Below are 72,089 nucleotides of genomic sequence, written 5' to 3' on the forward strand. Positions count from 1 at the left end.
CGAGACAGCACTGCACTACTGCCACACCACATCTGGGAGAGGGGCAGTTAATCAGTCACAGGGCCATTAATCCTAATTTAAATAAAGGCCAAAGATATCATGACAGGCCATAAATATGATAAAATATCTCAGCATGGGCGCCATATGAAATTCATGCGTGTCAGTACGATACACATACAGTGATTCCGTCTCACTGACACATTCTGATACTAAGCTCTTTCTCCTGGACCAATTTTAAGCTCATTTTAAACTTAGCTGAGTAAGTATTGGAAATGGATATCCAATATGAAATTTTTGCTCTGGATAGACTCTGCATAAATCGGTTGCTCCTGAACCAAATTAACTGTTCAAATTGGTCCTAAATATTTCAGCACAGCTCCAGTGCTGTTCCATTTTCATATTGCCTGAGAAATATGGCAGGGAAATAGAGAGCACACTGACTAATGTATATTAGGAGGGCGATGTTTTGAATGAATGATATTCTCACTCTTAACACTGACAATATGCAAAAGCCATGCTATGGAAGAGGAAGCACCATCTGTTTTTAGCACTGCATTTGTAATAATAAAAGAAAATATTTAAAGTTGCTTACCTGAACTTTCCCCCATTGACAATGTTTCTGTGTTTCACTTTGAAACTGGATAGCTTTACGAGATTCTTACTCAGACAAGAATCACAGGAATTTTAGTACTATTTGCTAGTTATAAATAATAAAAATATACTTAGGTATATTTAGTAAGAGTTAAAAATTTCAATGTAAATCATGATCTCTGCAGAAAAATATACTAATAGAAGCCTTACTGATTAGCATACTGTACCGTGCTGTATTTTGTTACCCTTCTTCGAGATGTACCAGGGGAAACGGATCCAACTGTCTGGCTAAGATGAGTGTCAGCACTAAGCATTTGACCAGTCATGCTGCTCATGCCCCCCATTCCACTGATGCCCACCATACCGCTCATGCCCCCCATGCTGCCCATGCCAGGGCCAGATACTACTCTCTCTGTAACAACCACATTATGTGCATTTGATAGCTCAGAAGGAATAGTTAAACTGCCTGGCAGACCAGAGGCAGGTCTAATCACCCGTTCTGTCACCACTACATTTGATGCATCTGCTAAATCAGGGATACTCAAAGAAGGGGGTAACCTTGAGCCAGGTGCAATTACCCTTTCTGTGACTACAACATTTGCCCCATCTGTTAGATCAGGAATATCTAGAATGCCGCGCAAATCAGAGGCGGCGGCAGGAGCAAGCACCCTTTCTGTTACAACAACATTTGATGCACGGACAGGATCGACACTAAGTGTGGGTGGTTGAAAAGTTGAGCCGGATGTGTAGGTCTCAGTCACCATTACATTACCATGGAGCGAAGGATCAGGTATAGGCCTTGCAGGCTGTAGCGTAGAACCAGATGTGTAAGTGTTTTCGGTAACAATTGTTGTACTACCAACTGTGGGAGGCATAGACGAAGATTCATTAACGATGATCGTAGTTCCAGGTGGTGGCAGCTTTAGATCACTTTCAATATTCGGAAAGGTAGCACTAACACCTGGAATGGGTTCGATGACTTTGCCTAAACAGATTTCTGCCAAGGTCTTAAATTTTGGTCCTAATGTATCTAAATAGGTGTCATCGATATCTTCTCCAATAAAACTGCAGCAGCCAATGGAACCAACAGGAGTACCTATTCCTTCGTGATCATATATTAGTAGACAATCATTTGCTGGTCGGCCTTCATCTTCATCTGCATAGGCAAATGCTTTCTGAAGGAGAAAAAGGGAAAACAGAATTAGACTGACTTTTTTCTGTAGATCAGATGAGATCAAATATTAGCAATCTTTATACTGGTGCCTTTCACAAAGAATTTAATGACTTAGGGCTTGTCTACCCTGCCAATTGAACGACAAAACTTTTGTCATTCACAGCCCCCCTCCCCCGCCCCAAAAGACAAAAGTTTTGCAGTGGCAAGTGGCAGTGTAAACGGCTCGTCAGCAGCAGCACTCTCCTGTCAACAATGTGAACTCCGCTGGTAGGGGGTGGAAGTATTTGTCTGCAAAAGTGCCAACTTTTAGCGTCATGGCCATGTGGACACGGCCATGTTGCTAAAAGCCGTGTAGTGTAGACGAAGCCTTAGTGTCAAAAACAGGAGGAAGAGATGTTGAATATCTGAGGCATAATGGGAGGGATCATTGTGATTTGCCTGTTAACAAGTAGGCCCCTGAACCTTTGTTCATGGTGCATTATCTTCCAGATATTGTGCCTCTTGCAGAAGAGCTGCAGAGCTATGCCTCTGTAATGTTTCAAGTGGGACCAGAACTGAAGCAGCTGATTTGTGCCCTGTAGGTCATCTACCAATTGTAGATTTCTGGCATGCATGAACTCCCAGGCAGAATGTGACCTACTGTAATAATACCACAGAACACAGGTGACTACAACTACAAGTGGATAAAAGCAGTGAGAAAATTTAGCCATTAATATTTGTGTGAATTTTTAATAAAATGTCTACTTCTCAGTATTTGTCACCCTTTTATGCTTGCTTTCTGACCTTTAACATTTAACCTCTCAAGCTTTTGCTAGGGCAAGTACTTATGAAGAATGAAATTTGAGTTCAAATATCCACCAGAAACAAATTTTGATAGTATATTTAGTTATAACATTTGAGACGCAAGGGTCATGTTGTTAGCTAACAACATAGTCCCATGATATTGTTTCTGTTCCACATTTAAATGACTCGTGTAACTAATCAACATTGTGCAAATTGAATTTTACATTTGAATATACAATTTGCATTTCACACCATGTTGGTTAGTTACCTTAGTCATCCATTCTGGGAACAGAGACAATAAGAAAAGAACAAGCCAGTGGGAAGTGATAATATTTACAGTTAATGAACTATGCCCTAACCAAGCATTATTTGATGAAGAAATTCATGAGCAATTTTGAATAAAAAATATATTCAAGAATTTCATGATCTAGTCATAGATAATTCACAAACAGAAAAAAGATGACATTCATCAAATACATGAGTTGCTATGAATTATCTGCCAGCTCTAATCCTAACCAAGGCAATGATAAATCATATTAATAACCAGTTTGACAATTAATGAAAATGTTCACTGTATCCCTCAACTGGGGATGCTATTGAGCATTCAGATTATTATATCAACAACACATAAAGCAATTTCATTTATCATTACCTTTTTTTCTTATCAATGTACACAATGGGCTTGATTGTCCTCTCAGTTACACCATTTACACTATGTAACTCTTTTGATTTCATTGAAGTTACTTGTCAGTTACACAGGTGTAAATCCAATTAGAATCTGACATTATCTAGACAAATATATTAAAAATCAGGTAGATAAATTACCTCCGAGAAGTAGCTGTCTAAGAAAGCCATATTCACTCCTCCTTCTCTATACTCTCTTAATGTCCCTCCAATTGACTCTTTTTTCCCCATTGTTCCATAGGCAGTTGCTGCCCCATAGCTGTTAGTTGTTCCATAAGCTACAGCTGTTCCGAGCCCTGTAGTTTCTTCAAGTCCTGAAGTTACCACTGCTCCTCCTCCATATGTATTTGTATAAATGTCTGAAAATAGAAAAAAATATTATCCTAGAATACACTGTGAGGAAAACTTTCACTGAAATTACTTGCTCACCATTTGATTACTACAAACATTAAAAAAAATCTAGTAAGCCATCAATTAAGGGCAGTTTGGGCTAGTGTCAATTACAGATTCGGACAGGCATGTGCTATAGTGCTAAATAGTGGAATTGCAATAAAAATTAAATGCATGCAAATATACACTTACAATCTTCCTGATTTTCTGTAAGATTCTGGGCCTATATTTGCATACACAATACAGAATGTGCTTGAAAAAATCCTTAATTTGCATATGCACATGATAGGTGCCTATGTAGTCATGTGTGTGCATATATCAGGGACTTGCATGAGTATGTCTGATTTTGTACTTTAATATATGGAATGCATAAGTGTGCACCTATAATCTTACTGAAAATCAGTCCCTATGTTTACTGGATGTTAAGAACAGAAAGACCCGTCTGCCTTTGCTGTGCATAATTGTTCAAAAGTAGTGTTTCTGGGGGGAAAATAAAAGGCAATAGCTAAAGTATATAAATATAGTATTCCTAATGCAGAATGAAAAATTCCTTTTTTAAAGTTCTGTATGTTGTGTGGAATTTTCTTTTCTCCAGAAGTCTTTATATGAGATCAATCAATGAATTGATTGATCGGGGGGGGGGGGGGGGGGGAGCGATAGCTCAGTGGTTTGAGCATTGGCCTGCTAAACCCAGGGTTGTGAGTTCAATCCTTGAGGGGGCCATTTGGGATCTGGGGCAAAAACTGGGGGGATTGGTCCTGCTTTGAGCACAGGTGGCTGGACTAGATGACCTCCTGAGGTCCCTTCCAACCCTGGTATTCTATGATTCTATGAATTGGTCTCAAATGTCAACTTGTACTAAAACAATTAGTTGTTCGGTCACTATTGTCTTGACTATGCCGGTGGTAAGTTATACCCATAAACCAAATTTTGCTTTCATTTATACCCAGTCACCTTTGTTGATTTTAACTGATGTTAGAGTTTGGCCCATAGGCTCTTGCAAGAGGACTGAAGAGAAGGATGGGAAAGAAGTTGCAAATATCTTAATCCTGTAGTCATTATTCCGGCAAAGCTCCCCATGACATCAATGAATAAAAATTCCCATTCTCAGAACCATAAGATTTCATCTTTTGATTTATCTCGAGGGTAACACATTTTTTGTCTATAAATGGCCATCACAGAATATGATTTGTGGAAGGGAATTCCTTGCTGGCATCAACCTAGTGGAGGTGGCTGCTGTGTCCACCATCCTCACCTCATGCTTTGGCATAGGGGGCGTACTGGGGGAAGGAAGAGCCATGGTTAAACTGATTCTCCACTGGCATAAGATCTCTAAGGGACCTTATAGCAGGGGTATAAATTAGAGCATCACAAAGGCTGCTCTAGCGGATGTTGTGTCTGGGCTGACAAAGGATCAGGGAGCAGAAACTAGCTCCCTGGCAGTCCCCGCCCTCCTCTGTGCCAAACTTTGCTTAAAGTCAGGGAAGAACTGAACTCTCTAGCTATTACTGAGAATTACATTATTCCAATACTGAAAATGATTTTTGCTTATATTTCTTACACTGTATCTGAAATAGTTAATTTTGATAAGAAAAAATAATTTGCTAACTGGAATGTTAAAGCAAGATGTATTTTGGCTTGAAAGCACCAGCAAATATTTCAAAACAATTATTTCTTAAACACATAGCTAAGGCCCAAATCTACCTGTACCTAAGGCTCAAACCTTACTCACATGAGTAGCTCTTTACTCACATGACAAATCCCACTGACTTCAATGAGACTATTTGTATGAGTAAATGTTGTGGGATTGGGCCCTCGCTTGGAAAATGAAACCTTTTAAATCAGATAATGGCCTTTTATATCAAAAGGACATTCCATGCTGAAAGATGCCTCTCTGCATTACAAAATTTAGAGAAGTTCAGAGTCTACTTACCAGAGGAGTCAGCAAAGTCACCTGCAGTGGCAGCTGCTTTTGATGCACTGATGCCTTTGATATCCTGGAAAATAATATTTCAGCTGTTTAAATACGCACTAAGATCACCATTTGGTTACCTGGCTCTTTTTTAAAATTTGTGATTTACATAGAAGGAAAGGTCAGCTGTAACACTTTACAAAGTCTGAGCCTGATCCTGCACCTTTACTCAGGTATTTACTCAGGCTCTTAAAGCCTATGTAAGTCAATGAACAAACTTGCATGCATAATAGTTTGCACTATCAATTCCTTTATTTAAAAAAAGACGCAGCACCGTAATGTGTCCCAATTCTAGGCATTATGATAGAATTAATTCTATGTACAAACAACAGTGTTTTACAAACTATGAACTGACCTTGTCTTCAGGATGTGCTCCTTCAATTCCCCATGAATGAATTGCTCCTTCTGTGCATTCAGGTACTGGCTCAAATCCGGCCCCAACGCCACCTACAGGTCTAGCTCCATAACCACAACAGTCACTCATTGCCATCAAAATTGGAAACACTAATGGAGAAAGAAACACAAAAGTAAATCAATTATATTTTTAAAACGTATTTCCATCTCTGAGTATATATCTACATCTAGATCTAGTTCTTCAGATTTCTTTTTCCTCAGAGGGCTGATGATCGGCACTTTCTGAAAATCTGACTCGCTTAAGATGTTTCAAGTTGGGAACTCAAAAACTGGGACACTGAGAATCACTAGTGACTTTTTGAAAATGCACATATTATTTTGTCATCAGGAGAACTTCTGCTTCCACTTGCAATGGAGTAAATCTGGAGCAGAGTGGAGTTACTAATCCAGATTTACTCCAGTATAACTGGGAACAGATTTTGGTCCATTCAGCTATACAGGTAACACTTTAAAACCAAACAGACTCAGGTTCAGGGAAACTTGAATCTACATGTATGAGCAGACATTTTCCTCAGAAGTCATTGTCAGAGTCTAAGCAAAAAGCCCTCTTATGTATATGCATTATGAGACAATCTTTAATTACATGATCACATGCTATAGTTTCCAAAGGACCATGCCTCATTCACAGAACGGGCAGTTATCCAAAATTTGTTTTTATCCTTCTCTTTCAATATGTGGTCCAAAGTCTTATTTGCTGTACACCTGCAAACCCTGTACCAAATACCAAATAATTAATTTTCTCATGTGCGCTTCTATGGTGCTCTTACCTTATCTGTATCTGAATACACCACAAAGATTATGGAGAGGTGAAGCAGAAGTATTATCACCACTTTACAACTGGAAATACTAAGGCAGAGAGAATAAGGTCAAAATGTCCACTGTTTTTGGGTGCTCAACTTGAAGACCCCTCACGCCTGATTTTTCAGAGTACTTAAAAATTGTATATGTTCAAAGAATAGCTCCAATTGACCAGGATATAATCCACTTCTCCAGGGCAGCATTCAGCCATGAGGCCCTCTTTTCTCTTCTTGCAAGCTCCTGCGTCCTTCACTATATACCTTCCAACTTTTACAATGCAAGAGCTCTACAGATAAGAGACTCATTCATGATAGAACCCTGACAATTCTGTGCACTGAATAAGGCAGAAGTCCTGTTGATAAAATAGTATGTGAACACGTAATTAAAGATTGTATCATAATGCATATGGACAAGAGGGCCAAATTAAATGTTCACAGGCAAACTTACTTCTGGCATTTCCTAAAGTCTGAGTTTGACTTTGCAACCTTAACGTTCTTTTAAAGCAGTTTTTAAAATGTTATTGCCTACGTTTTTAAAAAAGCAAACTGAAAAATTCCATCATGTGGAACCATATGGATCCCCACATGAGATACCAATAGGGTAGAGACCTCTACCACTTTAGACCACAGCACATACCTCTACCACTTGAGATAACAAAGTCAGTGGTTGCAGTGGTAGGTTATCCTCTATGTGGACCAGCCAGTAGAAGGGGATGACACATACTTGCCAGTGGGTTTCACAGCTACTTGCTAGACACCATCTCGAGACTCAGGAATAATGGGTTCAGTTCCAGGTTCTGGAGGGGAGTGTGCTCTAGTAGTTATAAACCCTTCTGCCCCTATGGCTCCAACCTGTCCCCCCTCTTGCTCCAATTCACTTGGCACATGTCTCTGTCAATCTCTGCTCCTATATACTCCTGCCTCTCTCCTACTCTGTTCCTCTCCAGCTCCCTGGCTGCTGCCCCCTCCCTCTCTGTCATCCCTGCCTCCACGCCTCCTTCCGTCAGCCCCTTCTGAACATATCCATCTCCACCCCTCAGCTCCTACTCCCATCTACTCCAGCTCCTTCCCCTCCCACTTTTCTCTTTCCCACTGCTCCTACTCTTCTTTTCTCCCCTCCACTGCACCTCACCCCTCTACATTCCAGTCAGGTTGATTCCTCCTTTTCCTCTTTGTGGCCTGAGCACTAGCATGGGATCATTGAGAGCAGAGGAGAATTCCCGTGAAGCTGAACACAGTGGACTTCAGCTGCCAAGAAGTGCAACTGCAGGAAAAGTTCTGCTATAGCCTCTGCAGTCCTGGACTGAAACATGCCCCACAGAGATGGAATCTGAAGAATTTAGCCACCAAACTCTACTCTACAAGTCTCTACGGAGCATGTGAGAACTGTGATTTGGTCTGATTTTCATAGGGACAACAAAGCATGGAAATGCTAGAGCTTCTCAATCAAATAGTTATAAGAATATTTTAACATCTGCACAACAGTGTATTTCCCTTAACCTAATCCTCAGAAACAGCTGAATTGTTTTAGCTGAAACTTTCAATGACAACAAAAACAAATCAGCCTGAGGCAGAAACCTGGCATGGAAAATTTCAGCCTGAACAGATTAAGTTTGGCAAAATTATAAGCATGGTCTTAAAATGGAAAGTGTCAGACTACCTTAACTATAGGTGTTTCTATGGTGGTTCTTAAAATTATAAATATCCTCTTCAGTGATTTGTATGTGAAATTTAGGCATTTGGGAAGACACATGAAAATTTCAAAACCTGGGGACCAAGATACATAAGACATACTAGTCTATTTGGACCCACACTTATGACCTTCTCTTCCATTTTGGTTCCCATTGATTTGTCCTGGTGGCCTGATGTTTGAATAGGGTGGTTTTCAACGTTTTTATTGTGCTTTACTGAATTATTGTACCCCAAGAATCTTGGTGAGAGAACATTTTATAAATAAATTGATTACGCTGAAAACCACAAAAAGGAAAATACATTTCCTGGTTGGGAAATTGAATGTTTAGAGCCAAGGAACAGACAAGTTAGGGATGGGGGATTTCTTTGGCCATGACCTACAAATAAATAACCTGTCATTTCTGCTGACTTTAAGAGGAGTAGTAAAATGCAAGGGAGTGGGCTGTGGATTATACAAAGTGCCTTACAACAATGGGCCAATGCAGCAAGGTTATGCATGCATATCTGCCCACACATATCACATTACAGGATTAAGGCCATGGTTTACCCTAGCAGCTATTGATTATAGAGGTGGTTTTCAAAGGCAAAAATGGGGCATAACTTTCACTGAAAGTCAATGGGTGCCTAACAGCTACTTGTATCTTTGAAAATCTTCACCTATTTTTATTTGCCCAATTGTAATCAAAGATTTAAAAATAAAGTACTAAAATGGGAAACAAATTAGATTCCTACAGTAGATGTAACCAATATTTGTGAATCAGGTCATTTCAAAATGTTGTCAGAAGGACATTCAGAATACTAGAAAGTTTTTATGTGGTGAGAATAATTTCTTACATGACTCTGAAATACACTAGAACAAAGAGTTTTTTTATGGTTAAAGCTCTTCATTTCTGACTAGCATGTTAAGAGCGGTCATACTGCTGAAAATTGTCACCATATGTGATTCTGGCATTATGGGAGGTCATTTCTAAAGTTCATATACCATATTTGCTGCTGAAACATGACAGTGTGGATGGATTCATTCTTTTCCTCCCCAGACCACAACTTCCATTGTTTGAAAAATGAGGACATATTTAAATAAGTGATGTATTCTAATTGTTCTCACAGAAAATATTAATTTTCATCAACATAATGGTCACCAGCTCAGAAATTGACTTCAACATTAGGGCCTTCATCTTGCTACCATTGAAGTTCATGACATTTTTTGTTCTGCCTTTACTGAAACCAGGATTGGGTTCGTATTTATTATTTTTTGGTTTATTTTCAGCTTAGCATGGACCACTCTTTTTAGAAATGTTTTGAAATAAGGAGGCTCATTTATGTTACTGAGATAAATGCAAGTTGTGGTAAAGTTTGAGAGCCTGCTTTTGCCCAGATTTTACTTACTCTTGATCCTAACCTCTACACTTCTTTCCGGTCCTGCCTAAACTCCCATTGACTTCAATGGGGGCAGCATAAGATCCTTATTATGATAAGGATAGTGATCTAGGAAAAAGCGATATATAAAAGGAGAGAAATAATAATTTCTGAATAAACTACATGCAAAAATTCATATTATTTACAGGATGCTTCTTTTTGTCCACAGAGATCCTCTGTGCCTCTATATTTTAATAAAAAAATAAAAAATGATTTTGGAAGAGTAAAACAGTACTCTTTGCATCGAGAGATCATTAAATAGCATACCTTATTGAATACTTACACACAAATATTAAGCCTCCAAGAAACATCAGAGCAATAGCAGGACCACCAAGTGTAGTCGTTCCACGCACCACAGGCAGGAATGTTGTAACAGGATTAGTAACCGTAACAACAGTAGCAGATGTAACAGTACTACCAATAGTGGCCTGGCGATCATCAATCGTCACAACGTCTGTAACTTTTTCGACAACAATTCTTTTTGTAGCACCAGTAATACATACTAGGAGGGTATCACAAAGACAGGCTTGCAAAGGAATTCTCTGTGGTCGTTCACATCTTCTGCCTTGGCTGTCTATCATATGGATATAGATGTCATAAATGAAAAACTCAATATTTTGAGTTCTCAGCTCTGCAGAGTAACCTTTTGAAAAAAAAAATAAAAGAATAATTTAAATTAAGAATCCTGCTTTAAATTTACTCTTTTCTAGACCTTTTGTGGCAATTCATTATTATGGTGTTTACAGTACAGAATATAAAGATTGAGAATAAGATGATACTCTCATGCTGAACCCGCCTGTTGCTGTTGCCTAGCTCTGTTGCTGATCTGCTCTGTGATATTGGGCAAGTCACTTCACTTGTCTGTGTTTAAATGGACAAGACAGACAAAGGGTAGAAGCAAAAGTAGACTAAGTTCTTTGGGACAATGATTACTCTTACTATGTATTTGTGTAATTCCTATTACATTGAGCCCTAGATCCCAGTTGGGGTTCTGGGTGCTATTGTAATATAAATAAAATAATGTATATTCAATTCAAAATTTACACTGTGCTGTTTGGTGTAACATGGTGGCAGGTTCTCCTATGGACCCACCTTCTCGGCAGGTTTTGACTCTTTGGGAGATGCTTAGTGAACCTTCTTGACTATGTTGCGAGTGTGGTTTATTAACTCCACCCTGGATATAAAGGTGGTGGAGTTAATAACTCCACTGAATGAGAAATCTAGGGAGTTGGGGTGAGACATTCTATGAGAAGAAAAGCCAAGCCTGGAGAGTAAGCTTGGTGTGGAGATTATTTTGAAGTGACTTGTTTATAACTCCCCCCCCCCAAAAAAAGGGGGTGATTTGACCCTATTCAAAATATGTGGACTTGTATTTACAGCATGGTTGGAACACCATTTGCTCACAGTCACTCTTTAAGTCATGTGATATTGTTTCCAGTCCCTGGTTGGATGTCTTACATAGCTAACTGAAAGAGTAATCTGTGACTATTACAATTTAAAATAGAATCTGAAAACCACACTATAATTTATGTAACTAATGTATTAAACTAATGTAGGGGACACTGCTTCCATTAAAGTCAGTGGCAAAAAACTTCAGGATTGTAGATTGTAATACAAATTGTATTTGCAATTCTAATATACTCACTTCATAAATCAAGTATTCTGTTGAGCAAGAAATTCATGGATAACATCATATAATTAATACATTTGGGATTTTCATGACATGTTCAGAACTCTTTGGGCAATTCACAAAACAAAATAATTACTAGATTAGCTTTAGACCCTCTTCAGCTATACACCCTATACACCATAATTGCAGTGCAGCAAAATAAAATCAAAAGCATAGCTGTCCCATGGAATCTTCATATAGGTTTATATTTTAAAGCTAATAATTTTAAATAAAATGCTAATAATGAGCCTCTTTCTCATCTTACACAGTTGAAAATCAGGAGCAACTCCAGTTAGTCAATGAACTATACCAATATAAAAACTATTCAAGTGAGTTCAGAATGAGGCCCAATAACTGTATTGTCCATCTTAATTTCTATTAGTTGCTTGATTATCATTGTCATCAATCTTACAAATAAACAAGCAAGCAAGAAAACCTTAAATGAGTTTTTATTTCTATGACTTACTATGTTATAAAAATTTAACTTTACTCACCATCTATTGGGCTAATACTCCATGAACTTCTTGCAGGCTGATTAACTATGATAAATGTAAAGGGAGGACTATATAGACCACCGTCCAGATCTTTTGCTGTGATAATAACTGTTGGAGAACTCATACATACTTTTCTCACTTCAGTATGAAGAATTGGACAGTTATAGTAGGAATCGTCAACTGTAAGCACAATGGTACCAGTGGAAGTTTTTGCAGGAACATCTGTCAACAATAATTGGTGTTAAAGAAGTATTCAAGGGGTTGTACATTTTCTTAAAATTTCTTACAGTTACAATTCAAGAATCAAATTTCTAACTGAACCCAAGCCTAACTTTATTTGTTCACACATTGATGGTGTGCTAATTAAAGTGACGGGGTTCAAATTTGCTCTCAGGTTACTCAGGTGTAAATCCAGAGTAACTCCATTGACTTCAACTGATTTAGCACCCATTAAAGTCTCTATGAAATCAATGGGGCTAGTTGCATGAATAAGTAAAGATTTGAAGGAATGGACGTCACTTTGGACTTCCATGGATGTAAGTGAAAACAGAATTTGGCTTCACAACTAAAGGTGGTTGAATAATGGAGAAAAAATTATGTGCATTTGTTTCTGATTATTTTTTTAATTATGGGAAATTTTCAAAATTTTTCCAACTCATTGTTCCCAACTGAGAAACACAGGCCACATTAATATCCCAAATCAAACTTATTTTGCAACTATTTGCTCCAGAAGCTAGAGCTTTGGACTGTTCAGTAGTATATTTGGAAGACATATCCCCATTTTTGATGGCAATGCTTTGTAATTAGAATCCTTGCTGGTTCTAAATCTTAAAATGATGGTGATTATCATTTATTATTTCAGAGCTATCAAAACACTCAAATCCTCCAGGTCTTCAAAGGTGGCAGCCATAAGAATAAATAGCACTCTAGTCTTTGGGTGCAGTACTAGCTGAGTTTAGAAGGCCTGAGCTCAGGACTACCTAAGGTTGATTGATTCATATGTGTTAGTCACACCTGATCTCAACTAACACTGGAGGGAAGGAAACTAGTTACATAATTTTTAGAACATCCTACACCTGCTAATCTTACTCATGTGTGATCCCATTGAAGATACTCCAGTGAATAATGGTTTGCAGAATCAGACCTATATTAGGGCTAGTCAAAAATTTTCCATCTAAACTGATTTTCAGTGGCTAATTTGGTTTTCATCTAAAGAGTGGCTGCTTTCTGTGCAAAAATCTCAATTTTTCATTAAATATTTCAGCCAAAAACTGAAAACTTTTGGCTGAAAATGAGAGTTGCAGTGCCTTGGGGGAGTTGTAGTTTGCTCCTCATGCCCCATTCTTCTCTATGGGAGGGAATACCGAGCTGGATGACATCTCCCACAATGCATCAGAGCCAGAGACTCCATGATGGTCAGCTTCTCATCAACAAGGAAAGTATGATGCATTTTGGGAGATGTAGTCCAGCTGGGGATCCCAGCCCATACAGGGGAATAAAGGACATAAGGAACAAACCTCAATTACCATCAAATATGAAACCTCCCATTTTTGGCTGAATTATTTTGGCTTTCCAGTTTCTGTTGAAAAATCAACATTTTTCTTGAAAATTTTTTATAAAAATTACAGTTCTTTTCATTTTTTGTTGAAGATTTCCATGTGAAAACACTTGACTTTGAGCCAGCTCCATCTTATACTTTTTGTTCAGAGAAATAGCCACTTTAATAGGATAGGAGACCAGTATTATTAGGGCCAGGACAGTTCTATAAACAAATACAAAATGACAAAGGGTAAATCTATTTTCTTACCTCTTGTAATAGCCAGCAACTCTGCTCTGTACAACCCATTGACTACATAGGATGACTCTCGATCAATAATTTTCTTCAAAGTGATTTCAGCAGTTCTGGAGTTGACGCTGAACCAGGCAGCTGGATCACGTCCCATTATATATCTGTTTTTGGTTTACAAAAACTGCTCAGGATTCTGTTTAATGTAAAGTACTACAAACATGAAAGTACCAGATACTCAGCTTGTATAAATTAGCGTAGTTTCATTGGCTTCAATGGACATACATACATCCTCAGCAATTTCCATCAGCTGAGGATGTGGCCTCAAATTTTGTTTTTATGAGAAAATTATTAATTTAACAGTTATACTGAAATAAAGTTTAATGTGTTGGAGAAATACAAATATACTAACAGGTTTTATAAACTATGATGTTGCATAAGAGTACAATGTTCATTACAGCTTTAAAATATATCTAACAGCAGCCTTCACACTACCTTTCCTTTATCCAGTATAATTAGCATGACAGAAAATCGGCCATATAATACAAGGATAATTCTATTCAGAAGATCTGGTGATATTTTAAACCTTTTAAGCAGACCTCATAAAATTTGTCACCAGAATCCCCTAGTATAAACTCATTACACTGTAATATACTGCTACGTATTTGTTAATTTTAAAATAATATTTGTCACTTTAAGATACTTCCATGTATGCTAAAGTCCGAGTTCTATAGTCCTTAATTAGGTAAATATACCATTGGCTTCAAAAGGAGATTTGCCTGAATAATACCTGGAGTATGGATTGAAGGATTTGGCCTTATATTTCCCCAGATCCATGCTGTTGTTAACATGATATCCCAGTCTAATAGTAACATAGGGCCTAATTCTGCAAACCCTTCCTAACACCAGTGAGTACCACTGAAATCATAGAATCATAGAATCATAGAATCATAGAATATCAGGGTTGGAAGGGACCCCAGAAGGTCATCTAGTCCAACCCCCTGCTCAAAGCAGGACCAATTCCCAGTTAAATCATCCCAGCCAGGGCTTTGTCAAGCCTGACCTTAAAAACCTCTAAGGAAGGAGATTCTACCACCTCCCTAGGTAACGCATTCCAGTGTTTCACCACCCTCTTAGTGAAAAAGTTTTTCCTAATATCCAATCTAAACCTCCCCCACTGCAACTTGAAATCCCATTGAACAGGCCTCTAGTAGTATGATATGACATCATATAGTTATATGACTTCGTATGTTATTTTCTGTTCTATGGAAAATTTCCAAACTCTCTCTTTCTTTCTTCCTATATATGTAATTTTCTATGTATTTAGGTAAATATATAGGCACTAGGAACTAATCCTGCTCCTATGGAAATCATCTGCAAATTATCCTGTTGATAATCTCTATGTACAGACAGACACAAAGTGAAATAAATTGCAAAATTACCACTGATTTCAACAGGAATAAATTATAGGTAGGGTGACCAGATGTCCCAATTTTAAAGGGACAGTCCTGTTTTTGAGGACTTTTCTTATATAGGCACCTATTACCCCCCATCCCCTGTCCCATTTTTTCACAGTTGCTATCTGGTCACCCTAATTATAGGATGAGCTGGTAGTGACTTCTATATTTAAGGTTTCAGAGTAGCAGCCATGTTAGTCTGTATTCGCAAAAAGGAGTACTTGTGGTACCTTAGAGACTAACAAATTTATTTGAGCATAAGCTTTCGTGAGCTACAGCTCACTTCATCGGATGCATTCCTTTCCTATATTTAAGCTACTCTTACTTTCTATTATAAAAAATGATTGTGATTTAAAAAAAATGTCGTCTTCTTACTGAGAAACGAACACCTACATTGTTTGCAGCAGACCTTTCAAATTTGGCAGGGAGAACCCCGCCCCCCCAGGCTAGATGAGAGAATTTCATTGTCTAATTAATTTCTATTCAGGTTCAGCTAAGTTATAAACTGTTAGGTGCTAGCATTTCCCCCCTCTTGCATTTAAGTCTCAGGAAAATTTGGGCAGCTTCGCAAAATAACATGTAACTAAACATGAATGTTCTAAAGAGCTGGGCCCTTGCTGCCACCAAAGCAGTGCCCTGAGAATGCCTGGCAGCCGCCAAAGAACAGGGAAGTAGGGAGAACACCTGGCATGGGCTCCCCTCCACCAAATTCCCCACGTCATGCTCCAGACCCAGCACATGTCCTAGCCGCCCTTCTCGTGGCACAGAAAGGGGAAGGTGCCCCTCACTTCTCAGGAAGTGTGAGAAAAATTTGGGCTGGGCTTCCCATTACCACTCCTCGGACCCAGGGTATATAATCAATAGTACATTCTTGGGACAAGTCTTTTCCTTCTGTAGTTTAAGTAGTAGAATTCTGTGCTGCAGAGATAAAAATCCAAGGTTCACCTGCTGATGATACTTGAGGGGATGTGGATAGTTGCAACTGTACATGGAATAGAATTTATTTTTATATTTTTCTAAAAAGGAAATTACAAAAAAGCCTCTTTTTTAAAAGAGAGTTATTTAGATTGCAAAATCAAACACTCAAAAGTTAGGAGATGCCAGATTCATGGTTGCCTGTGCAAACTTATTTGACCCCATTTGTGCATAAGTGTTATGATATAGTTTTTGAAGACATGATCTCATACTATTTTTTCCCAAAGGCTCCAGTCTCCTTCAGTGAATAGACTGGATGCACCAGGTACTAGAATTAAGGATTCCTGGGTGATCATAACACCTACATTTTCTAACTTGCGAGTGCTTGACTTCGCAGAATGTATGTTCTTTTAATGTAGTTTTTTGAATGTAATATATTATGAATCCTCAAAGGACAAACAATTGGATCAGAACAGATAATCTCATGTGACTAAAACCGATTTAGCACCATTGCTTTCCTAGCAGCTAATATTCATTAGGACCAGCCAGCTAGACATTGGCTGGGCAAGGTCCCATACTCATGAAACTATTTGAATTGTCTTTGGCAATACAGGGATGTGATGAATACTAAACTGTCTCTTTGGAATATACATTGCTGTGTAATGTCTTTTAGAAATGAAGAGACAATACTGTTGCTGACTTTCCTAAATGCTTCATTTAAAATGTATCTGTTACCATTTAGGATGAAACATTTTCAAATTATTTAAATGGTTATTTATTGCTTTATTGAGTTAGTTTTTGAAATCTTTCTTGTTTTGAAATGTGCATCCATGCCAGGCTCTGATTCTGTTCCATGGTCTGGAATAGAGGATTCCTTCCTCTCCCTGGGTATTCAGGTGCTCACATTATTATTCAGGCTGGATGCTGGGAGAGGATGTTGCTCACAGAGAGTAAAGACAGTCTTACCTGACATTTGATGCAATTTTTCCAGTTTCCTCATCAGTGGCTGTATATACTCCAACGACGTAATTAGTCATGGCAGCTGTTGATAAGCTTCTTGGCAGAAAAAAGCTCATTGAAGATGGACTAAAGCTTGGTGGTTCAATCACATTGTTTACATTTATTATTAGGGGTGTTCCACTAACTTGATACTGAGAAACAACTGAATGATGGAATGCAGCTTTGTTTCTAACACCAAAACTCAGTGGATAACTTTGCAAGTATTCATAATTCAGTGGCTAAAAATGTTAGAAACAAAGAAATAGGAACTTAGTCAAATCCATAAACACTCAGTTCATTCATTAATTTTAGATGAATGAACACCCCTCTAATCCCAGTGGATACTCTCTTACTGCCGTTAGAAAGGGATGTCCTTTGACTGGACAGCAGGGAACAAGAAATGTCCAAAACACATGCATGACAAGGATGGGGGCTGCTCCCACCTTTCGTTCTTTGCAAAGGTGGTTGGGGCCAGCTGATTCACTGCTGTGTGGCCCCTTTTGTCTATTGAAGCAAGCCCATGATTTTTGAAAGCCACTTACTCTCCAGCTGGGAAGGTATTTTGAGTCAGGGCTGTCTGGGGGAGATCTGCAAAAGGGACTACAGCTAGGAAGCCATTAAAGTTAAAGCTGAGCAGGATCCCAGGACCAGATGCCTGTCCTGCTGAACTCAAACTACACCCAGAACACAACTCCTAGTAAAGCTTAGGAATCCAACAGGGTAGACACAATCCCAGCTGCAGCACTCCAAAGATGTCAACAGCAGCCGCCAGGCTGCTTGCCTCATCGCTACCAGCTTGCCCCAGCTCCACTACAGCGGAACTCTTACACTGTGAAGGAGGGAGTTAGAGTATACCTGTCCTGTACAGATCCTAAATGTTATGAGACTGGGGGCTCTGACCCAGCAGACTTAGCAGGGGCAGGAACTCCTCTTCAAGTCTCTTTCTGCAGCTGATATTTTTCTTTGGCCTCCTTGCTATTCTAGTTCTTTCTATACTACTCCTCCAAGCCTCTGTCGGGTCTTTTATGTGCCACAGAAAAGAGATTTATGTAGCTGCCTTACAAAAGGGGAGGATTATGTGAGTATTTGCATAGTCACATAATCACATAGTACATGGGGCTTTGCTCAGAACACTGTTATTCTATGTATCACTCTAAATTTAGTTTTCTAATTCTAAAACCAAAATATTTATGCTCCTATAGAGCATAGATAAGTCATATGCTTTAAGACAAAGCACGTATAACTATTAATAGGGGGAACCTAAAGAAAAAAATCCATATGCTATGCTTAATCAAAGTTACATTAAGCTGAAAAAAGCCAAGAAATATAAAGTTAAAATTGACATCCCTTTTTTACTCTTTGTTTTTGCCACAGTGGAAGGAAAGAATGTTAGTCTTAACTTTTATTTTCTTTGCTCTTGCCAATGTGTATTGCTATATGAATAGCATACAGTGGCTATGTAAACCACAGCTCTGGTAAGGAACATGAATAGGGGCATCAAAAGCAAACTACCTGCACAGTGTAAAGACAAGGAGAATACAGTCATTGGCACTATAGGGAGTGTCCTGATGAGAGGCTCTCTCATGGAGGCATAACATGCGCATCCCTTGCCCAGGGTTGCCAGTCAGTGTGAGATAGTTGTGGGACCATAGCCCCTTCCCCAGTTAGGCTCTTTGAGGAAAATATCCAGCTCCACTCTCAGCATGGGATTCTCTTGCATCTTATACACAGGGAGTGCATGATTTGGGGTTCCCTTGCATTTATACACCCCAGCATCTGGCCCTTAATGATATAGAAATGTCATTTTAAAATCTGTGAATTATAATACTTATACATCCTTACCTTAATAACCCTCAGAATACCCTCATTAGTTGCTGGATCTGTTACGAATTCAAAGCAGTTGTCTTCATTGCCAGATATAAAGAAAAATTCTGCCAACCAGTTGTCCGAATACTGTTCATCAGCATCTATAGCTTGTATCCGTAGCAGTTCTGAACTGAGTGAATTTTCCACGATATTTGCTGAATACTAGAATGACAAATGCACACAAGCACTGAAAAGATATTTTGTAATGAAGAAGCACTATAGAGAAGCATATGTTGGTTTTACATTTCTGAAATATGTTATCTTCACAATCAATACTAGTTGTGAAAATATCATGTGCCCCACATAGGGTGTGGTTCTGATTGCTGATTCAAATGTGTGTATTGCCTCAGATGTCTCTGAAATCATCCTGGGTGAAATCAATGGGTGTTTTCCATGAGTAAGGACTGAAACAATCCTGCAGATGGACCTAATTTGTCCCCCACTTCATATGTATGAACAACCACTGTAGCTGGTTTCATGAGATGCAAAAGGAACCTGTGTATTTGTCATCAGACTTGTGTGTGTAGACCAGAGGCACTGACTTTTGTTTTTGCCAATGGGTGCTTTTGAAGACGTGTGTTGGGGGGGGGCACTCTGCAAATTTTGGGGGTGAGGCTATTTTCAGAATATTTATACGCTTCTTTCATATTCTAGTTATTTAATGACAGGTTTCAGAGTAGCAGCCGTGTTAGTCTGTATTCGCAAAAAGAACAGGAGTACTTGTGGCACCTTAGAGACTAACAAATTTATTTGAGCATAAGCTTTCGTGAGCTACAGCTCACTTCATTGGATGCATTTAATTATTAGTTATTTAATGTATCTTTACATGTATTGGTATCTTTACTATTTTAATAATGATTCAATTGTTACGAAGTACATAATTACATTATCATGAATTACAGTGTATTAAGATCATTGCAATCACCTATAAGCTGTCTTCACTAACAGTTTAAAGACATTAGGTCTCACTGTAGCTTTCTGGATGAAACTGTCAGCAGTCTTATTTACATCTAGGTTCCCTGGTATTATTTTGATACAAGTTAAGGACAGCTACATTATTCGGTTGCGTCTGTCCCATTGATGACTGGAGATCATTTTTAAGTCTTCTGAAGCAGGAGAATGAGTATTCCACAGTTCAGGATGATACAGGCACAGTGAGAAGGATTCTTATGAATTTGCAGTACTCTGGAAACACACGGCTGCTACTCTGAAACAAGTGCTTCCAGAGTACTGCAAATGACTCGAAGATGCTTATGCCCAAATAAATTTCAGGTTTCAGAGTAACAGCCGTGTTTGTCTGTATTCGCAAAAAGAAAAGGAGTACTTGTGGCACCTTAGAGACTAACCAATTTATTTGAGCATGAGCTTTCGTGAGCTACAGCTCACTTCATCGGATGCAAATAAATTTGTTAGTCTCTAAGGTGCCATTAGTCCCCCTCATACAGACTAACACGGCTACCACTCTGAAACCTTTCTTGATGGGTAACAGCTAAATTAGACACCATCCTTTTGTAGGTATAGTTGGGATTATATTTTGCCATGTGTATTACTTTGCATCTATCATTGAATTTCATCTGCCATTTTGTTGCCAAGTCACCCAGTTTTGTGAGATTCCTTTGTAACTCTTTGCAGTCTGTTTTGGACTTAACTATCTTGAATAATTTTGTATCATCTGCAAACTTTGCCACCTCACTGTTTACCCCTTTTTGAAGATCATTTATGAATATGTTGAACAGCACTGATCCCAGACCAGTACAAGACCCTGGTGGGGGGGGGGGAGTGGAGGGAAGTACCTATATTTACTTCTCTCCATTCTGAAAATGGACCATTTATTCCTACCCTTTATTTCCTATCTTTTAACTGGAGTGCCTGGGAATGCTTTCAGGATCATCTAACGATCCTTAATGTAATTTAATGACAAGCCTTTTGTTATCTTAATCACTCTGCCTCTGTTTATAAACAAACTCTCTTGCTGCAAGGACAGAAGTTGTTAGCAGCACAGAACTCACCACATTCCATACTCAAGCTCTGACTCCTGGGTGCTGAGCACCCACTATTTTTTCCCCTTGGGTGCTCGACCCAGGAGCACCCATGGAGTCGGTGCCTATGCTGTAGACCATGGGCCAGGTTGTGGAATGTTTACCTATGTTCGTGAACACTTGGTCATGTGAATAGTACCTTTTTGATAGGACTATTCACAGGAGCAAGTTCTCCCCAGAAGGAGTAAGGGCTTCACTGGTCATCTCTGTGATGTTAGGGCACAGAAATGTTAGTGATGCTACTTTTGATGGGAAAAAAACTTACTGAAGTCTGTGAAAGAGTTGGGAAATTATCGTTGACATCAATAACTTTAATAGCACAATTACAAAGGGAAGAGATTCCATCTGCAGCTCCATCGCGGTCTGAGGCTTTCACAACAAGAGAGTAGCTGCTATGTTGCTAAATTGGAAAGAAAAATGAACACATTATTTACAAGTAAAAACATAAAAACATAATGAAGAGTAATTTCTTGCTGCTCTTTTCAAATACACCAATTTGTTATAGATACAAATATTTGCTATAATACAGTAAAAAACCCATAATGTATCTATGTATTATAAAAAATAAAGCCTTTTCAATCTTCTATTTCACTTTTGTAACACTAAATACATTACTCTCTCTCTCTTTCTCTCTCTCTCCCTCACACACACACACACTTTCTTTCAGACTGAATATTAACATACTGAAGTTTTTACCTCTCTGTCAAGGAAATTTGCTATATGAACTTCTCCAGTATGTTTATTTAGAATAAACATTGATGCACCTGCAGGTTCCTGACTCTCTATCTTGTAGGCAATTTTGGAATTCAAGTGATTTGGTTCATCTGCATCCGTGGCAATTATTTTCATCACCAGAGTAGCTAGGAATTAAGACAATATCACTTAAATTGGCATAACAGCCCTATTTTGTTAATTTAAACTACTCAGCAAGACAAGCAGGCATAAAAACAAGAATAAAAAAGGAATAAAAACAACATAAAAAAAGAATTATATTACCTATAAGGAGCTATGTTTAGTTTCATTTACTAAGAAAATAATAGAAAGTACTTAATTTAGTAAAAAGGTGGCTGTACTTATTCCAAGTGAAATCTATAGTTTTGTGATCATTAACATTATTTACGCTCCATGGAAGTGGTTATCATGATGTGATAAGCAGAGGTTTGGAAACTTATATCATCAGTGAATTTTTAAAAAGGTAAAATCAGGATTGTAAACGATTTATGATTTTTCCCATATTAAGTGATTTTTATTTAAAGATTAAGAGATATGTTAGCAACCCTAGTATTTTGACATGCCAGCAAATAATCTCACAATAAATTATTGTGTTGTTTGTTGCAGATGATATACTGCACATATAATCACACTATATTTTTAAAATTGCATTCTGATCTCACATATACATGTAGGCTGCATAAACATTGATGTAAGTTTAGAATAACATAGTAACAACAAATTCAAAGTTTGTTTTAATGAAATCATGAAAATCAGACTTCACCCTGGGGTTTTTTGGAGAACATCTTCATATTCAGTAGTTTATGTTGATGCCTTCCTGGAATTTTGAATATGCATTTTACTTTGTCGTATTAATTACACCAAAATATGCTTTCATATTTGAATCTATCAAATGAGTTAATTTTATTCACAAGGCTTTAAACTGGACAGCTGGGTTTTAAGTTTCCTTAGGATAAAATTTTGCCTTTACTTTCAATGGTTAAAGTAGATGAATTTTGAAATTCTACGACCTGAGTTATACAGGAAGTCAGACTAAATGATCACAATGGTTCATTCGGGCCTTTAAAAAACTTATGAATACATGACAGGAAGTAGGGGGAGTTCACTGATTTTGTGGCTGTATGTTATCATGGTTGTTGATATCATATGGTTAAACAAATTGCATCATTTTGTGCAATGGGACATGGTAAGAGGAAAAGAATGGGGGCATTTGAAAGGAATCCATGTCCCTAAGCAGGCCTATAGCACATAGTGTGGAGCTGTGAAGGGGAACAACCACTTTGCTCTCAACCATCCTCTCCACCCACTCAAGGATTGCCAGGAGGGGAAACGGAACTGACAGAGCCATTAAGTGTCCCTTAGTTTCCTGCTTGGTGCATGGTACAGATATGGCAATATGTCCCTTTTTCATAAGAGGGAAGAGAATGCTGGAAGAAGCAGACTCTCCCCCTTTCATTTATTGACTTCCAGGGCTTGACTTCACTGCCTTGTGTTAGAATATGACTTGTGAAGAGTTGAGCTAAGTAAATGATGTTTCCCATAACATTGGGATCAATATAGACAAGGACAAGTTGTGGTCAGCATTGAATCAGCTACTTATGCTAAACCAGGTCACAGTAATCAATTACTTTTAAAAAAATGTTTTCTTAAAAAAGCATTACAAATTAAGACCACGTGGAGTAACTTGCAGGATTAGGGCCTAACAGAAAAAAGTTTCTGAATTCTTCTAATATAAAAGTTGGATATATAATATAAGTGTCCATAATTTAAAAAGCAGTAAGTGGTTTTCATCAGATTGGTTTTAAGACACAGTATGGGCTATCACAAAGTTAGGGCTTTGAACTTTCACATGTATAGTCATGTGAGTAATCTTTATAGTCCCATTCAGTTCAATGATACTAATGATGTGTGCAAAGATTATTCATGTAAGTAAGGTCAGTAGGAATTCTCTTGGTAGTAAGCCCTGTGCTTAGGAGGAAGGGTTTGCTGTATTAGGACTTTACTTTGCAGTTGCCAATGTCAGCCACATTTTTAGTTATACAAATACATTTTCAGATTAAGATGTATGAGGAAAAGGGTATTATATTTACCCTCAGAAACAAGTAATCAAACTTAAAAAGAAAAAAAAGAACCCATTTCCCTAAAAATTTCTAAATGTGAAAAGAATTACTTTAAGAACATTATGAGCAGATGAAAAAAAGCACGGTAATTGTCTTGCAGTCGCCTCTATTGCAATGGCGACTGACAATTGCTGTAATATGTACCCAGAATAGTTACTTACTCTCCATAGAGCTTTCTTCAATAGATCCCATAAACGTAGCTTGTGAAAATATCGGAGCATTGTCATTTATATCCAGAACTCTGACTCGAAGTTCAAGAGGCGGTTCTAAATCGATACCAGTAAGTGCATGTTTAGCAAAGCAGCGAATCTGGATAAAGAGGGTTACAAATATATAATAATTGAAAAGAAGAAGAAACAAACTCAAATTTTGAAAATAATTATGAATTGAAACTTTTCTTCCCTCTCTGTCAGCATTCATCAAAAGAAGGCATCAAATAAAAAAGAAAGGAGAATATACTGTGGTAATAAATGGATTGTACAACACTTACAACAAATACTGGGGTCAACTCTCGATCAACTATTGATGTTATATTAATTTCTCCAGTTCTTGAATTAATAATAAAGATCCCATAAGGTGGCTGATCAATCCCTATTCCAGAGATGCTGTATACAATTGGCTGGTTTTCTTCACAATCTGATCGAATCTACAATAATAGACAAATGGAAAATATTATGTTTATTACAGTTTACTGAGAACACAAGTGATGGCTTCTCCCCTCAAAAAATCATACAGAATTCTCAGTTACTCTCCTCTTACTCTCCTCTCGGGCCCCGCAGACTGCTTTTTGCCAGTCTTCTCTTTAACATGGTTGGCTGGATGTAGCCCCTGAGAGAGCTTTCCAGTGCTGCTCTTTCAGGATATGTCTACACTGCAATTAAACACCCATGGCTGGTCTGTGTAAGCTGACTCAGACTTGTGGGGATTGGGCTGCGGGGCTATAAAAGTGCAGTGTGAACGTTTGGGCTTGGGCTGGAGCCTGGGCTCTGGGACCCTCCTGCTCTTCTGCCCCATTGCCTCCCTGCACACTAGTCAGACACCATCCCAATCCTTGATCTCAGGGATTCCTCAAAGTGGGTCGGGAAAGAGAGCGCCATTAAAATGTGATAGTGTAGCTGGCATCAGACAGAATCTGTGCTGCACCTCCCAAAAAATGGAGCAGCATTCATGCTCCACTTGTGCTCTAGGAGGCCTCCGTACTGCCCCAAGAATACTCAGTACCACAATCTAGCCCACAGCTTTCTGATCTTATGTGGGTATGGTTATCGCAGTAGAACCAGCAGCTCTAGAGCTCCTTCCCTCTCTTATTCTGCCTTTTTTCTTTTGGACATTCTAGGCAAAATCTATATTTGAAGGTCTCCACCAATTAGCTCAGTTAGGTCTCTAGCTTTATCAGTTTTTCTTTGCAACATACTTTCTAATCACTAAACAACACTTACTTTGGCAATTGGATTCCTCCTTGAATTATCTTCTCCTTCCCTACAAGCTGCAGCAAATTTAACCCATTCTCGTTTTTGTCTTCTGAAGGTTTTCCATTGCGCCACACCATTTTCATTCCATTCTTTCACCTTATGTAGAAAGAGTTCCAGTGTCACTATGACAAGCAGTCTGAATACAGTTGTAACGAATATAGACTGGTAGGATTTTAACAGTGTAAGGTACGAAAGACAGTAGATAGTAAACGGTATGAACATTAGTATAGACTAATGGTCTGTTTATAAAGCTTCTAGTCCCAGAGCCTAAGCCTGCACATCCTTACTCTTGCAAGTTCTTGCTCATGTGAGTAGTCCGCTGACTTCAATAAGACTAGGAGTTTGCAGGACCAGATCTCTTTCCTTAGCAGGTCACATTTAAGTATTTTTTTCAAGTTGTATGGTCCAAAAATATCTTCGCTTACAAAAAACTTTCAATTCTTTATTTCATTTTTAATGACAGTTACATTTTTCATTGTTCAGAAAATCTGCTCTTTAATAATAACTATTTTAATAAATATATTACCTCTACGTGAAATCCAGTACTGAAATCCAAGAATACCTGCAAATACAGTAATACAGTTAGTTGAATACAAAGGTTGGGTATCTTTCACTGACAAATCTAAGAAAAATGTACTGAGCCATATTCAGCACTCAATCTGTGTGTTCCATACAAGGAGTTCTGCGTGTGACACGAGTAGATATACCCTGAAAGGAGCTGCACAGATGATGAAATTCTTCTTGTCGATAAAAAGCCTGAGTAATCTGGCTTTAAGTGGGTAAAATGTGGGATTGAGAGAGCAAAACCCAGTCCCTACATGCCATTAGGGCCCGGGGCTGCAGCAATGCCCCCTCCCTCATGTGCTACCCTAGCACATCCATGACACTTTGTGAGGAGGCTGTAGAATTGCTATCAATGCTTGGGCATTCCCCTGACACGTGCCCCCTCTCCAGCCTGCTACCATCACTGCTTTCTGTGCCTCTTCTGTACAGCTTCTATGTGGGGCTTAAATGGTACGGAGGGCTTTGTGTTAGCCCTCACATCAGTGTGACTTTACCCAGATTTCTTTTCAAGTTTGGATTAAAGGAGCAATTTCATAATAGATAACTTATGAGCATGTGTTAAATGGTTTGATCACAACTAGTAATAATTTCAGAATGTAAACACTCCAGTTAAGAACTGTGATGTAGCCACAGAAGCTATATAACCAATGGTGTAACACTGCTCCCATTTCAGTCAATGGGAGATTTGCCATTTACTTCAGGGAACAGGTACTTCAGTGGGGCTATTTGCCTGGATAAGGTGAGCAGAATTTTGTCCTAATGCTACAAACAATGTTCTGGGCTTAGTTTTTTGTTGAAAAAAGTAATCAAAGGAACCACAAAGCAAAGAGGAACAAAGAAATTAAATTGATCAGAAGAAGGGGTGCTAGGGCCATCATTTCTTATCAGAGAATAATAAGAAAAAGAAAAAGCTAGTTTATTCCACCCTTCAAGAGGGAACTCCTCGGCAAAGGCTCTTTCTGTAAAATTAAAAATTAAGAGCCAAGTATGGCTTATTTGCTGTATGGGAAATAAGTCACTTCAATAAATCATGGTGATTTTGGGGGGGAACAGGAGGAAGATAGTTCTGATAAAAGCAAGCAAGATGTTCTGATAGAATCAAAAGCAAAGGTCAAGCATTTCACTGATTTACACCCTGTATAAAATCATTGACCTCTCTGGGTCATATGGGGGTAAATCATTATGGGACTTGCCTGATGCACTAAGACTCCCTCTTCCTGATGCATCAATTTGCATTCCCCAGCCTTAAATCCACCACACATATAAAACATACAACACAAGGGTTAACCTTTTCCATTTCTTTACATCTTTATTTCAGTCCTCTACCTAACTTAATTACTCACCAATGTTTATATATTAAAATAATTTGGGGTTATATATATGTTTATATATCAAAACAATGATTGTTCTGTCAAATACTAATCATGTCAAATATATAGCAAAATACTTTTTACACATTGTGTAGGTTAGACATAACATTTCTTCTAGAAATAGGACAATACCAGCTTTTTAGTATCTAAAATAAGAAGAGTTTTCAACATTGTAATAACTGACTTATAAATAGGCACAAATGGAGCTGCCCAGTGATCTAGACTTGGTAAAATGGGCTACTAAGAAATATGATACATAAACTTTAGTTTACAATAAAAACAAGGAGCTGACAATCTTAATGTTCTCAATAATTCATCACATAACAGGGACAGTGTGAACTATTTGTAAAAAACACAGGACTGAGTAATGGAGACCTGTGTTCCAGTCCTGACATTACTACAGTCTTGTATGACTTTGAACAAGTCACTTACGGCTCCATCTTGCATAGGTCGACATTAAGATTGTGAGAAAGAGGTGCTGAGACATCATGAGAGCTGCTAAGGATACTGGCCTGATTGCTATTGAAGTTAGCTGGGCAAGTAGTATAGAACTGGGCTGTAAGGGCCAGATCCTACCTCCACTGAAGTCAAAGACATTCACTGATTTCACTGGAAGTGAAAGTGAATCCTTTAAAGGCTGCCAACAATTTTATATTTAGAAAAAAATATGAAAATCTGTTCTTCCTCTACTTACCTTCTAAGACCCTGAGACGAGGGATCTGTGTTTTCCTTGCAAGAACTGATCACAACACAAACATCTAAAACTGAGTATTGTGTTCTGCTTTAGCATTGCTGATGTCTTCAACTCCTGATCCTGTGGCACAGACTCCTAAGCTTTATCCCTGGCAGGTAAGTGAAGGATAAACTATTTTTCAAACACTTTTTTAGAAAATGTAATTTATATTTCATAATTGTCTGTTCATAATTTAGAATCCTAATGTATTTTTTAAATTAAAAAATTGAAACATCTTCTTTAAATGTGCATAAACAAAATTAAATAAAAAATGATCTGGCCTGATCTGATTCTGTGAGAGTGGGTTTCTTAAAGAAAGGATTACAAGACAAGGTCCCAGATTTTTTTTTTAGAGAGATTTATTGGTGTAAAGGCTGCAATTGTTCTTAGTAGATTCATTCCAAAGTTCACGCCTAGACCAATATACTGGCTTGGTTTAAGTACAGGGGGATAGACTCTGCACCACTCTTCATGTGAGAAGTTCTTACTTATATGGATGTTTCCATTAAGTCAAAGACATTAAGTACTGGATGCAAAGCCCAGGGAAGTAAATGGAAAGATTCCCATGGAGTTTAGTGGGCTTTGGATCAAGCCCTAACTGAGTAAGGAAATTACTCATGTCAGTAAAGATTGCAGGATCAGATCCAATATGAAGTTGCTTTGAGATGAGAAAAAGCTCAGGAGGAAAGAGCCATTTTTTAAAATGCAACTTAGTTTAGTTAACTATACTCTTAAATATAGTATACAGGTGCAATTTGTACAGTAAAATTATCAGTTCACAGTATCAGTTATGGATTTATGCCCTGATCTTTCATCTCTTTCATGAGAAAGGAATTCTAATGCGAGTGTTACAGGATCAGGCCTGATTTCCATTTGGTATTGAAAAGGCACACCAATGGTGAGTGGCTCAATGGGGTTGTGAACTTTCTCTTTTCTCACCATCCTTGGCTATCTTTTATAGCCTTCTCTTCCCTGAAGCCCTGCTACTAAGCCCATTTCTCAGTGTACATATGTACTACTGTGCAGTAAGCCACCACAGTTTCATTTGCTCTGCATTTTAAACAAATGAATATTATTCCAAGTGTTGTGGAAGATAAATAATAGTAGTTGTCACAGAAGTTATTATGTAGCCCATGGTAATTTTAACTCATGCATCCTTCCTGTAAACATTTTTCTTCAATGATTTCCTGAATGAGTATATTGTCAGAAGCTAGTCACTTAATACCGCTTGCTTTATTTATTTTTTTTTAAAATCACTTATTTCCAATGGCAATGAGGTTCACAAATGGCAGTTTTGCCCCCTGGGCTCTAATTAGCCATATTGTGAACTGTTTATGCACGTTGGTGACCAGTTACAAAAGTAGTAATCAGTGGGACTGCCTGTGTGACCGCATACCACTGAGCAAGGTTGTACAGTCTGGCTCCAATTTATTAGTGCAAGATGAAGAGAATTGATTATTGGTCAGATTTTGCAACCTGAATTTAAGCTGAGTAGCACCTTGAAATCAAGGAGACTACTCACAGAATAAGGTACTATTCACTTTGAGGTAGGGGGGCAGAATCTGGACCTAAATAGGCAAGAAGAATATTCCTTCTGAAAGGATAACTATAAATGTGGATTGGCTCTTTAGAAAGAAAGAGCTGTGGGTATGTTGGGCTAGTAGCTTTAGCCTCACTTTTAATCTAAAAATGTACATATAGGTGACAATTTAAACATTCAGCTATGGAATGGGATTTGAGTTCAGGCACAATTATTACCCACTTAGAGAGAGAAGGAGAGGATACTCTACCTACAAAGGGCTGCAGTCAGCCTGACAGGTACAAGCCTGCTTTGATGTCAATGCAGAGCTGACCCAACTCAGGGAGAGCATGAAGCAAATTACACCCACCACCGGGAAGGGGGCATGAGGAAAAACCCTGCCAAACATTACACTGATTCAGTGCCTTTTAGCATTTGCTTCCTTTGGCAGAGCTCCTGTGCATCATCTTTGGGAATTAAAATGGAACCCTAAGAGACAGTGCTGGTAGCCTCACTGCTTCCTCTTTCTTAGGATGAAATCTGCTCTGGCATGCAAGCAACCTTTTTGGCCCAGGAACATGTACAAGAATTAGAGAATCTTGCCCAGTGTCTGTATTAATTGGTGTATATTATAAGATGCAACATTGTAACTTATGTTCCATATGTTGACATACTCTAAGATATTCATTAGAATTCCTGTCTTGAAAATGTATAATCACAAAGTTGTGTTAAGGATATAATATTACCACTGCACAATAATTGTGCTAGTAAAGAACCCTTAAGTACTAATCTTTAAGGTTATGAATATTCATAAAATCTTTATTTTCAGCCTTGCCTGACCTGGAGATAACACAGCTGGCAAGCCATGAGAGATACAAGTTTTATACTTGAGATTTTTCCTTTGCTCTTGGGCCCCCACTAGCTGGGAATGTTCTGAACGTGCACCTCAGAACTGTCGGGGGAAGAGAAGGATTTCACGCAACTACACTCCATATTTCCTGTTTGTGAATGGGAAGATTATCTTCACCACTGTCCTCTAGTGGCTGCTCTACAGAAAAAAAAGCCCTGACACTACTTGTGGCTAATGGAGGATCTCTTACTTAGGGGACACATTTGTTTTGAGTCAAGAGCCCTCATGCTACAAGTACACATTGAGCTGATGAATGTGAAGTTTGTATACAGTATAATAATAATGATGCTCTTTTATGTAGCGTTTTTCATCAGTAGATCTCAAAGCGCTTCACAGTCTTTAGTATATTAATCCTCACAGTATATTTATCTTTTAGTATATTTATCCTGGGAGGTAGGGAAGTGCTATTATTACCATTTTACAGATGGGGACCTCAGGCACAGGGAGGCTAAATGACTTGCTCAAGGTCACATGGGAAGTCTGTGGTGATATATCAATATTAAGTATGTCTATGACACCAAACACCTACATAGTTAAGTGCTGTACTATCTATGCAGCCATTGATTTGTTACATGTACAGCAATAGATGCCATTGAAAAGGTACAAGGTGTGGGGTACACTATGGGAATTTTGGGGCAGGTAGGAAGTTGATTAAAGGGGGAAACTTGATAGTTTTGCTGGAAGCTTAGGGGTTGAGCCTTGGTTCTCTTCAGTGTGCCATCAAGATTTTTGTCCTTTCACAGATCATTAGCCTGTGTGAGGCTTCCTGCTGAAGGGAAGTCCATAGAAGAGCAAGTAGGCATTGAGGGAGGTATTTGCTAGATTGGGGTGGGGGATGAGAGGCTGAAAAAAACCCCATCTTTGTTGGGACAATCTTAAACATTTTTATCTTTAGTCTGTCTCAAAGCTTTGCAATTCAGTTGAATAATATGAAAGACTTGTGCCACTGGCACTGGAGAAAAATCTGCAATAACACCATTAAAGTCACTGGAGCTACTCCAGATTTATACTGCCGTAACTGGGAGCAGAATTTGGCCCTTAGCATTTACATAGTGCTTTGCATCTTCAAAGCAATGTATAGACATTAACTAATCACTAGCTGACTGCCAAGCAATATTATAATATGCAATTATGGAATCCTCCCTGCTCCACTTGCTCACAGCCAAATGACTGAACATGCCCATAACTCCTTTTTTGCTCTGTTTCCCAACATCATTCCTAAGGGGCCTGATGCTATTCTCTTTGAAGTCAAGGGGAGTATTTGTTGATCTCGCTGGGAGGAGTATTGGGCACTCACACTCAATATATTAGTCATCCTTGTGCCACTGTGGTTATGTTTGTGTCAGCATTTTAGGTCACAGACTGCACTCCTTACTCAGCCAAAACTCTCACTGAGTAAAGGCCTGTGCGAACAAACCCTTCCTTTCATGAACGTCTAGTTCCAGAGTTCTGTAACTCAACCGTAAAAAAACCCAACCCAAACCAAGCCACTGTATGCTAAATGCTGAGATATAAGGTTGAAGCTAAAGGACTGAACTTTCCCCCTACATATTTAAACAACCCGCATAGTATCTTCTAAATAAAAACAGAAAAGCATATTTCTTATTGCTGTTAGCTTACTGGTTGTCCTTTAATTAACAACTAGTTTCATTTTTAAGGGGAAACTTTATACGATGGCTTTTCTGGTTGTTGTTGTAGATGATGTTAACTTTAAAAAGGCCAGACGCTTTCTGTGATATATTGGAGGCTGAAGGCGACACTTATACATGCTATGTTTTCCCAGTCCTGCTCCCACTGGTCTAATGGAAGTTACATTCCCCATGGTAATGAGAGAAGAATAAGGCCCAAAGATTCATTCACTTTTAAATATTTGTATTCATGAAACTAAACACCTTAACAAATTTGTCATCAGGATTTGTTCTCCTCTATCTGATAAATAATACAGGCCAAATCCTGTAGAAATTCTGTGGAGTTCCATTTCTTAACTGACATTAACAGTCCGAAAAATGAATGGAGAACTAACCTGAGTAAAGACTCTAAGGACAATTTTTTTTCAAACTTGAATTTCATAAGTTAGGTACTTAAATCCATATTTAGGCTCCTAAATAAAAATTTCCAGATTTCCAGTGGTGCTTACAACCCACAGTTTCCATTCAGCATCTTTGAAAATCAGTCCACTTTTATTTAGGAGACTAAATATAGATTTAAGTACTTAACTTTAGACACTTTGAAAAATTTGGTCTAAGTTCCTAAAACCAAAGTCTTCCCTTAGATACATGTTGCAACTTCCATTGGCTTCAGTGGGTATTCTACATGCATATCCAAGGGGAGGGTTTGGCCCCCCGCAGCATACTGTAATTATCCCACCAAGTTATGAGTGGACAATGCAACCCATATGTTTGCAATTAGAAGAGAAAGTGAAGAAAATATATGGAAAAAAGTGGCCACGCAAGAGAGGTGGTGAATTTCAGATTGTTATAAACTAACCATCACATGGTAGCTGGAAGGAAAACAGTCATACTAAATCAAACATACAATTTCCACAAAACATGCCCGTGCAAATACAACAAACAAAATCCAGTTTTACACCCTCTTCTCATGCAAGTAATGCCTTTGAAGTCATATGAGTAAGGGTTGCAGAATCAGGCCCACGAATGGGGAAACGTGTACTAAAAATTTAATAGTTGTAGAGCACAGTCTATTTCTGGTAAATTAAGGTTTTCATTTCAGAAATGAATTGAACCCTGCATTCAGAATACTACAGGGTGTACATTTCTATAGCAATTTTATATAGCTTAATTTGTTAATAATATGTTAACCCATCATCAAATATACCACTCACATAGGTGTCTTTCATTAAAAAAAGAAAAAAGAGATGGAAAACCTAACCTCTAAATCAATGTGAGTTTGGGGTGAGTTGGGAGTACAAGGTTAGGCCTTGTGTCATTTTTTAAAACTGAATTCTTTCATAATTTATTTAATCTCTCTACTTCTATATGTACAAAAAAGCCTCTTTTTCTTATCCATTTGGACTGAGACTGAATTAAAATAAGATCCCTGTAAATTCCAGCTATGAACATTTGACCAGTCCTTCTGTGACAAGAGAAAGACATATTCCAATGGCAGTACTTGATATCTCTGCATAATGACCATTCATACAGCCAAAATGTGGTTAGTGTTTACATAAGCTTTCACTTCTCCTGGTTGAAACTGAAATCCTGACTCAGTCACAAAACTATGGTAAAAAAAATTTTTTTTTTAAATTAAACTGTTGCAGTGTTGAAAGAGATTATTTTTCTACAGTAAAATGTGCACTCGAATGGATGGTAATTTATAGTACAGTTATAGTTTATTTTCACTGAAGTTCCAAACATGAAGAATACCTATTACCATGTGATTTAATAATCCTCATCTTACCTAATGCTGATAATGTTGAATAAAAGGCTAAAATTGTTATTATGACACACAGTATTTCAGACCTGGAAGAGACCTGTATGTTGCATTAAACAAGCAGAAAATAATCTGAATCATAACCTTGTCTGTTTTTTGCCAAACCTTAAAATTATTTACTTGGCCGCTGCCCATGTTGATTAGTTCTACTTTACTGAATGCAAATCTAAGAACTAAGGTTTGCTTAATCTGTCCAAAATAAGCCCTAGTATTTTTTATTCTATGTCAATAATCCTTTGGATAATTTTAGTAGTATTATTTAAAAAGGTTAATATATGTGTACACTTCATTGTATAGATTGTGTGAAACAAACTCCACAAAACAAACCATTGTACAGGGAATCTACTCTTGTTAGTTTTTAGGGCCTTATAATTGTCCTTAATTCTAGTAAAGCAAGATAAACTATGAAAAACAAATCCAAAACTTTAACAGAATATGATGCCAGAACAGAGCACCACCGAATCCTCTGTAATCCTCTTTTATATCTCTCTGGTTTTAGTTAATTTCAGCTTCCTGATGCCTACACCTTACACAACTATTCTGCCTTACGACAAGCACCATTTTCTTTTTTTGCAATAATATAAACAAACACAGTAAGAGAATAACACCCCCAATGTAAGGATTTCTTTATTCTCTACTTTTAGACACTAATGTTACTATGTTAATGTACCAAGCAGTGATGGTTCCTTGCAATATTAACTAATGGGCCAAATCCTGCAATTGTTACTCAGTCAAAACCTCCATTGAATTTAATGAAATGGGAGGTGGGAAAGGGTTGCCTGAATAAAGACTATAGGTTTGATTTATTGTGAAGTAGTCTTAGCCATTATTTTTTAAAGAATGCTGGATTGTTACCCTTGATAAACTGGACAAATGAAGACAAACATACAACCAAATAATAATAATAATTAATAATAATAAATTAATAAAGAAAGAAGCTTGTTAAGAAGTATTTATTATAAATATGTCATGCATTAATAATCAGAATGGTACAATGGGTAGAGTTATACTCAAAAGAAATAATTCTGATAACATTAAAATTAAAGATGTGCTGTTCTTGTGGAAGCTTTTTAAAAGATTCCATTGAAAATGAGCAATGGTTAGTTTCTAAGGCACAATGTTTAAAATTGCCTTATTGATTAATATGAGTTTCGATGTAGTTAAAAGTGGAGGCAGCAGTAAATGTAATCATCTTCAGAAAAGGACTTTGACAGACTTTAAAAGAGAGCTTACAAATATTGTTTTAAAATTCTACTTACCATTAAAATGAATAGAACAACAGTTGTTCTGAAGGGGAGCCAATCCATTGCATCTGATTACTCTTAGATACAAGTCCAAGTGAGTTGTGGTTACCCTGCTGTTCCCTTTCCCCCCTCACTTTGGTGTCAACGTAAAAAGACACTCACTCGATGTTCTTACACCCTAGCTCTGGAGGCGTTCTGCTTCCCTCTGAAGGAATCACTGAAGATGGTGTATAACAGTGTCTGTTTCCCCACCCAAAAATCCTGGGCTGGTCTCAACTGAAACACTTGACAACATCATTATTGCTCCTAGGTAAAAGCTCAGAGACACACCTTAATTCTTATTGAAACAAAACCCTTTGCTGGATACTAAAGAGACCATTTTAAAGAGAGAAGAAAAGCTTTACGGGGAAGATACCAAGTGCATTATAAGTTACAGCACGATGAACAATTAAAATGTTAACTGATCACCTTCAAATGCAGTTAGGAGACTTCTCCTTACTGCCAGTAGACTAAAGGCACATAATGAAATTTAGGAATATTATTGTAAAGAGTGTGAACTTTAACAAATGACTAGTTCATCTGAAAATACATATCCATTTCCTAGAGAAGAGTAAAACCAGTATCTGTCTTCTGGGCCAGACGTAGCCCAGGTCCATCTACACTGTATGTGCAATTAGGAAGAATAAACTAACTTGTCGCAAGAAAGATCATACAATATTTTGATAAAAAAAGCTTTATTTATTGGGTTATAAAAACATCAGAAGTATCTAGGTTAAGAAACCAAGCCCTTATGATCCTATTAACTGCTGTGCTTTGACACGATCTTTTTTCCTGCCATCAGTCAACTCCTCCCTTGTGCTACCAACTGGAAACAGAGATGCTGCAGAGTACATCCTCCGAAGCAGGAATCCTGCTGGCCATGATTAGAGCTCTCATGGCAGGCCAAGGAGATGTTATATGGAACTCAGTTGGGGCCAAATTCTCAATGGTCCTTGAACAAGTGTATGAGAGAAGAAGGCCTCAAGGAGCTTTCCTCTCTTTACAGCCAACTTAGGGGTGGGCCAAAATTGCACTTGAGAATACAGAGAATGAAGAGACATCACCCCCAGGTGCACAAGCCACCCCAAAATGGACAGGAAGAAGGTGGGGTAACAGCCTCACCTTCTCCCCAAACCAGCCAGTTTCCTAAAGGGTGGTGTAATGGGTGTGCCCCTGTGCACTTGGGGAATTCTAGGAGCAGTCTGCCTCCCTGAGGCACAATGGGCTTGTAACGTACTAAGAATCTCTTGAGATGAGTTCAGTGGGACCTGAGAGTGCTCAGCACTCAGGAATTGCTCAGCACCAGTAGAAGTCATTCTCAGTGCCACTGAATGCTCTTGATTGTAGCCCATAGGGCTAGCTTGCCTTTATTATATTCACTGTCTTGCCTTCATTATATTTTGGCTTTATTATATTCAGCAGTAATGCAAGGAACCTACAGGCCTGTACCCTGTAAGACATTAGCTTCAGCAGCCAGCATAAGGCTTGAAGCCTGTGAACTTTGGCACAGATAAACAGTTCAACAGAAACTTCCATGTTTTGGGGAACTGAGAATAGAAGGTATAAGGGGGATTTTTGTTGGAATTTACCATAACGACACCAGCCAACCCCAGGAACATGAATCAACACCTGCAGATCTCGGACTACAAGAGTGCTATGGCAATGAACTGATGTATATGATAATAAGTTGAGAATTCATATACTAATTCATATCGGAAAAAGGCACCCCGACATTAGTAGGGTGAGGAAATACAAATAAGGAAGGGGGGAGGGAGAGAAACCTCTACTGAATATGCATTAGACATAGCAGCATCAGAGTAACATTATAAAAGTTGCATCCCAGCCTGGCTGTGGGAGTAGAGAGATGTAGTCCCCGGCAGGTGCCAGAATGATGGCCAGTGGTGATGAGGAAGAAGGTGATGGTGATGAGGAAGACAGTGGCTAACATTTCAGGTTGTTCTGCAAGGGATGGTGTGAGTATATAGATATTCAGATGTACATTCTGTATTATCTCTATCTACCTTACTGAGTTAAAGTGTTTGTGACTTTGCTAAATGTATTAATAAACTATTGTAATATAGAAGGGTTCCTATAGTGTGAATGTTGCACATAATACTGGGCCTAATCTTGGGACAAGAACCTATCAACACTCAAAGTGATAACTGGCAAAAAGAAAAGGAGTACTTGTGGCACCTTAGAGACTAACCAATTTATTTGAGCATGAGCTTTCATGAGCTCTACAGCTCAGCTCATGAAAGCTCATGCTCAAATAAATTGGTTAGTCTCTAAGGTGCCACAAGTACTCCTTTTCTTTTTGCGAATACAGACTAACACGGCTGTTACTCTGAAACCAGTGATAACTGGGAATTCTTAAGTAATGAATATAATTACTACATAATCTATAGCAGGGGTGGACAAACTTTTTGGCCTGAGAGTCGCATCGGGTTTCCAAAATTGTATGGAGGGTCAGTTAGGGGAGGCTATGCCTCCCCAAACAGCCAGGCATGGCCTGGCCCCCGCCCCCATCCGACCCCTCCCCCGCTTCTCGCCCCCTGAGGCCCCCCCCAGAACTCCTGCCTCATCCAACCCCCCCTTTTCCCTGATGGTACCCGGGGACCCCTGCCCCATCCACCCCCCCCCCGGCTCTCTGTCCCCTGACTGCCCCCGGACTCCCAGCTGCCCCCCTTCTCCCCATCCAACCCCTGCTCTCATTCCTGACTGCCCCCCCAGGACCCCTACTCCATCCACCCCTCCTGCTCCCTGTCCCCTGACCGCCCCAGGAACCCCCGCCCCTGACTGCCCCCCGCTGCCCCATCCAACCCCTCCTTTCCTTCCTGGCTGCCTCCCCAGGACCCCTGCCCCCATTCAACCCCTCTGTTCCCTGCCCTCTGACCGCCCCGACCCCTATCCACACCCCCGGTCCCGACCACCCCCAAACTCCCCTGCCCTCTATCCAAACCCCCCGTCCCCTTACCGCGCTGCCTGGAGCACCAGTGGCTGGCGGTGCAGCTGCACCAGGAGAGGCAGCCGCGCAGCATAGAGCACCGGGTCAGGCCGGGCTCTGCAGCTGCGCTGCCCAGGAGCTCAGAGTCCTGCTGCTCCTACTTGCTGTCAACCAGCATTTGCTATTGACTGCAGCATAGCTGCTAGCCACTGAGGGATAGGGACTGGGATAGACATACCCCTAATTCACTGCCCACTACCCCCCTGGGGACATGTTGCACAGGCTGATATACTTAGTCAGGCTCATCTCTTAGTGTTCTTGTTTATGCAGCCCGCAGGCCGCTTCCCGCAGCTCCCATTGGCCGGAAACGGTGAGCCGAGGCCACTGGGAGCTGTGGGCAGCCATGCCTGTGGATAGTCAATGTAAACACTGTCTCGCAGTCCACCAGCAGATTACCCTGACGGGCCATGTGCAGCCCACAGGCCCCAGATTGCCCACCACTGCTATAGAGGGATTTAATCCTGTCCAATGCATAGGGAATAAAGGCTTCGTATGCTTCCTGCCTCAGTCATTTGTGCACCAGCACAGGAATGGCCCCAATATAACACTATACAAATACTTTTGTATAAACTAACTTGCTGTTAAAAAAAAAAAAAAGTCCTTCCTTTCTCTTTGTGGAGTGTTTTCACTAAAGAGAAACTTGAATGGGGTTCCTTGTTGGGTATATTTCTAATTGAAGAAAACATTAATCAATCCATTGTTTTACTAGCCATATATATTTTTATACCAATAGCAACTCAGCATATTTGCTGATGAGTGAATTATATCCATTGGTTCAAATTTTAATAGTGTCTTAGAAGCCTAAGTCTCATTTTAAAAGTGACTTAGGGCCAGATTTATAAAGATATTCAGGTGTCTAAAAAAGCAGATAGGCACCTAGTGAGCTTTACAAGGAAGTACTGAAGAAAGGGATCTGCGGGTCATAGTTGATCACAAGCTAAATATGAGTCAACAGTGTAACACTGCAAAAAAAAGCGAACATAATTCTGGGATATATGAGCAGGAGTGTTGTAAGCAAGACACGAGCAGTAATTCTTTCACTGTACTCCACCCTGATTAGGCCTCAGCTGGAGTATTGTGTCCATTTCTGGACATCACATTTCAAGAAAGTTGTGGACAAATTGTAGAAAGTCCAGAGAAGAACAACAAAAATGATTAAAGGTCTGAGAAAACATGACCTCTGATAATAGAATAAGAAGCAATAGACATAAATTGCAGCAAGGGCAGTTTAGGTTGGACAGTAGGAAAAACTTCCTAACTGTCGGGTTGGTTAAGCAGTAGAATAAATTGCCTAAGGAGGCTGTGGAATCTGCATCATTGGAGATTTTAAAGAACAGATTAGACAAACACCTGTCAGGGATGGTCTAGATAATACTTATTCCTGCCATGAGTTCAGGGGACTGGCCTAGACAATCTCTTGAGGTCCCTTCCAGTCCTATGATTCTATGCAGCCTAAGTCCTATTGATTTCAAGGAGAGTTTGATGCCTAACCTGCTCAGGTGCTTTTTAAAGTCCCAATAGGTATCTATCTGCCTCTTTAGGTGCCTTAATCTGATCTAAATCACTTTTGAAAATGAAATTTCGTGTCCTCAGCCACTTAGATGCTTTTGAAAATTTTACCTATTATACTCACTTTAAAGATAACAACTGATTTCATACAGCAAGAAGTTGGGAGAAGTACCAAATGTCATGAACAACTAACCTATCTCTAGTAGTGGCTAGTTTTCACATTTCAGCAATCTTTTTTTTTTTAAAGGACTTGTTCCAACTAAGAGCCAATTTAGTGCTTACTAAAAATTTTTTGGCATTCAAAGTAAAGGAGCTGGTTCTGTAGATGGAAGAGGAAATTAACTCATAGATTTTCTTACATGATTTATTATAATACTTAAAGAGATAGAAGAATATATTCTTTTTCAGATCTCTATGTTATATACCAGTGTATAGTACCATACTTGTAGGACAACAAAGTGCTACAAAGGGACCCAAAAATGCTAGAAATATGAGCAAGGAATATCAAAATGAGATTATATTCAACATGGAAAAGTTAGTGACTACATTTCAATTTTGGGGAAAATATTGAAACATTGGGTCAAGTCAGCCCTGGTCTAAGGAGGTACAACTCTACTGGAGCAGAATCTATGGTACAGAAATGCAATGACAGGAAGACACTTGGAAAACATTAATGCTGAAAGACACATATGGCTGTTAATAATAATACTATAATAAAACATTGCACTTATGTGGCTCTTTTCAACCCATGTTCTGAAAGCACTTTATAGGTGGGTAAGTGTAATTGTCCATATCTCACATGGAAGGGAAAAGGAGATGCAGATTAAGGGGCCAGTTGTGGGTAAGGACTGGTCTTCCTAGCTGTGGCATCCCCAAAGTTTGTGCCTGCATATTTGTGGCAGCACACTGCAGGCAGAAATCTGAGTGCTTGACCTTCTCACTACCTGACTTGTACCATCAATCATGTAATTAGAGGCCCAGATACTTAGATTTGCATCTTCATGTCAATAGCAGGTGCAAAACTTCAGGCAAAATTTTGTGGCCAATTGCACCTGCAAAACAGAGGCTGGCCCTTTGAAAATGCAATCCTAAGCAAATTGACCCAAATCACAAGGGTACTTTGTGACAGAAATGTGATAAGCCCGTCCTTCTCCTTACAGATTGGACAGCAAACTCAAAAATTACCCTGTAATGGGATATATGACTTAAAAAAAAGGCAGAAGTGTGATTTTTGTTCAAACACACAGTGGCATCACAACACAGACCAGGAAGACAGTCACTGTTTGGGGAGAGCTGACTGAAAAGTATTAGACTATTGCCACTAGCAATCCTACCCTAGCATCCACTGTTGTGCTTAGGGGGCTGATAAGTACAGGGAGGCCCCGCTGCTGCAAAAGGAATAAGCAGGTTACAAGGACTCCCTTAACCCAGGCTAATTGACTGGGCAGGGAAGAAACAGAAGGCCGAGTGGGAGCCAGGAGTAGAGGGCCAGGATGAGGTGGAAGAAAGATGCTAAATTTCCATTTCAAAGCAGGAAACTCCTGCTTCTGCCAAGGAGTGAAGATAACCAGATGGCAGCGCTTTTCAAGTCACACCTTCATCTGTCTGCCTGCTGAGCCCTGTGTCTCAGTAGCATCCAGATGTGAGAGGCGTGGGGAGAAAGCCACCTGCTCAGCAAGGACAGTAGTGGGCAGCAGCTGCCTCGTTTTCCAGCCACCATCTGATGCAGTAACTGGGGGACTCAGTAACGGTGTTTGTACTTGTGGGTTTACCCAAATATTCTTGTGCCCTTAAATACAGTTGTGGTTAGACTCATTTAAGAGGAGAAATTAAAGGAACTAAATATGAATAAATGATGAAGATGGGGGTGGGGTATGAAAACCATCTGCCGGGAGGTAGAGGAATTGTGTAAGGTGTTCCAAGAGGAACAGCATAACCAGAAGTAATGGACTAAACTTAGGAACAGGAAGATGTGTGCTGAATATCAGGAGACAATTCCTGATCATGAGGACTATTAAAAACTGCAGTGAGGCTCCAAGGGAGATTATGGAATTCCCCCAACACCAGAGAAATTTAACACTAGACTGGAAAAAGCACTAGAGAAAAAAATGTAGGGAAGCCCAGTTGAGGTTGGCAGACTGGGTAACCTGCTACTGTGGTTCAGTGAATCTCTATGTTTCTTTGTTTTGCAGAGCATTTAATAAGGAAAGGCTGTACAGTTCTCAGGGAGCACATCTCTTCCAAACCCCACCCTGGAATCTCAAAGTATGTATTTCTGTTTATCACCAGAAAGGGCTATGCAGACCACTGTGGTTTATGGCCCACACTTTGAGAACCCGTGCTGTAGGTCTTTCCCATCACTAAGGTTAATGTTTCGATGTTCCTAAGTCATGTTGACTTCCAATAGGATTTTAAACTCTTAAATTTTTAGGCTTGGATTACATTTTAAAATTATATTGGCATAGCTACATCAATCAAGGGTGTGAAAGAACCCATTCCTCAGATTGACATAGCCATGCCAAACTCACCCCCCACTGCAGACTGAAGAGTGCTTCTGCTGACATAGCTAGCACCATTCGGGAAGGTGGTGTTCCTATCCTATCAGAGAAACTCCTTCTATTGGTGTAGGCTGTGTCTATACTAGGGAGCTATGCCAGCATAGGCTCTGTAGTATAGACATAAAATTTTTGAAAGCACCAAAGGCTATCTGCTAGCACAATATAAATTAGCATTATATAATCTGTTTAATATAATTGGATTTTAGAATGAGACCCAATTCACAGCCTTCTGAAACTAAATATTCTGAACACTTGTACTTAAAGAGTCTTGATGTCCAGATTTGCAGCCTGGATTCAGCCTGGCACAATTTTGCACTCACAATTCTTTGCATCCACAATTTAGGCTCTGTAGACATCTAAATACCAGATTTGTGAGTACAGTGAGGCACTTAGACATCTAAATGATCTAACTCACTCTGAAAATGTTAGGTAGGAAAAAACGAGTTCAGTGTTTGAAAAACTAGCCCAGTATATCACCATATCACTTTCAGGCTTTATTTTAGGTTAGTATTTTTATTGCTATCAGAGATAAATATGGTCTCATCTTTAATTATTCTAGTAGGCTATAGATGTAGTGAACTCTGTGACACCCTTCAGTGGTGACTTATTCCTCTGGCCAGCTGGACATACTATGAATTCTTCAGCCTTAGGGCTATCACCTTGCAAGAAATCTTCTGAGTGGGTGTGATTAGAGCAGCAGACTTATTGTGATTGCAATGCAGAATCATGGTTTCTCCATGGGCTTCGGTCTCCAGATGGGCAATTCTGTAATCTGTGTAACAATCCAAATGCCCTCAATGTGTCTCTAGGAAGGGCATATGGGATGGATGAAGAGGCGCATCTGTAGCTCAACGCAAAATGAATACATTACAAGATCTCCAAATTTGTAAAAATGACTCCCAGGTCTTATTGAAAACAAATTCTTCACACTTTAGCTGGATTAACTGTTCTCAGAAAGCTCAGGGGATGTAGACATACTAGGAAGTTGATTGGCCATATCTACAGCCTGCTCATGTATTTTTCTATCATTGTAAAGGTCAAACCAACAGTACTGATGAAAAATTTCAAACAGATTGTGGGTCCTCCATGGAGGACATGTCTTATATGACACCATAAAATCAGGCTTTCCACTTGTGAAAGATGTATATCAGCTCACATGTCTCATTCTAGATGACAGGAAATGTCTCATACCAGCACTTAGGGCCTGGTTCTCCTCTCACTCACTCAAGTCAATGGGAATGCTTAGTGGTGCAAGATCCCACTCTTAGAAATTCCTAAAGCATCATCTTTCAGCAGGGAGGTACCCAGAAACACAGATGAAAGTAACTTAATCACTGCTTGATGAGAGTACCTCAGAGGGAAGTGTCTGTACCCATGGTGAATGCCATGTCTCAGGGAACCCTACATATGGTAAATGACAAATACCATAACTATATGACAGTTTAATAATAACAGTAATGCCACCTAGCTCTTAGAAAGCACTTTTCATCAGTAGTTCTCAAAGCACTTTACAAAGATCAGCATCTGTATCCCCACTTTGCAGATGGGGAAACGGAGGCACAGGGAGCTGACGTGACTTGCCTAAGGGCACCAAGCAAACCAGTGGCAGAGCTAGGGAATAGAACCCAGCCTCTTGAGTCCCAATCCCATGCTCTAACTACTAGGCAATACCACCACACCATAGTTTTCTGTTGCATTTAAGGATATGGCAAGTATCACATCTGCCATTAAAGTGGCCTCTGCTACACTCTTTTACATCTATGGAGTTAGAGGTCTATTCAGTATTACTTAACCTTTATGGCATATGACGTTTGCAGTGCTTGAGGTGCATGGTTCATGGTATGTTTTGCCTTGTTGTTGTGAATCTCACTTTTGTTTCAATAAAGCGGCTGCTGTGCCCAATAATCTCTCTCTTGGGTGAACACTTAGCCCAACTGACAATAGTTCAGGCTGTCAAGTGCCCATTGCGTTGTCAGTCTTTTCAACCATAGCACAATTTACTGCCCACCAAAACAGCTTCAAGCAAAAGAAGGTTTTTCTTCATAACCCCTGGGGTTAAAAACACCTTATAACCTACTGTTGATGGAGTTCTTCAAGACTGGACCATCACACAGGCAGTTTTTCAATTTCTAGACATTCTTTACAAGCCTCATTCCATTTCAGCTGATTATTATTATTATTACTAATAATTTTTCAGCTCCTAAAGGTGTGTTAGGAGTTTCTGAGTAGACAATGAAAGGCACAGTTCCCGCCCCAAAGAGCTTGCAGAAATCAAACATGACATAATGTGTGGGAGGTGATGAACAAAAGGGAGGGGTGAGGCATTAGAAGGGTTACAGCAATATGATCGCACAGTTACTCACTTTAGGACGCCTACTTCACTGTCAGATCTCTGAAGTAAGCTGTGATGGAGGAAAAATAAGTAAGATATGTTTGATATCAGCTCACAAGTCCCCAGGAAGCTATGGTCTGCTACTTCTTCCTCTGGGACAGTGTCTCCTGAATGTCCTTGACCTTTTCTACACACATTATAACTTTCCCTTTCCCTATTTATAGTTAAGGTACTTTACCCTTTGGGGAAGCCTCACTTGCTAACTCAAGGCTTTACCATCTAGCCAGCTGTTCAGATTTTCTCCAGTTTAGGGTACAGATATATTAGATTCTCCTGCCATGACTCACTGTAGATAATGTCCAGGTGTGAAATCCTGGCCCTACTGAAGTAAATGACAAAGCTCTCATTAACTTCCATAGCCAGGACTTCTTCCATATCCACAGTTACAAAACAGCTGCTGCTAACACATGTGGGGAAGACCTTGGAACTCCCCCATGGTGGCAGCAGCAGGGGAGTGGCATCAGAGGGCAGATCAAGTGCTGAAATGCTGAAGTTCTGCAAAGAGCAGCAAGATCTGTAGGGGAGAGACAGCTGGAGCCCCAAATTCTAACAGCAGGTGAAGCTGGGATTTGAACCATGATCCCCATAACAAGAGATGGACATAGAAAGAGTGGTTGTGTCCCCCTTAAATCCAGTGGCACAGGGTGCTTGAGACATACTCCCCAAAATAACTGTCAGGGGTTGGTCAGTTTATGAGTGGGGCGGGTGGGGGGGTAGGGGAGGAACCTAGGCAGATTTGCAGGCACTGTCATTATCTATTAAACCAGGCATCTGAACTCAGATCTCCTCAATTCAGAATGGCCTGTCTGTTTCCACTCTGTCTGGTTGGTATCCAGGAATGACATTCCTGACTCACATCCACTCATAAAAACTTGGAGTTTGGGAATCTTGATCCTGGGCATCCCCAGCTATCTGGGGGCTATAGGTGTTTGTCTGCACTCCTCTTTAATCCTATTGCTTTTGCAGCGGGTGAAATAACTTTTGTCTTTAGCAAGATGGACTGTCTCTTGTTAGGTTTCAGAGGGGTAGCCGTGTTAGTCTGTATCAGTAAAAACAACTAGGAGTCCCTGTGGCACCTTAGAGAGTAATAAATTTATTTGGGCATAAGCTTTCGTGGGCTATAACCCACTTCATCAGATGCATGGAGTGAAAAATACAGTAAGCAGGTTTAAATATACAGCTTATGAAAAGAGGGGAGTTGCCTTACCAAGTGGGGGGGTTAGTGCTAACGAGGCCAATTCAATCAGGGTGGATGTGGCCCATTTCCAACAGTTGACAAGAAGGTGTGAGTATCAACAGAGGGAAAAATATTTTTTGTAGTGACCCAGCCCCTCCCAGTCTTTATTCAGGCCTAATTTGATGGTGTCAAGTTTGCAAATTAATTCCAGTTCTGCAGTTTTTGAAGTTTTTTTGTTGAAGAATGGCCACTTTTAAATCTGTTATTGAATGTCCAGGGAGATTGAAGTGCTCTTCTACTGGATTTTGAATGTTACCATTCTTGATGTCTGATTTGTGTCCATTTATTCTTTTGCATGGAGACTGTCCGGTTTGGCCAATGTATATGGCAGAGGGGCACTGCTTGCACATGATGGCATATATCACATTGGTAGATGTGCAGGTGAACAAGCCCCTGATGGAGTGGCAGATGTGGTTAGCTCCTTTGATGGTGTCCCTTGAATAGATATGTGGACAGAGTTGGCAACAGAGTTTGTTGCAGGGATTGGTTCCTGGGTTAGTGTTTCTGTTGTGTGGTGTGTAGCTACAGTCCATTGGTGTTCTTCCAGAAAACACCATCTTAGCCAGTATGGATGAAGTGTTTGCCGTGACATTATCGGGGATACTGTTCCTGATGGCTTGTAGTCCATCTTTGTGTGGAATGTTGGTGTAGAGGGCTTCTACATCCATCGCTGGGGAATAACTGGCAGAACTAGTATGCCTATTAGTGCGTGCAGAGCGAAGAAGTGGATGTGGGGCAGATGAGAGTTGGGCCAGTGGGAGGAGCTACAGAGGCAGGTGAAGAGAGCCAGCTTTATGAAAACATGCCTTCTGAAATATGCCTTTGATCTCTAGAGTGGCGCTTTGCCTCTAAAAAGTTAACTATGTAAGAGTGGGACGCACACACAATTTAGAGCACAAAGGAGCTCTTGGGATGATTGGCCCTGGATACAACTTTAATTTCTAGCCCTAATGGATCCCAATACAAATTGGCCTTTACAATTGTTACTTGTACAGGATTAAATATAACAAAACCCAGAGCACAGTTCCTGTTTCATTCCATGCTGTTACGGATCTAGGCTGCTGCGCATGAGAGGAAAATAACTGGTTTTTGTGGTTTTCCTTTCTATTAAAAAAAGAGTAGCTGTTCCGATGGAATCTGAAAAACAGACATGGTACGTTTAGTCTAGTGGCCAGAAGACATATGAGTGCAAAATAAATGCAGGTTTTTTTCATGGTTTTGCAGTGTATACCCTGGTTATTCAGATAATATATGTTAGCCAGCTATACCGATTCCGGTATTATGCTGCAGGATCAAGACATTTGATAAACTGTCATAACTTACCTGACTGGTTCTGGGGTGTGGTGAGGTAGGTATGTTGTATTATCTCAGCAGCCTCTGTCAGTACTTTGAAATCTTCTGGATGTGATCCAGCCAGGGCTACTACTCTTACCTGTAGCTGGAGACAAAGGGCCAAATCAATCCCTGCCATATGTAAGGGGACTGTTGCCCCTTACTAACATTCAGTGGGGGTGTTTGAGTGGCTAACTCCCAGTACTAAAAGGGGAAGGGTCTATGGGAAATCAGGACCCTGAGACTGACAGTCCCCAGGAACAATAGGGAGAGGCCAATGCTCCAGGTCAGCCTGAATGACAGGGCGGGCAGGCTAATCAGGGAGTCAGGAGGCCAGGGAGGTCCCGTCCTCCCTGTGAGCTGGAATTGCCTGGGTCAGACAGAGTGGGGCCGAGCTAAGGAGAAAGAAGGGGCCCAAGCTAAGCTGGGGAGCAGAGCTGTGCCAGATCCAGAGAGAGCAGACCCTGTCCTGGGAGCAGAGCTGCAGCCCCAAAGCTAGAGGCCCAGCCCAGAGAGAGCAGACTTGCCCTGAGAGCGGAGCTGCAGCAACGAGAGCCAGAGGGGCCAGAAAAGCAGCCCACGAAGCAGGTCAGTGCTGGGAGCAGAGTCACAGAAGCAGCCTGCGGAGCAGACCTGGCCTGGGAGCAGAACTGCAGCAACCAGAGCCAGAGGGGCCAAAGAAGCAGCACAGGGAGCTGGAGGCAGAGCAGCAGCAGCAGTGCAGAGACAGAGTGGTGGAGCTGGGGCTGGAGCAGTCCGGAGCTGGGTGCGGTGAGCAGCTGGGGAGAGCGAGGGGAACGCTGGGCAGCAGGCCCAGCACAGGGAGACGCCTCAGCCAAGAGGCTCTGTAGGCCAGGCTTGGATCGTAACCCCGACAGAGCGGGGGCGACACTGGAAAGAAGGGTCCTACCACCTAGACCCTGAGAGCGTGTGGCCACCACCAGAGCGACTGTCCAACCAACTCACAGCATCTCTGCAGCACAGTCAGGGCCTGAGAAGGAGGCCTGGGACTTAAAAGGAACAGACTGTGAACTGCCCTGACATTCCAGAGACATTGTTTGTGATGTTCCCTGCCACAGAGTGGGGTGATGTGTTTCCTTTAACATTCCCATTTTTCCTTATTCTTTTTAAAATTAATTGTTGATTAAATAACTTGCATTTGCTTTAACTTGTATGTAATGGTCAGTGGGTCAGAGAAGTGCCCAGTGCAGAGAGAGTACCCCGGAGCGGGGACACCCTAGCCCCTGTCCTAGGTGACCACAGCAGGGTTGGGGGTTGAGCCCCCCAGGAATCCTGGGCCTAGCCTTGTTGGGGTTATGAGGACTCTGCCAGACAGGAGAGTGGAAGGGGAGTCCTCAAGGGCAGGGAGGCCACTAGGTAAAGGAAGTGGGAGCGAGGACTCAGATTCTTTCGCTAGCCCACTTCACCGGGGTAGTGCAGAAGCCAGGAAAGTTCCCCACAATAGCAGGACTATTCCCCCGCTTACACATAAACCCCTCAAAAGACAGAGTCATACCAGGGATGCAGCTGAGCCATTATATTGCATACTAGTGAGTAGGTTTGTGGTTTAAGGACCTGTCCCATTTGTCTAACTTCAACAGGAGTTGAGAAAACTCAGCATCTCATAAGATTAGACCCTAAAATTTGAGTAAAGATGGAAAGGAGTTTATGTGAAAATAAAGACAATGGTATTAGAAGAACTAGTCACCCTTGACAGTATTATATGAACGATTGCTTTTAGCAGAGGCTTTCAGAGAGTTAGTCTTTGTAATGTTTATGCCCAATATATAAGAGCTAAGGTGCAGATTAATAGTGACAGGATTACCTAGGCAAAATTGTCAGTGGGAGCATCAGGAGCTCTGAAAGCTGCTTTGTAATAAATACTTCTATTGTTTTAGTATTATAATAAATTATATTATTCTTTTAATGTTATAATGAGCATCAAAAGCAAATTGCAGTTGTTGTTATTATTATTCATACACATTTACGTTGTAATAGCACCTGGAGGCCACCATCAGAATCAGGCCCATTATGCTGAAAAATCATGTATTAACAAACAGTCCCTGCCCTGAGGAGTTTACAGTGGAGAAAAGGAATTTACAGTTTTAGAAAGGCTTTTACAATCTAAAGTCAACATTTTTTCATGCAAAATAAAGCCAAAGAAACAAAAAACAAAATAAAACAAACAAACAAACAGAGAGTTTCCAAACATGTCTTCCCTTTTTGCTCCCACAGTTTGTGGACACACTTTATGTCATCTGTATATCTCTGGATAATACCGCTATGTGCCTAGAAATCAGGTACACAGATATATTAATAATCTAAACCATATCCACAATTACTTGGTCAAGATTATGGTTGTGAAATCTCCATCAGTGGAGATTTTTAAGAGTAGGTTAGGCAAACACCTGTCAGGGATGATCTAGATAATATTTAGTCCTGCCATGAGTACAGGGGACTGGACTAGATGATTTCCCAAGGTCCCTTCCAGTCCTACGATTCTATGATTATGTCCCAGGGATTTAATCCATACTTAGGAACTGTGTATCATGAAGCCATAACTCCTTTCCTGCTACCACTGCTGCAGGGCGATAATATATTACCCAAGGCTTTTAAAAGTGATTTGACCTATCTCTAAAATGAAGTTCCTTCCATCTAGCACATAGAAGAGAAACACACACACACACAAAGACACACGTATATTACACTGTCTAGGCAGAACAATGTCCTAACACAGGAGACAATGGTGAATCCCTCTCCACGAGCAGGAACCCCGGCTATGCGCAAAGCTATCCAGTTCCCTTCCATTTCTGGACCATTGCCTCCCTCAGCTCACTCTCTAAGCTTTGCAAATGGAGAAGAAAACTCTTTCTAGGCTTCTGGAAAGAGGTTACTGCCTTTCTGTTTTCTTCAGACTTTTGTGGCAGCTGTAGAAGCTTTGGAGCTCTGTTTAAAATATAAATTAAAAAAAAAAATCAACAAAAAACCCAAAAGCTTCAAGCCTACAATGCTTACGGCAACAACAGTAACCTCTGTGGACCAAAGAATATACATTTTCCTTCCAACATCAATTATAACTTAAATTCACTATACTGGCTCAGACCAAATTCTACCTCTTTCCGTGGTAATGTATGATTATCTTAAGGTTTTGCTACTTCACACACCCCTCTGGAGTTCTGCCACAATAGGCAGAGGACAAGCAGACATATATACTGCCCTATGTCTATACATGTAAGCAGCAAGATCTAGGGCAGGATCTGTCTTGCAGATCTGAACATTCACAACTTTATGAGAATAGCAAAGTATATTATTGGATCACTTCTTTTACATGGGAGCCCATAATAAATCTCAAATGTTTAACTTGCTGGACTTTCCACAGATCTTAAAGGGAAAATGTGGCCAGTGAATGCATGTCTAAACTCACAGAAGTTCAAGGGAACAACTTCACTGTATTTGTATGACTATAGATTTTTAATTGAAATGATTGCAGTGCCTAAATATGCAGGTGTGGTAGGTGATCACAGTTGTTAGCCAGACTTATTAAATTCACTGCACAAATGTATATAAGCATTCAGAGCATGGAACACAAATCCCCATTTGTTTTAAAACAATTTTCTGCTCCTTTTGAAAAGAATGCAGTTAAAAGCCCTGAGAGAGCCAGTTAACCTGCACTCTGTGAACAAGGATGGGTGGATGGGCAGGTGTTCAGTGCAGGAATGGTAATCAGCTGCATTTTCAGAAGGCACCTGATCTGAGAAGGGTTGCACCTTCGATGTGGCACTGATTCCAGGCAGCCAGGATGGCTGACTTACTCCATGCTTTGGACAATAGCTGAGGGAAGATGTCATCTCCCTTTATGTTGATGATTTAAAGAAGCAAGGCACTTTTGCGATTGGGTTCTGTTTACATATGCTCTGCCCATTAGCACATATGTACTGTATCAGTAATAAATGTAAGTGTTACTATGGTACTTCATACATGTGCACTGAGCCATTTGTGAGATTACCAGTAAGCAATTAGCAAGGCTGGTTTCCATGATATGTCCCCCTCCTCCACCTGTCTGTACATCTGTTTTGGAGGAGACTGCCTAGCCCCTCCTCTGAGCCTGACTGGCTCTCTGGCTTCCCACCTCTCACTGCCTGTCTGGTGAAAGAGGGGCACACCTTCTTCCTAACTGTCTCTGTGGGATTGGGCAGAACTCTAACTACAGGTTTAGTCCAGAAGAGGACATGTCTCCACAAATGCCTCCTGAGTTGGTGGGAAAGGTTACTAGTCCCCTAACTGCCTCTCTTGTTTTGGGGAGAAAGAAAGAAACACCCAGCTCATTCCATTTGAATCCACTGTACTGCAGCACCAAGATGGCTCCTACGGCTCAGACTATGTCATTGCTTGGAGGGGGTTAGTATTAGAGCACTGGCGCAAACAGTTGTGTTAATCTGTTATCCTCACCGCGGCTCAGTGAGCACGAGTAGAGTACCATGGCGGCAGCAATGAGCCTTGATGTCCGTGTACTACCAGGAATAAAATCCCTTCTTTTAAATGTAGTGCCTGCTAGGTAATTGGACAGCAACCAAGGCATTGCATGCAGTTTCTTGCCTAATCTGGCGGTGCTCGCTCAGTTACTGTTGTGTGAATTGTTGGACTAAAACCACAAAAATATTCTAAGTTTTTATAAAAGGCCTCTCCCAATCTAATTTCTTTTGTGCCATCAAACTGAAGTCACAAAGAAAGAGTGTGAGAGTAGTTTCAAAGCACTACATATTTTACCATCTTCAGACAGACTCTTCCCATCTCTCCCTCTTTCTCTCTCTCACACACACACCTTTTCATTTCTCTATGATATTTAGCACTCTTTATATATCAAACCCACCCATCAGGTAGTAGGTGGGTGACAGGGACTCTGTTTTGCTTTAAGTTCCCAGTAGATTAATATGACATATTATAGGCTAATCCTCCAGGGATAACTGCTTTCAAATGCCCCCACCCCGCAACCCTCACATCTGGAGAATAGCCAAGGACAGGTTTCCTGTGCTATGCATCTACGAGAGAAGAAAAGTAAATGCTTTTCTTTAGTTTTGTCTGTTTCTGTGCTCTCTTTTTTAAATGAAGAGTATGCTGTTTAAATGCAGCTATAACCAATATCTGTCTGTTGATCTGAGGATAAAAGCTGCTGCTTACATACTCCTAGGATTGAATAACCCACCCTTAGGAAGTATGATGAGACAGGCCAGGATAACTGGCATTCAGAGAACCAAAGTCAGTAGAAACATACTCAAGTGGAGCTGCATTCTCTATCCAGAAGAATGAGCTGCCATAAAGTGAACCCTCCAAACTTAGGGATGTCAAGGCACAGTGACCCCACCTGCTGCAGGGGCAAGTGAAAGAATCCATGCTAAACAGAGGCGTTAGGAGTAGACACCAAGATAAGACCCCAGAAGCTACTGTAAACCAACATTGATGCTTTGGAGGATCAGCAAAACCCTGCCCACAAGTTCTCAGATGACCAGCCTGATTACCTGCTGGCAGAAATGTTATTGTAATGAAAAGTTTCTAAAACCAGAGAGCTCAAAAATCTTTTCATTTATATTTTTATTTACTTTCCTACTGCTGGCCAATTAGTTGAGCTTGTCTAGCACTTGTTCTGTCAGTGATAGATATGTTATGTCATTCAATTGGATAGTCAATACTCATATTTCAATTTACATGTGTATTATTTGACTAGGTAAAATGAATAGTCTAAAATGAGACTAAAATGAAGCAGAATATTTTACATTGATGAAGTCTGACAAAACACAGTTGTCTCTTCTATAATGCAGGCTGCTGAAGATCACATTGGCCTCCCACAGAATGGTGGTGTTTCCTCACTGACTTACACAGCAAGATGGAGCAGCTGCCTGGTATGGATGGCTACTGTGCATCTCTTTTGTCCAAGACTCCACCTTCCTCTGGAAGGACAGTTCCATGATGGATAAATATGGAGTACTACTAGAGGCAGAGATTACTGCTGCTTCATAGGATATCTGACCTTCTTCCATTCCCTCTGGGTCCAGTTGGTTTTCCTCCATTCCCTTGGGTATGAGTACTTTTTCTAGTCTATCCTCCTAGACTTTCTCAGATCTACCTGAACATCCTGCCAGCATCCCAGAAGGAATCATCCTTTCAGAGACTTCCAGACTCCCTGATGCAGCTGAAGTTCTTTTCACTGAATAATTGACTGTGGGATTTCTTACACTCCTAAATGTACCAGGCCAATATTGGTCACTTAACCACTGGCTGGAGTAGTTACAGGGTTACAGTGGTCTTTTGGAATGATGCACCCTGTCCTCCCTCCTGCAGAAGGGCCCCTCTGTGGGCCAGTATGAAGATGAGATGGGGCTCACCTCTTCCTTGTTCTGCTCCATTCCATTTGGTGTATGGTGCACTGTTGCGGTGCCCTGAGGAAGCAGACGGTAAGTTCCCAGGTGTGCATGGACTGCAAATGTGATAGGTCCTTGCATTGGTCGCAAAGAGGAGGAGGCTCACCATGTGTTGCCCCAGTGCACCTGTGTAAGCATCTGCCACAGTCTGGCCCAGAGACATCAGAGACAAGCTCTTGGAGAATACTTAGATTGGGTTGGGTGCTTATTTCAAGCCTATTTAGTAGGAAGCAATTACTGGGACTACATATGGAAACCAAGAATTTGTGCAAGCAAATGGCCATTTTAGGTATTTAATTACACTTCTACAAACATACAATTTGTACTTACAATTGTTCACACATCATTATGCACATAATTGTGTTCACATTATTTATGTATGATCATAACCTTTTGAAAATCAAGCCATTTGTGTTTGGGTCTTTGTACTTTGAATTTTCAAGATTCTAATAATCTTCTAATTACACTTGATTGTGGTGGAGAGAAACTTATCTTCTCCCTGCAAAGTTTCTATTTCTATTACTATTCATTTTATTTAAAGCTTCTTCTGACATCTGTCTTAAAATCTTTGTTCCTTGTGGTGTATATGAAAATATATTTATATTTTCTAGGGACTTAAGTCCTTTTCATCATTACATCTGGATCAAAGTTGGTTGGACATCTTCAAAGGTCTTGAGATAAGACCTTTTTTATAGACAAGAGACCTGGGAACTTTTTGGAATAAAGACCTTAGTGACATTACCTCATGTCAATTTACAAAGACTGTTGATTATTCACAAAACAATTGTCACTATTCCTTTCAAATAAAATATTTCATATTTAATTATTATATAATGTATTGCTAATTTATTAATTAATTGAAAAATTACCTGTCCTTAAAATAAAAGATAACCATATGTATTCTCTCTTGCCACTTCTTCTCCATCCCAGGAGTTGAATAAATTTACTAGTATAGTGGAGACACTTCAACATAACAGTTTGATTAATGGGTCTTTTTCTGTTATGGGTTGTCCCATGTAACACTGAATCACAGAAGAAAAATAGAGAAAGAAAAGACACATTGCGGCATCTAGGCCATTCCCTACCAGAAAAGGCTGGTTCTAAATGCTATGGCAAGATCCTCAGCAAGTGTAAAATGTCATAGCTCTACAGAAGTCAATGGAACTACAAAAATGTATGCCAGATGAGTGGCTTGTCCTGTATATTTTAATCAAGAAGAAATGTTCTAAAAACAGTGTACTGCATTTAATGTACATTATGTATTATACTATTTCTGTAATTTATTTGCATGTCATATGACAAGTATAAAAATCTAAAGTAATTTTCACTTTATTCAAAGTATATATTATTCCATTTATTATGCTCTCACTTATTGTTCTTGTTCTTGATGTATTTTAACTAAGGAAACTGCCTTTGGGAAAACGTTTTCTTAAACCACTAGTCTCATATTATTTTCTTTATGTTTGTGTGATATTTTGGACAAAATAGCTTCACTCCTCAGCCAGAAGAAAGCTAAAAATGAGCCCTTTCCTGTCACCTATGTGCCTTTAATATACTGGACAAAGTAGGGGCAACACAGAGTGAGAAGGTGCCAGCAGAAGCTTAGGAAAGCACAATCCCTCCCTAGTTGCCTTCCGCATGTCTCCCCTCTCATTTGGTGCAATGTGTGTATCACAAACCCACACTCTCACAAGCTATTGTTGTGTCTGGTGGCTAGACACTAAGACTTAGACAACTCGCAGTTACCCACCACTTGACTGAATTTACATGATATTTGGGCTTGGCAGAATTTAATTTTTTTTTATAATTTTGACAGATTATATCAATGTTTATTTTTAAGATTTTTTCTATTTTTATCTATTAAAATTGTCATAGTTTTGGGAAATTATGAGGGGATTAGACAATAATAATTTAATGACAGACATTGAGATTCAAAAACTTAAAGCTTTATAACCATTAAGGTAGAAAATGTTAACATCAAAAGTCAAAAATATACAAATTAAATATCCCCAAATCCAACTTTAAAGTTATCAAGGAGCCATTTTTAAAAAACGTTGCCTATCTATAAATTTCAATTGTTATTGATGGAAATATTTTAGTCTGTTTCTGTTTATATGGTGAAATCAACATTTACCAATAAAAATCTAATCCTTCCCAGCCTAATTATATTCATCTCCCTCTCTTTCTCATGCTTCCCAACTCCCATTGCTGTCAAACATTGAAATTGGACTTTGAGAATGAGTTAGTTGCTTTTCTGCTAATAATAAACAGAAAAAACTGGCACCAGCCCAAATATCCATCTTCCAATGTGTGTGAAACAAACCCAAACATTTTGAAAGGTCAAGATAAGTTCAGACAGAGATGGGGATAAATGCCCAAATTTTATTATCAAAATTTATTGGTAATTTAGAAAATCCTCACCTAGACTCCCTTTGACTCAGTGACTATAATATACACAATGAAGCTGTATAAAAACAAACAAAGACTAGAAAACAGAAAATGTCCTTTTTATTGTTAAATATAAATGGATGAATCAAGAGAAAGAATTGTCAGTTCATTAGTTAGTTACCAGCTGCCAATTTCTCAAGGATATGATAGCATGCATACAATTATTCTGCAAACAGCATAAATGAATGAAAGCAATGAGAACTCAGAGGTGTAGCTTTACAGTACACTGAGTATTGAGTCACACCAATAAACAGTATTGAGTCAAACCAATAAACAGTTTCTGTACTTCACACACACAAAGTGATAACCCAGGGTAGCCGCCAGGACGCTTCTCTGACTGTTGCAGTAGCATGCGTGGAAACCGAAAATCTGACAAAGTGATTTCAAAATTACCTTGTACAAACCATAAGAACATTTCTGTCAAGCACTAAGATTCATTTGGTAGTTCAGTAAAATTACACATCTAGTTAGGAACCCATCCCCACTGGTCCTCCATGCAGTCCCCCATTAAGTCTAAGAATACGCAGATCAATAATCGCTTTACCCTAACTCCTCTGAACTGTGGTTCTGTGCTTAATATTGTGCTTATCTTTCATTAGTCAGAGGAAAGCTGTTGGGGCAGAGAACCTCTCATTATATAGACTTCATAGATTTATAGATTCTATGGCCAGAAGGGACCATTGTGATCATCTACTCTGACCTCTTGCATAATACAGGCCATAGAACTTCCCTCAACTAATTCCTCCTTGACATTCTTGATAAACATCTCATCTTGATTTAAAAATTGCCAGTGGAAGAGAATCCTGCCTTTGATGCTGACATTTCCTAGGTGATAGCACTCACTTGGTATCAGTTGACTGCTCAGAACATAGATTGTAAAGCACTGTGTAAAGAATAATGACGAACAACATATAATAAAACTTTCAGGGGAAGCATTACTAAAGGGTGTCCCAGAAGAGAATACATCTGTTTTCTTCAAGTTAGACACTTTTCTGCCATAAAATTAATGCAGGCGCAACTGGCAAAAATAGAGGTTGAATTATTCTGATGGTCAAGAAGTGTTCAAAGAAAAAATAAAGAAGATGCTGAATATAGTTAGGGGTCAAGCCTGGGAATGAGGGTATTTTGAAATAAGATTAAAAGACAGATGTGAACTACCATTGCTAGTAATATTATTGCTTCTTGTGTAGAACAGAAGTTCTCAAGCTGGGGGGCGTGGAATACCTTCTGGGGGAGAGCATGAGAAGCAGCTGCCCAGCTCTGAAGGCAGAGTGGCAACTGCTGGCCAGGTGCCCAGCTCTAAAGGCAGTGCTGTCACCACCACCAGCGTAGAAGTAAGGGTGACACGGTATGATACAGCCACCCTTATTTCTGCGCTGCTGATGGTGCTGCTTTCAGAGCTGGGCACTCGGCCAGCAGCTGCTGTTCTCCAACCACCCAGCTTTGAAGGCAAAGTGGTATACATACCAGTATATGTACTTGGATGGCAGAATGAGAGGGGGTTTAAACTACTTCATATTCAAAGAAGGGGGGTGTGATCAAATAAGTTTGAGAACCACTAGTAGAGAAAACATACAGTTTATAAAATAATCAAATCTCCCTTTTCTAAACAGCTGCCAGAAAAGCTAAAAGAAAGGTAGTGTCTCAAACTGACACTACTGGTATAACAGGATTTAGGAAACAGCCGAGGGAGAAAGTGACATATCTATATGGTAGTAGTGAGCATAGTTCTCCTCCCTGTATGGAGAGAGTTAAGAAAGCAAAAGGAAGCCAGTCAACTTTTCAAATGCCTACATTTGCAATCATATTTCTCTTAGCTGTATTAAGCATATTCCAAACACATGGATTTACAGTTGAAGTAGCTCTTTTATTTGTCCTCATCAGCTGGGAAGATGGATATATCGTGTACAAAGGATCAGTTTCCTTTTTTAAAAAAACACCTGAAAAAGGAAACCATTTCCATCCCATCCCACTGAATACAAAGGGGCGGGGATGGAGGGCTCCTGACCTAGTCTTTAGAAATGATGGAGGAGCATCTTACCCTCATAAAATGTATACAGGTGAGAGCATGTGCACAGCAAGTGCTTGTAAGGCCATTTTGAAAGCTTTCCACAATTTGGAAGGGGAGGAGGAAAGAGTTTTGGGCAGAGGAACAAGAAGAACTAAAAACCATCCAAACAACCAAAAAAAGAAAACAAAATCATCATCAGGAACGAGGACATGGATAGCTGCACAGCAGCAACAGTGAGTGTCCAGCCACCACCGTGAGTGGTTCCTGAAGCGTGGTATGTTCTTGGTCATTCAGCTGTGTGCTTGGAACTCCATCACGCAGTGAGAAGGGGAATGAATGATCAGTTCAAGCAGGTGCATACTGCTACCCAAAGGTCAGGTGGCACCCAAAGGTATACACTGTTAAAGAGAGGGTATCTTGGGTCACCAGAGAATGGCAACACAAAGTGAAGGGGGGCAAGCAGTAATTGTGGCAACAGAGGAAGAATGAGGGGGGTCACAGTAGAAGGTAGATGGAGTGGATGAGGACCTATATCCTGCCTTTGATGCCAACATCTCCCATGTGACAGCAGTACTTGGCTCTAATAGATTGCTCAGACCATAAGGGAGCAGGAATTTGAGCATAGAGAGAAGGTAACTGAGGAGGACATATGGGTGTTGGTGGTGTAGAAACAAATGCTAGAAGTAGGCCAGAATGTGCTGTGACAGCATTGGGACACCATGCAGGAGGACACTGCAGTGGCTGTGGTGAGGATACGCTGATCCTGCAACCTTCTTCTGCACTTGTTGCTTTGCTAGATCCAACTGGTGCTCTTGCCTCAGCACAGGCATATCAGGTAAGTTACACAGGGTTGATCAGTGGTATCCTGAAAAATTCTCTCAAATCCCATGATTTCATTCTCACCTTCTATTTACCACATGCTGTACCCTGGTCTTCCACTGCTCGTGGTTGTTTGCATGCACCAGTACAGGCAGCAATATGGATATGTCCAGTATTCGTATTAGTCACTGCCACCTTTTATTAATCTAATAGTACCAACTTCTTCCCCTCAATCCGCTTTTCTTTGCAATGCTCTGGGAGTCTGATGTCAGCAACATACTATGGTAAACACCTCTTCTCTGCTCACTATCACCACTGCCCTAGATTGCTATACAGGACTTTAAAGCCACAAGGGACCATTATAATCATCTAGTCTGACTTCCTGCATAAAACAGGCCATAGCTTCTGTTTCAGCTACAGTTATCTTTTAGAAAGACATCCAGTCTTGATGTAAAAGACTTCAACTGATGTCAGCTTGAACACATCCTCTGGTAAGTTGTTTAATATGAGTTACCCTCCCTGTTAAAAATTTGCATCATGGTTCCCATTTGAATTTGTCTAGCTTCCTCTTCCAATCATTGCCTCTTGTTATGTCTTCATCTGCGAGATTAAAGAGCCTGTAATATCAAATACTTTCTATTTGTGTGTCATAAATATAAAGGGAAGGGTAAACACCTTTAAAATCCCTCCTGGCCAAAGGAAAAACCCTTTCACCTGTAAAGGGTTAAGAAGCTAGGATAACCTCGCTGGCACCTGACCAAAATGACCAAAGAGGAGACAAGATACTTTCAAAGCTGGAGGGGGGGAGAAACAAAGGTTCTCTCTGTCTGTGTGATGCTTTTGCTGGGAACAGAAAAGGAATGGAGTCTTAGAACTTAGTCAGCAATCTAGTTAGATATGCGTTAGATTCTGTTTTGTTTAAATGGCTGATAAAATAAGTTGTGCTGAATGGAATGTATATTCCTGTTTTTGTGTCCTTTTGTAACTTAAGGTTTTGCCTAGAGAGATTCTCTATGTTTTGAATTTGATTACCCGGTAAGGTATTTACCATCCTGATTTTACAGAGGTGATTCTTTTACTTTTTCTTCAATTAAAATTCTTCTTTTAAGAACCTGATTGCTTTTTCATTGTTCTTAAGATCCAAGGGTTTCGGTCTTTGTTCACCTATGCAAATTGGTGAGGATTTTTATCAAGCCTTCCCCAGAAAAGGGGGTGTAGGGTTTGGGAGGATTTTGCGGGGGGGGGGGGGGAGACGTTTCCAAGCGGACTCTTTCCCTGTTATATATTTGTTAGATGCTTGGTGGTGGCAGCAATAAAGTCCAAGGGCAAAAGGTAAAATAGTTTGTACCTTGGGGAAGTTTTAACCTAAGCTGGTAAAAATAAGCTGAGGGGGTTTTTCATGCAGGTCCCCACATCTGTACCCTAGAGTTCAGAGTGGGGAAGGAACCTTGACATCGTGTAACTTACAGACTATGAAAAATACTTAGGCTCTCCTGCTCTTCAGGAACAACTGTCACCAGGGCAACACCATCGCTAATCAATCATCAAGATTTCTCTCAGAAGAAGAAAACCCCCAGCCACAAATCCTCTGCAAATGAATCCTTTTTTGCTACCAGTGACCTTCATAGTCTAGTGAACAGACAAGAGTGGTCACTGTCCCTCATAATCAAAAGATCCCTCGCTAAGTAACAATGTTTCTTCTTTTCACATAAACTGAGTGCTAGACTGAAATTTCTGCATAGCTGATCACTATGTACGCATAGCAGGAGTGAAAGACTGTGTAATGATTAACTGTGCTGGTGGCACTCATGTTAGAAGGGTTCCTGTTCCCCTAGCATCAGCTGGAGCCTAAGCATGACTTGCTGGTAGGCGCTAACCTCTGTAAAGCTCCACTTCCTGTGACTACGTTGGCTATTCACTATGTGTGCTGCTGATACTCATCAGATCAGAGTGATTAATGTTGGCACAACAGGGGGATCTGTTAATCCATTAATCAAAGAGGAGACAAAGATAGGTGCCCACAAGTACATGCAACTACAATTACTTTTTGTGACTGTGACATGAAAAAGGGAGACCAGATTGTGAGAGGTCCTAAGAGGAGAGGAGGGGGCCGGAAGCCATGCAAAATGCCCTTATCCCCACAAAAGTAGTTGTTGGGAATGCTCACTCTTATTCCCCTTAGAAGGAAGTAACCAAAAAGGGAGCAAGGACAGGTGGGGAGGAGGTAGGGCCTTGACCCCACCACCCCTCTGTTCTGGTGCTTGGATTGGGGCTGGCACCCTGGGAAGAGCAATCTGTTCTGACTATCTATGCAGTGAGCAGAATGAGGAAAGATACCACCTACTGAGGCACAATCTGTCTGGTGTTTCTCATGGGGCAGTGTGGTTGTGCACCAGCCCCTATGAAGGGCAGATAATAAATCTGGTGTGAAATCCTGGCCTTGTTGAAATGAATAGCAAAACTCCCATTGACTTCAATGGGACCAAGATTTCATCCCTAGTTCATAGCTTTCTCTCTTCCTCTGATTCAGGAAGCAACTCAGGTATTTTAAATACAGGTCCCTACACACAACCCAATACAACCTACTTTCTAGGGGGAAAGAAGAAAATATTCTAAAATTTCCTTGGTATAGTTATCACTTGAGGAACCTTCAGCCCTGAATTGCTCCCCACCATCTCCCTGAGGGAATCAAAGATCCAATGATTTTTTTTAGCTGTGCTTTCCATTTATAAAAGTTAGGTTATCTAATCAGAGACCAAAAACAATGCCCTGTGACTCAGGCCCAAAGGCCACAGCACTCCAAAACTGCTTGAATGAGTCTGCAAGCAATCCATAGGCTGAAATCTATTCCCAGGGAATGCTTGTCAAACAGTTATGCATAGTGGAAAAAAACCTAAATCATAGCTCCTGAATAATCTGTGAACATCAACAAGTTTTAAATTCACCAAAACAAATGATTCACTGCAAATTGCTCACTCAGGTCTCCTTTCCCAGTCATTTTAAAACATAGCTAAAGCTGATTCCTAAACAGAGAGGAAGAATGGTCTGGTGGCTTGAGGAGGGCGGAATTCAATTGCTTACTCTGAAACTGACTTACTGTGTGATGTTGGGCACACCCAGATCCTCAAACTCCCATTGGGCATGTGGCACCTAAATATCATTGAGGGTCTGGGTCTTAGTCAGACTCTGGGTCTCTGAATCAGTTATTCGTCTGTAAAATGGGGATATTAGTACTTTCCTACCTCAAATAGACACTGTGAAGGTAAATACATTAAAGAGTGTAAGGTGCTCAGATATTATGGTAGCAGGGGCCATTTCAGTACTGAAGATACACAGGACAAATTGTTCATGAAGTCACCCTCACTGTGAATATTGTCTCCACTGAATTATTGCTGAGGCCAATGAGAACTCAGTTTATCTGGTACATTTATAAATTCACATAAATTACTTATTTTCAAAGGTTCTTAGGCCCAGATCCACAAAGTATTTAGGTTCCTTACTCCTTTTCTGCTTCTTTCATCCTCATGCTGGACTCCACTGTAACATGCATGTGCCAAAAAGCACATATAAACTTCCAGACGTCTGAATACCACACATGCCATCAGGACCTTCTTACACAATATTTTCAGTGAGATGAAAATGGCATTTTTTGAGACTTGACACCCTGGTGGAGAAAAATCCTCAAACCGAACCCTACACTTAGATATGCCACCAGCCCATCCTTGTGCAGCTTGTAAAACCAGCTAAGGTGCCTGTGCTTCCACCGATTTTATGAGAAAACCCATGCAGAGATATGAGATGGCAAAGCAAAGAACAGGATCTAGTCTATCATTTGTAGATTATGAATTCAGCCAAGCAAGAGACATTCCTGCTTATCAAACTTGGAAATGAATTGCACAATCCCCCCACCCCCACCACCATCCTCACCCTGTTTTAATCTGTGTTAGCACAGACAGGACTTTCAAGCATATCTGCTTCTTCTGATAAAATTCATTGGTTTTGTACATACATGGAGAAAAAGGGGAGCTATGGGTGAATTAGTTACGGGAGTTTGCATTGGGAGGCTAAAATTGCACCTACGTATGCCAGCGAAGGGCACCAAGTCCACAAGGGGAAGACAGCTTTATGTTTTATCAAGCCAGGAGAGGCTCTGGGGGACATCTCCAGCCACCATGGTAATGCCATTTTGGGGGGTTGGGCTGTTTGTCTGCAGATACCTGGTGGAGGAGAGTGTTGTAGGCATCATGTGCAACGGCAGTCCTCCTCTAGGCTAGGGTGACCAGATATCCCAATATTCAGGCTTGGTTTTATATAGGCACCTATTACCCCTCTCCCCCTCTCACCCCCTGCAGATTTTTCACCCTTTCTATCTGGTCACCCTACTCTAGGCAGAATTACCATTGCTGGCAGCCAGCAGACACAGTGAAATTACTGCATCTATCTTGTATTTTAGTCCTTTATTTGGTTTTCAAGAGTTCACAACAAGTTCCTTTGCAAGACTAAATCTTGTTCATCCTTCTCACTAGAGCAGCCCCGTTGAATTCAAGGAAGATGAGGGGCTGCAGATTAAGTTGTAGTCAAACTGTGGACTAAATTCTACCCTTTGTTACATCAGTGTGAAACTGGAGTAACTCCTTGACTTTAATGGATATTCCAGATTTACACAGGTGTATGTGTGAACATGATTTGTCTCTATGCCTTTTTTTATTCATTTAAAAATACAGACAGTACTGTATTCTTCTATTATACCTGCACATGGTGAAGAGAAATATGATTTATTTTGTAACCATTCATCCTTGCTTGAAACCAAGCAAGTACACACAGATAGGAATTTCGGGCCACACCTCTATATGAATATATGGATTATTCTCACACTGAGCTACAGCGATGACTAATTCTAAAACTTTCTGTTCAGAAGCCTGAGGAAGCCTACAAAGTTTTTCCTTTATTGATGGTTATGCTCCAGGAGTATTTTATAGAAAGCAGCAGAAATTGTATCTCCAAGAGAGAGATGCTGCACATTCCAATGCAAAGAAATACAAAAGAACACACACAAGATATATCAATGTGGAACAGAAATATACAGTGAACGTATCTGTTCTCTCTGCGGGAAAAATAGAGCAAGGTGTTTTAGAATAATTTCTGAAATAAATATTTATAAAAATATTTAATAGATGTACATAAAAATAGCCATTTTAGATAGAAGAGAGTTGCATATTCAAAAGTAATAGTACTTGCAGAAGTTTAGCTTTCAGTAAAATCATGCTTTGCCCTACCATAATTTCTAAGTATCTGGAAGAGCTTGTTATCTTCCACAAAGAACAAACAAAGCTAAAATTGCTAACGCAATGACTCTGTTCAGCAAGTGACTAATACCTACAGCCTGTTTCTAACAGGGTGTGGAGTGTAATTTGCTCCTTTAGCTCTCTCTAGGCCTGGACAGCAGCCAAAGTGAACTCCCATCTCAAGTCAACATAATTTAAAAAAACGTTTATTCAAAACTCTTGGTTCCCATGAATGAGCTTCCATTGATTAAGCACTTTGAAACTCAGATGGAATTGAGCATTAATTAAAATATAAAAGTGCGTGGGATCTTCAGGAGTGAAATCCACAGAAAGAAAGAAAAATCAAAAGTGTTCTAGAATTTGTGAGTCCTTAAGCAACATGGATTATTTTTCTGATGATGATTAACTAAATGTTTAAAAGTTGGAGATGTAAAGACACAATGTGTTGTAATCACAAGCACAGACATGCTGTGCATTAAAAGGATTTTCAATTAAAAAAAGCTACATTATAGCTCTTATTTTCTTTTAGATTGCAAGAAGATATCACTGGAAGTGGTCTTCTTGTGCAAGACTTGATTATATTTTTAAGTGGAGAAAATCCCTGAGTTATGAATTCCAGCTGTTTTCATGTTACAGAATCTGACAAAGGTTATGAATATTTTCAGAAGTTCACCATCCAGGCATATGAGCAAACATTTCTCCATAGCTAACAACTCTTGGGTTTTTGTTTTGTTTTGTTTTGTTTTAAACACCACCACCTTTGGACATCTCTAGCCTACAAAACTTTGGGAATGTTCCAAAGATTTCAACATGCAGTTGCCTTTAATGTGCATTGACTTCTTGTTCTTCTGAGTAACAGATCCATTCCCAACTATCCTTATAGTTAAGCATACTTCCAGTCAGGCATGTAAAAAAGGTACCACACAAGAACTGCAACCTAAGCTGTTCAATACATGAATTCAGTCACTGGGAAAACTTTCAGTGCAGCATGCAGAGGAATAAGGTGAACAACGTCTATTATTGAGCTAGATTGTTGTTAGGTCTAGCACAGCAGGGGAGTAAGGTCCGTTCGCACACCTGTGCATAGACATATTAAACTGGCCTGGCCTGAGGGTGAAAATGGGGAGAAGAGGATTTGCATGTTACTCCCCCTTGTGAGCAAGGGGGCAGGGACTGGGCAGGGAAGGGCAAAGAGCCTTGACACCACCCTCTCCATGTGTTGGCCCCCAGAGATGATTGAATATGACAGGTGAGGAGGGAGGAGCACCAAAGAAAATGTGTTTCAGAGGGGTGTCTCTGAGGCACAGTGCCTCATGCCTGGAATGGTATAGTTTATAGCCTCTCCCTGACTCAGGGCTGGTCCCAAGGGCACAATCTACCCCGATAGCAGTCGTGGTCACAAGCCTAATTCCCCACCCACAGTGCTGAAAGGCTAACACCAGTATGTCTATTACATTTTTTCTTTTCTGTCATTTTGATTGCTTTTTTTCTTGATTTTTTCTGATGTACATAATTTTGATTGCTTGTGACTAAGTTTTAATATTTAACACTCAGCCATTTTAGCTTCATTGAGAAAAAAAAAGCCTGCAAGTTTGTCTGGTTTTTTTTAATAGGAAAAAGTGGTGTTTTCTGCTCACCGAAATCAAATAAGACTGAGTGGATCTTGATTTATTTTTTTTAAATTTCAGCACATCAAGTGTGTGATGTTTTCGAAACACTGTTAAGAAAATTAAGAATCACTCAAAACAGATTAGAATGGCTTGGCCTTCTCAACTTAAACTATAGCATTGCTATCTGCAGTGTTATAATAAAAGAGTTTGAGAAATGGCTAGAACATTTTATATTGTAGTCCTGTAGTTAGTTGGCAGTTACAATCGGTAACCGCTCCCAGCTGTGGCCCCTGCCTCTGTCTCCTTACCCCTGTCCGTGTCCCCCCTCCCGGAGCTGCGGCCCTGCTCCTGGCCCCGGATCGGGGGCCAAGGGGGGGACAGGAGTAAGGGGGGATGTGAGGTAAAACATTTGGGGATCACTGGTATATATTAAGGGTTGGAGCAAAGATGCCCTGTCGCAAGGAAAGCACTGGGAGGCATTTGTGCCTGTTACTACACCCATTCGTGGAAAGCAGCTTACTTCATCTTGTATGGCTAGCTAGCACCTCTGGTTGGGGAGGAGAGGTGGGGAATGAAGGGAGGGTGCTACCCTCTTTGCAGTTCTGGGTGCATCCAAGGGAATAAGAATGGAGCAGCCCTACAGTTTCCTGAGGGCAGGGTCTATAATTCTGCCTGGCCTTGTCCATGGGCTTGGGAGGGAAGGTCCCTATGTCTCTCCCACTTCCAGCCCTGCACTTTTGGGTAAGGGCCAAGCAGAATCTGGCCCTAAATAAGGGGCCCATCCCATTCTTGTTGAATGTAATGGGTCCTTTTCCTCTGACTTCAGTGTGAGCTGAAGTGGTCCCTAACTTTGTACAAATTTGAGGTCAGCTTTTTTACTTTGCTTGTGTAGAGCTCCAGAGAGAGCTCGGGAAGGGACCAAGCCTCAGATGTGGCCTGCTGCTTCTATGCAGGGTTGTACGCCTGTGGAGTCACAAGGTATGTGAACCAGTAGCCCTGCCTATCTCCCCCTTTCTGCAGAACATCCAGACAAATGCAGCTGGAAGACATAATAAATAAACATATCCAAGCATGTGGGGACAAAATTTGGGATCATCTACATTTTGGGGGCATGAGAGGGCTGAATTCTCATTTATATTAAGGCCTCTTTACTTGGGAAAGAGGCTTTAAAGTGAGCATAAATTAGAGTTACATCCACTTTACGGCCCCTTTACACTGCCAGCATGGTGTAAGGGATCTTTGTGAAAACACAAATCAGGAGCAATACGTGTCAATTTTACTAAAATGTTGCAGTATGTAACACTAATACAGCTAATGTTTACAGGTTTCAGAGTGTCAGCCGTGTTAGTCTGTATTTGCAAAAAGAAAAGGAGTACTTGTGGCACCTTGGAGACTAACACATTTATTTGAGCATGAGCTTTCGCGAGCTACAGCTCACTTCATCGGATGCTGTAGCTCATGAAAGCTCATGCTCAAATAAATGTGTTAGTCTCTAAGGTGTCACAAGTCCTCCTTTTCTTTTTGCTAATGTTTACAGTGATTCATAATAGTTATTGGTTCGGAACATTAAAAGGAATCTAAAGTGAAGGACTTTTAAAGCTGTTTTACAATTGTTTAACAAAGCATTACACATTCTCATTAATTATGTAAATAATTCTGCCTAACTAAAAATGTGTTGCAGTGCTAAGCTGGGCTTTTAATATCATAGTATTCAAATTCTAAGGTTAAAAATATGTACCTAATTTGTTTTAAAAAATGCTGAAATACTCAATGAAGCAAGATATTTACATGTGCACATGTGTATTTAGTAGTGTGACTTTTCAATATTTTATATACTACCAACAAACTTTAAGCAAACATAATGTTAACACAAGCCGTACTCTTGGCTATACTGTATTCATACTTCATATAGGGCTCTGTTGTTAAGAAAGTGCATATAATTATGTGGTAATATTCTGGGATTTTTTTTACATATGTTGAAGGTTATGTATGCATTTGCTTATAATGCTGCCACCTTCAGGAATTACGCTCCATGTAACAGTCACTGTAGTTTGTTTCTAAATTGCAATTTTAGAGACCACAGAGTGAAATTCAGATGTGTGTTTAAATAACTCTAGAGGCAATCTAAATTTACCATGCATGTTAAACCAACTTAGACTCGCACTTGATTCCCAGTGCACCTTACTAATCATCTATGAATTTAGCCTACATAATCTGAGGCTAAGAAACCCTGAGGCAGTCTGCCAGAAGGTGGTTTAACTAATGTGCTAAGGGACTAAAAAACAGGAGTGCACCATGTCAGGCAACTAACAGAAAGTTATACAAATGTAGGTCACCATGTACATGTTCTTTCAGCTGCTCTGGGAATACATTCTACCAACTTGGTGCAAGAGAGTCTATGGGCTCAACTGTGCCTTATAGGCACAGCCCATAACAAGGAGATAAGTGGAGCTGTATCTCTCCAGGTGTCTTCTGCTACATCTGTTTATAGAATGAAGTCTACTTCCCCAATGTAGTTGGCCAGCTCCACTGCTGGTGAATGGGCAGGTGGGCATAACCATAGCCCTACCTCCTTCACCTCCTCCAGGGAGTAGGGAGACAGCAGTCTGCACCCAGCTGAGGTCAGGGGCTCTAATTCTCCCTCATCGTTTCACAGCCTGTCTGTGAGGAAGTCTGTGGGATGAGGTTCTTTGTACCTTCTACCACTCTGTGCATCTGTGTAAGGGTCAGGCAGAATCTGGCATTAATGTCTTGATTCTGCAAGTTGCTGAGCACTTTAGCTCTGATACAGCAAAGAACTTAAGCACATGCTTAACTTTAACTGCTATAGTGGACTAGGGCCAGAACACTTAGCACCTTGCAGAATCAAGCCTGGAGTTACTATAAGGGAGTCTATTTTATACTGCTTCACAATTTATTTCTGCATTTGGCCAACAGTGTCCATTGGCAGGTGCACAAAACTTCCATTAATTTCCGTGGGAAATGTGGAGGGAGGGTAGGTAGACGGAGAGTAGAATATGCTCTGCTAAATTTTCAAAAACATTTTTCCTACAGAATACATATGACAAGTTCTTTAGTTTTTCTTATATAGTAAAACATATGGTGTAAATTAAAATCATTTTCTTTTTGGATTGGATGTATATTGGATTCTTTTTTAAAAAAAAATAAAGTACAAGTATTTAATAAAGAAGTTCTGTCTCATCAGTGCACCAAAACCATAACAATGGAATTAACAGCTGTATAATACAAAGCCTTAAATTAAATAGCATAATAGAAGTCATCATCATCACTATTCTCTGTTGAAATGCATCCACTATATCAGTTTACATAAATCCATGCACCAAATGTATTGTATTCATGTAATGTATTCAGCTGGAAGGTAATTCTTTGACAGGAATAAAACTTTGCAAGTGTCCCTGTAGATGTTATATACAAATATCTTTATTCACTAGTAACATTTGATTATCATCTCAGTATCATAATCTATATCAATATCTATATCTATAGGAGAGAGTGAGAGCGAGAAAGAGCGCTAAAATATCATTTTGGCTTGAGATGTCTGAAGCTCATCATAAAAGAATAACACTCCAAAACTAAAATTAACCTGGAATGTTGCTATATTGCAAGGTAGCATGGAGATGGAGTAATTAAAGCCCAGACAGGTTGTGCCAAAGCTGTTCAATTCTCCCTTTAACCTGATGGGGAGAAGGGTCTCCTTGCTCCCATAAGCGTGCCCTAACCACGGTGTTAGAGTCTGTCTCACCCTTTTGCTGGCATAATGCATATTTAAATATTTACACACAGAGGAACAGCTTCAACAAAGTAAGATGAAGCATGGTAAGGCAGCTGGTGAAGACAAAATAACTATTGATATAATCGAGGCAGTTGGAGATACTGAAGTAAAGTGGCTTCATATACTGGGGAGAATGGCAGGCAAGCAGGGGGTAGACAGAATGTAATTGGAAGGAGTGGGGGGCAAATGGACTTGGGACTCTCAGTGATAAGACAGGCTGTAGAGTACATGTTTGAGGTGGGCAGGACCTGTGATAAGAATAGGAGAAGAATGACCAGGAAAGAAAGATTGGGAGACAGAGAGGGCAAGAAAGGCTGTAGAACACTGAGAATACAATGGAAAGACTGTCAGGAGAAGTTTGAAGAGAAAAGGACTGAACTTCAAGACCTATGAACCCATGCCACTACCCAGAAGGAGTGGCAAAGAAACATGGGCACATCCGACCCCCTGTAAACAAGAAAAACAGTCAAGAAGTGAAGTGAAGAAATGAATAACTTCAATAGGAGAGACTGAAAGAACCCTGAACTATAATACCCCATAGCCCAGTGGTTGGGGCTCTCCTTGGAGTGGGAAGACCCAAATTCAAGTCCTGTCTCCATATCAGGCAGAGTGGGGAATTGAACTCTGGCCTCCCACATCTTGGGTGAGGGCTTTATCCCCTGGACTTAAAGTTATGGATGGGAGCACTGTATCAATCAGTGGAAGTGGAGTCAGAGGGCCAGTGTTCCCCAGAGGGTCAGTTATTAACAGGACACCAGTGGAACAAGGAACATTGGGAGTTAGGCTGGAAGCAACTCAGCCACATGGACAGAGCAGTCCACAGGGTTTAATAAAGTTCCATTTGTTCAATCAAACTTGCATTCAGCTTCACACCTTATCAATAAAACACGGTGGCTGTGTCTGAGCTGTGAATTCTCTGAAGTGCAGCAGCTAGCAGCATGAGCCATGGAACTCAGTCTGAAGCCCCGCAGAGCCCTGGCTTTTGCAGACAAACCGAGCCCAGTGATGGACCCATTGGATGGATGAGTTTGAGCTGTACCCAGAACTCACCATGCAGGAAGAGAGCAACTGAAGGAAAGTAAGACCATTATTTTACCTTACTGGGGAAGAAGGAAGAGAGATCAGCACCACTCTGAAGCTCACCACTGCCTCGAGCCTCACAGAAGTCCTAGAAACCCTGGGGAACTATTGCTCCCCAAAGCATACAATACTGCGCAACAACACACTTTTTTCACTAGAGACCAATCTGAAGGGGAGAGGATAGACCCCTATGTTACAGCCTGATTCAGACAGGCTGCTATATGCAGTTTTGGGGATGTGACACTCCCTGATTCAGGACAGGATAGTCTGCAGCCCTTGGGATTACCACCTGCAGGAGCTACTGCCCTGGGAAGACAACCTCACATTAGACAGATGTTTAGACATCGAGTGTGCAGCTGAAGTGCAAGAGAAAGGCTGAAAGCCCTAAGAGCCACAACAGAAATACATGCTGTGAGACAACAACAAAGGAGAGCAGGTGGCCAGCATTCCATACCCACAGAGAGATGCATTTCCTGTGTGAGAGGGTAAAGAGGAAGTGCCTTGTGTTAGGACAGCATTGGAAGGAATGTGGAGGTTGAACCATTTTAGCAGTGTGTTCAAAAGCAGACGAAGGTCTCAGAAAGATTCTGTTAGACTTGGGGGATAGTACATCAGACAGCAGGATGACATCTTGATACTCTTGTTGAGTCTAAGAGCATATCAGGTTCAGGCTGCCAGGACAGGAAAGCAACAAGCGACATTACCAACCTCCACACATGCATGCAACAGTTTTCATAGGGAAACGCCGTGTGCGATTTCAGCTAAATAGGGGCCTTCTGCAGTGTCATTCCTTGGAGTGAATTAGACTTGAACTCACCCATTACAAAAAGCAGGCACTACCTAACAATGTACAATGGGGACATAATGGAAACCGTAGGAAAATCTGACCTTCTAGTCACAAAACCTGAAACCTAACAGACAGTACCAACTGAAGTGTGTGGTGTGCATACTAAGTGCCACAGACCCCTTTTGGGGAACACAGCCGGAGAAGCCATCAATCTGATCAGGGTGCGGCATCAGAAAGTAATAGCTGAAGTGCAAGAAGCAAAAGGAGTCCCATGGACAATGGAGACAATTTGGGAAACATATGGGGATGTTTTCAAAGGTGATGGATGTGTCGAAGGAATGCTGTCACTGGAAGTAGTACCTGTGTGCTTCCCACAAAGGAAAATGCCAGTGGCACTATGAAATCCAGTGTAAAAGCTTGAAAGCAGAGCAGGGGTATCATAGAACCTGTAGAGGCCAATACAGCCTGGTAAGCAGCCTGGTGGTGGTAAGGAACCATCAAGCAAATTATGGATCGA

At 40.3% G+C, this 72,089-nt stretch overlaps 1 protein-coding gene across 1 annotated transcript; it reads right to left on the minus strand.

Moving 5' to 3' along the window:
• Window positions 1-797: 797 nt before the first annotated feature.
• Window positions 798-35,374, minus strand: LOC140906753 (desmoglein-4-like). The gene is made up of 16 exons (XM_073331328.1): window positions 35,268-35,374; window positions 25,989-26,024; window positions 25,430-25,558; window positions 24,481-24,636; window positions 24,152-24,299; window positions 21,835-21,998; window positions 21,404-21,538; window positions 19,076-19,261; window positions 17,201-17,472; window positions 13,884-14,026; window positions 12,077-12,298; window positions 10,197-10,556; window positions 5,950-6,098; window positions 5,556-5,619; window positions 3,374-3,591; window positions 798-1,766 (listed from the first exon to the last, which is right to left on the minus strand). The coding sequence occupies exons 1-16, from the start codon at window positions 35,313-35,315 to the stop codon at window positions 798-800; spliced, it is 3,399 nt and encodes a 1,132-aa protein (XP_073187429.1). The 5' UTR covers window positions 35,316-35,374.
• Between the last annotated feature and the right edge of the window lie 36,715 nt (window positions 35,375-72,089).

This window comes from Lepidochelys kempii, chromosome 2, assembly GCF_965140265.1.
Source record: "Lepidochelys kempii isolate rLepKem1 chromosome 2, rLepKem1.hap2, whole genome shotgun sequence".
NCBI classification, from domain to species: domain Eukaryota; kingdom Metazoa; phylum Chordata; order Testudines; family Cheloniidae; genus Lepidochelys; species Lepidochelys kempii.

Coding starts and splice junctions, on each gene's coding strand:
- LOC140906753 (XM_073331328.1), bottom strand. CDS start 35,315: ATGGATTGGCTCCCCTTCAGAACAACTGTTGTTCTATTCATTTTAATG. Junction 17,473..19,075: donor GTATTCTGAGGGTTATTAAG/GTAAGGATGTAT, acceptor TAACATTTTTAG/CCACTGAATTATGAATACTT. Junction 1,767..3,373: donor TAGACAGCTACTTCTCGGAG/GTAATTTATCTA, acceptor TTTCTCCTTCAG/AAAGCATTTGCCTATGCAGA.